We start from the raw sequence: 72,089 nt of genomic DNA, 5'->3' as shown, positions 1-72,089 counted from the left end.
CTCAATGGTGTATTAATAATAAACTTTTTATCTCTTGTGCTTGCTGTTGGCCGTGTCATTAGCACAGTCCATCATTGTAACTTTTTGGTACAGGAATCACAGTGAGTTTGGGGACTTCGGCTGGTCTCTATAGAGTTAATAGAAACACTGATTTATTACTTCACGTGTTTGCTTGTATCCCCAAACCTCCTCCTCTGTCCCTCCATCCATACTTTAGTTCCTAACTTTACTTCACACTTCACAAAACAAAAATGGAGCAACCATAAAGTAACATTTAATAGAGTCTCACCACCACATCCACTACTCTGCACCTACACAGTCTACTCTCCCACCTGTTAACTTAGATGAATTACCGCGATCTTAACAAAAGCCATTTCCCCCACTCTTCCCTGTATCTCATCCTCTCTTGGCATGCTCAGGACATTACTGAGAACAATTCTTTCCTTGCTTTCTCTATTAGTCATGGTTCTCCAGAGAAATATTAATATTTAATAGAACCAACAGGATATATATATAAATATGTGAGGAAATTTATTATAGGAATTAGCTCACATGATTATGGAGGACAAGAAGTCCCCCAATGTGCTGTTTGCAAGCTGGAGACCCAGGAAAGCTGGTGGTGTGATTCAGTCCAAGTCCAGAAGCTTGAAAACCAAGAAACCCATGGTGGATGTGGGGGTACTTGTGTAAGATCTGCAGTCTGGAGGCCCAAAAACCAGAAGCTGCAATGTCTAAGGGCAGGAGAAGATGAATATCCCAGCTCAAGGAGAGAGAGAAAATTCACCCTTCTTCAACCTTTTTGTTCTATTTGGACCCTCAATAGATTGGGTGATGCCACCCACAATGGTGAGAGAAGATCTCCTTTACTCAGTGTACTGAGTAATCAAATATTAATCTCTTTCAGTAACACCCTCACAGACACATCTAGAAATAACCTTTTACCAGCTATCTGGGTATCTTATAACTCAGCCAAGTTGATCCATAAAATTAACCATCACATTTTCCTATATCTTCACTTTTAACTGCGTAATGGCTTATTCCCATGACACACAAATATGCAGTTATTTCTTTCATTTAAAACAAATTCTCATTTTCCATTTTATTGGCAAAGGAGCCTGAGAAGAAGTGTCCAGTGAAGTGGGAGGGAAACAAAGAACACATGGTTGTTGTAGTCCATGTGAAGAAATAGCGTACTAAGGAAAAAGGAGTAATCCCCATGCCAACACTGCTGATACGTCAGACAAGACGATTACATCTTGTACCAACAAGGGACGTGCTGGACATGGAAGTCATTGATGTGCCCTAGGAACAATTTGGATGGAGAGATGAGGGCAAAAATTTTATAAGTGTGGGTTTCAAAAAGAATAGAAGAAGAAGAATTGGGCATAGAGAGTTAGCTATTTCAAGGAACAAAGAAGTGGTGTGGTATTGACAAGACAAGTGAAGACATTGGTTTTAGACAGTATCACTGAAATTCCATCTATGAAAACAGGCAGAAAAGCAGAGTGTGTTGGGTGCAAGCACAGAAGACAGAGAAGGAGCAGTGGTAGTCTGTGGAAGGTCTCTTCTGATTGCTTCAATTTTTCAGAGAGACAGAAATCAAGTGGGGATAAAGGAGGGGACGCTGGGGTATGAAATTAGAAGATATGAAATGGTCTCCTTAGGAGAATATTGTCTGGACACACAGAGTGATTTCAAGAAGCCCATTTGAGGTTCATAGTCATGAACTAAAGGTGAGACCAGTCAGCATGATTGTGTGATTCTTTGGCCACACTCTAATGCAGTCATGTAATTAGGTAGAGAGATAAATTTAATCAAGGTTGGAGGTTTTCCAAGAAAGATGAAAAAAAGTTGAAATTATATGCAAAGGAGTTATAATAGTGATTGACTATGATATTCATCCTAAGTAAGGAGGGGACTGAGGACATCAAGCAGGCAAGAGACAGTTAAATGATAGTGACACCAGAGGATCAAAGGGTCATAGTGGTACTGAAAGATTTCTGGACTAAGAGTGAGCTGTCATTATGGGAAGTGTGGTAAGACTAGGATACATGAAATTTAGACTTTAAAGGGGTTGTAATTACTGACCAGGTCTAGTACCAGTCTTGGAAGTAGGTGCCTAAGATAGAATGAAGGACAAGTACAATACATTGAAGTAATGTGATATGGTCTCTCTCCTTAATATCACTGAGTAGCTCTGTTTACTTGCAGAATTAAAGGCCCAGCTCTATAGCATGTTACACAAGGCCCTTTATGGTTTAACCCACTACCTCTCCAATTTTAAATTTCTACCACTCTTTCTTAACAATTCAGAAATTTCAAATCATCTTAGTTTCTCTGAGTATCAATGCCATTTTCACTGTAGCACATCTCTCTATAAAAATATTGTCGCCTCTTCCTAAAATGTTTTTCCTTTCCTTGACTGATTAATAAATTCCATTAAGCTCAATTATCTGTGAATCTTTTCCTGATTTGTGGGTGTGTGAGAGAGATGGACAGATAGACTGTGTGTGTGCATGTGTGTGTGTATTCTCTTATCAAACCATGAGTTCCTTGAGCAAAGAGCCAGCTTGCTCATTTTGTACATTTTGTGCCCAATAGAATAACTGAAACAGAAAATAAGTATATTGAAGATGGATAAGTGGAGAGATGAATATTAACATAGTTTCTCTTCTTGATAAAATGTTCGTACTCTGGTACCTAACTCATTTTACACTTTCATTTATGGATGTTTCCATAGGAAATCAAAGGCTACTAGATTGATTGAAAGGCACCTACTGCTATTAATATATAGAGGTAAAATAAATTAAGCTTTTCTTTTTTTCATATTCCTCCATCACCCAAATATCTTCAGACTGACATAACACAGAATGCCAAATGGCCATATAGCTTCCCTGCTACATAAGCTAAGCCACATATTTATAAAACATCTTTGTAATACATGGGAGAAAACCCTGTTACAGAAGACTATACATAAGACATTTATTTTGCTATATTAATAATAGAAAGGGCCCCACTTAATAATATTATTAGATTTTTTCAAATGGAAAAATAATTTCATTAGCTGAATATTTTAACTTAATAATAAGACCCTGTGAATATAGGAAACTATCAAATAACTTCTAAATTCAACAGTTAAGGCACATTTTGATTTAGTGCAAAGGGATTTTGGCTTGTAAGACCTACTACTCTATCCAGTAACCTTAGAGAGAAAAATAAGGAAAAGATTCTGATTCAGGCGATGTGAATCAAAGTAACCTTGCTGCGTAATGTAACAGAAGTCTCCCCAAGCAACCAGAGGCATATCCAAGGAGGAAATTTATAGCAAAATTATTATTTTGTGGTTCAGCCCTTTCTCTTCCTCAAATGTTAGGTGGGGTTGTTGGTGTATGTCTTGCCTGCATATTGGTCATTCTCACAAGTTGCTGCAATAACTTTATTTGACCAGCATATTTACAAACTGCCCAGAGAATCCAGTTTCTTAACTCATGGCAACTGTTGCTTCTCTATTTACGGATTATAGGTGTAACACTATCTCACATTCCATCTTCTTTAAGGGACCAGAAAAGGATTACAAGATTGATTCCTTTGTAATAACATCTAGCCCAGGAGGTGGCTGCTCCAAACAAAATGGTAAAATCCCATCACCCACTCCAGGAGGGCCACTGGAATCCCTCTACCAAACAAATAAGCTTTGCTCTTTTATTTCTGTTCCTCACTCAGAGAAAGAAGCCGAGTGAACTGCTGAAAAATCTCCTAACACGACACTTTAAGAAATGCATAAAAACAGTGATGAGTGTGTGTGTGTGTGTGTGTGCACGTGCATGTGTATGTGTGTGTGTGTATGTATGTGAGGTAAATAGATAAATATTAAACAGAGGAAGAAAAAAGAAAAACAGAGGATCTTAAGGGCATTAGTAGGTAAGGCAGATTACTTTCAAAGGAATGAAAATTGCTAGGCGTGGTTCTATGTGTCTGCAGGCCCAGCTACTTGGGAGGCTGAAGCAGGAGGATCACTTGAGTCCAGGAGTTCAAGGCTGCAGTGAGCTATGATAGCACCACTGCACACTCCAGCCTGGGTTACAGAGCAAGATGCTGTTTCTAAAAAAATATTAAAAACAAAACAAAAAATCAACATAGTAAAAAGCCGGGCACAGTGGCTCGGCCTATAATCCTGGCACTTTGGGAGGCCAAGGCAGGATGATTGCTTGAGGTTAGGAGTTTGAGACCAGCCTGAGCAAGAATGTCTTTACAAAAATTAGAAAAAAATTAGCAGGGCGTGGTGGCTCACACCTGTAGTGCCAGCTACTCAGGAGGCCAAGATGGGAAGATTTCTTTAGACCAAGAGTTTGAGGTTGCAGTGAGTTTTGATGAGGCCACTACACTCTAGCCTAGGCAACAGAGTGAAACCTGGTATTAAAAAAAAAAAAAGAAAGAAATGTTGTTTAGATTAATGGCAGACTACTAAAGAGCTGAAACAAAAGATAAAGACAATAGAAAAAATATCATCACTGTCCTGAGAAAGAAAAGATCAATTAGATATCTATACTCAGCTAAGCAAAAGGGCTATATTTTCAGACCAAGAGGGAAAAAAATAAAAATAAAAGACTTATGTGAAGATCCCAATAAAGGATATATTTCAGGTATAAGGAATTTAAACCTTATAAAGAATGTCTGAAATATAATACAAGAAGGAATGATCAGCAAGGAAATTATTGAAGTTGTAGATAAACCTATAAAAGGATTAACTGCATAATAGCAGCATTATAGACAAACAATAAAAATGGACATTTTTGAAACCATTTGTCACACATAATTCATCCTAAATTCACTTGATAGTTGGGATGATCATTTGTGTTATCTAATTGGTTTTACCCAGTGGAAAAATAAACTTCTCATGTCTTTAGGATAAGAGGTAGTTTTCCAACTTGGAGTAGATGTCCCTGAAGTTAGGCTCCTACACTCCCATAGAAACTAGGAGATGGGGCCCTTTTTGTTCTTTAATAATTATATTTCAGGCCGGGCGCGGTGGCTCACGCCTGTAATCCTAGCACTCTGAGAGGCCGAGGTGGGCGGATCGTTTGAGCTCAGGAGTTCGAGACCAGCCTGAGCAAGAGCGAGACCCCATCTCTACTAAAAATAGAAAGAAATTATATGGACAGCTAAATATATATATAGAAAAAAATTAGCCGGGCATGGTGGTGCATGCCTGTAGTCCCAACTACTCGGGAGGCTGAGACAGCAGGATCCCTTGAGCTCAGGAGTTTGAGGTTGCTGTGAGCTAGGCTGATGCCACGGCACTCACTCTAGCCTGGGCAACAAAGTGAGACTCTGTCTCAAAAAAAAAAAAAAAAAAAAAAAATAATTATATTTCAAAGACATAGTTCTTAGGCCCTTGAGAAAGACATTGCTGAATTGTAAAGCTGGTCAGAGGCTTATTTAGCTTTTGAAAAGATTTACATACATTTCAAAGAGACAAAGAAAGAAGTTGTAAGTTTTCTAAAGTAAATGTTCTAAGAAAAGGTAAAGGTGAACTCTCCTCTGGCTTTCAAAAGGGAGTTAAACCTCTTATTCGTCCTTACACTTGCAAACTTAAAAACCTGATGAATGAGGAAGAAATGATGTTTAATAACATAATCTTGCATACATTTTGAATTTTTTACTATGTCCATATATTATCATGTGTGTATATAGATTTCTATATGTACATTTATATGGACAAACATATACATAAATATATACATGTATTTTTTACAAAGAGGATTAAAGGAGAAATGATAATTCAGTTCGGAGATACAGGGGATTAAAAAAAAACTCAGTTTAATTGATTCCAGGGCAATATCTATTAGTACTGCAACTATTTTTTTCCATTCAAATGGCAATATTGAATCAAGCTAAATTCCTAATAGCAATTCAAAGGTAAATTAATACTTGTTAATTCAACAAAGACTGTAATGAACCACAAGGATGGGGGGGTGGAGTTTGATTTGTGGCTGCAATAGCACCTCCAATTTTGTCATCACTGTATTTAAACAGCATTTTAATATTTTGAAACTCAGCATCTCCATTTAAAACATACAGTAAGTCTAATTGCCAGCCTCATCAGGGTCTTACCTGGTTGATTAAACCTTATTGAAAGGTCTAGTGGGGGATTTCTAAGCTGCTCAGTTGTCTAATAAGCTTGTATTAAGTGATTCCCCTTGCAGTACAAGCAATTCGGAGACGTAAGGGACCTAGTTAGGGCACAGTAGTAAAGTGTCTGGTGAGTTTCTTAATTAAAAAAAAGAATCTACAATACAATCTAGATATTAATAATTTTTTAAAAAGACTGCCACCCTATTTCACTTCAAAAACTGATAATCCATACATGAAATTTGAATACATTTATGGCTATGCATTTTACTAGTAATTATTTTCAAACAAATATAAAATACCCTGTGAAATACAGTTCTTTACTTAATCAGGATAATCAAAACCCTGATAAAAATGACAGTGAAGCAAAAGAGACAAAACAATTTTTTTTTTTTTTGGTACCTTCATCTATGGTGGCATTTAAACAATACAAAAAAAAAAAAATTGAATAGAAAACACCATACAGCACAGCCATCCATTATGCCAAATTAAATATATTTAAATTTGCTCTTTCTCTTATGTGGAATATTCCAATATACCCCACTCACAATGCAGTGCCCACCTAAATCCTACACATCCTAAAAAAGTCAGATTAAATCCCACTTCCTCTAAGTAAATTTCTGTACTTGCTTCAACCCATGGCACCTATTCTGCAAAATGATACACCATAATTAATCTAAACCTCACAATTTAGAAATCATTGCTTATAGTCTCATACTGTTCCATAATTGTTTTATTTTCCAAAATAGATTTTAAATTCCTGGAAGCCTTTTCTTAATCATCTCTTCACAGGTAAACTATTCCAAATTGATCCAATCCTTTAAACACCACTATCATATTCTTATTAAACCTCTTAAGTCCTCTGCATTTCATGTTAGACTCTAACACCAGCCGCAGAAACGCTGCTCTCTAGAATACTGTTGGAATTGCACACTTGTTTTTAGAGTTGAACCAAACACTAGAGAACGTTGTTTCTTTTCTGAGAATATTTATTCTTAGTGAACTTCATTAATTCTTGTATGATTGTAGTGCTAATTTCCAAAGATCATTTTATAATCATTCTATCACTAAAATTCACCTCTCACAGAGTGTCAAAAGGAAGAGTTCAAATCAATAAACTGGATAAAAGACAAATTACCAGGATCTGATTAAATAAATGCATTTAAGAAGTATGAAGGAATTCAGGGTAAAAATTAGGGAAACACCAGCAAAGATTATAACCTGCCATTGTGAAGGGTTATTGTTGCAGAGTGCCCAAAATTGCCAAGAGAATTATCAGTCAAAATCTCAGCCCTGCCTCCTCTGACTGTCAAAATAAGGATCCAGAAATGGATAGGTTAAATACACTTTGAGCAGTCAGTAGGATCTGTCCAAGCAGCATATCTACCCCCTGGCCCAGAATCCAAATAGAGTCTTGACTCCCTAAGTCTGTCCCTAAACCCAATCCAATCTCCCTCTCCACGGCTTGCTCCAAGCTTTGCCAAAGAATCAGGTTTCTCACCCTCACTCTCTATACGTGCCTTATGTGAATCGTCTCTTGGAAATTGATGCTTCAAATGGGGAGGTAGACCATCTTTCAATCATCATCAGGGGATCAAATTTTGCCCCTAAGACAACCACCACCATCACCACCATCACCACAAACTGCTTATTATTTGTAAAGTTAAGTAACCACAGGGGAGAGTTAGCATAGAATTTTCAATGGGATATTCTTGGTGTCATTTCTCCATAATGTCCCTCCAATATATATTTTACTTTTAAATATTAAAGATAACTTATCTATATCTCTATTTTTATATGTCATATGCCCTATGAGTTTGTTAAACTTCTTTATCACATACCCAATATTGGTTTTTAATGGATTAATGTTATTTTGACAAAAATAATAAATGGTGGGTCAGAATTCTACTTACTGTTAGGTAGACAGCAAGGGATTCTGGGTCTCCTAGGGACAAAAGTGGGGGCTGTTGCCCACATCTTGGTCCTGCCCACCCTAATTCTCCATACCTGGGGAAGGAGGGAATACCCTACAAATCCTATAACTTAGTGTGCCAGCTGCAAAAAAATTCAGATGACTCTCTAGCCCACAGGCCAAGCAGCATAGGTAGCATAGAGTCCAGAAATTGACCTAGAACAACCTGCATGCATAGTTAAGACTCGGGTCATGTGACTCCCAACTGTCCAATCAAAGTGGTTTCATGGTGATGTCTGAACCACAAGGGAGGTGCCTATCCGGGCACTATAAAACAAGATGCAGACCATAACCAACCCCTTTCAGTGCCCTTCCTTTGGCTCTCCCTTTTGCTGCAACAATGAGTCCAGTTATATGTATCATGCTCTGTAAACCTATATCTTGCTCTTGCCCTATAATCCTATCTTTCTCTCCTCAATAAACTTCATTCTTGTGCTTGCCTAACTTTAGCGTGTCTTCAGCCATGGGTGTGCCAAGAACCACTGTTTCAGACTAAAACCTGACATTACCAAATATAAATAGAATTTGATTCAGCAAATGCAGCGTCAGTCACCAGGATGCAGGGGTAACCAAGAATCATCCCACCTGCAAAGGACTTGACAGCCTAGCACAGCAGATCGACCCATGGACAAGTCAATCTAAGGACTCAGTGCAACAATAAACCCACGTACTGTGCAGGGGGAACATGCAGAAGGAAGTGCCAAAACAGTTGAAGAGAATGAGGGCAAACTTCCTGAGGAAGGTGATGGGTCAATTGAGTCTTAAAACATTGATAGGTAAATATGGAATATTAGATATTTCAAGAAGCAAAGAAAGAATAAATAAAAGTTGGCAGGTAAGAAATAACTGTAAGGACGTTTTGCATTATTGATTAATACACTGCAAAGTGTTGATGCTTCTCTCTGAATTGGTTTTCTCTACCACTCCATTTCAGTAAGAGACTATCTCACAAAAAGAAGGAAAAACGTTAAAAAAGGAAATTGCTCTTCTGCTGAGGTAATAAGGCAAATAAATAAAGTTATTATCAGTTACGAGATAAGTAAGTAGGCAGAGAAGTTATAAATGTAAACTCTAGAAACATTCTCCCCTTAGTATACAATTAAATCTTACCATGAAACAAATATAAAGTTATTTAAAAGGTTCATAACTTTTTTTCCTAAAATCTGGTACCTCATTGACTCTCTTGTCCTACAAAGATAGCTAAGCATACAAGGTTTGTGTTTTCTCCTTGGAAGAAACATCTTGCTTGAATTTGATTTGTGTATGAATGAAACCTTCAATATGCTAATTTTCTGGTTAATATTCCCCTTTGGCACGTACCAGCAAAGGATAATTGGCAGTAATGTGATTTAAACTTACTTGAATTTGTAGCTGTTAATTGAACCTTCGCTTTTAGTAACTCTGCATCACAGCATAGAAATAAATTTATTCACATAAGATGTCCCCAAATCTCCTTCTGAGGAGATAACCATCAGACTAGGAAAGCTTCAGTATCCTCCCTCCCATCTGGAATCAAGGGGATCAACTCTAAATAGCTTCTAGTATTACCTTCTAATCTCATGAGTTGATGATTATGGAATGGGCTACTTACCTATTTATCTCTCAAGGAAAGGAGAGCGCAGCACAATGCAAGAAGGAGTCATTAATCCAAGAAGGGGACTTTGAGATAATTTCAGTGAATGATGAACACAGTCAAGAGGTGATTTTAAATTGTAATGATGAAGAAAGCAATCAGCTGATGCAGATTTTAGAAGTTGTACCAGGAACAATAATGAGAAAAGAGGACACTTAATCACATTCACAAAAGAATTATAGGAATACATAATTAAAACAATGATAATGAGTAATAAAACTCTTGGTGAAATATCTTTCAAATATCACTAGAAGTAGAGTACGAAGCAAAAAGACACTGTCCTCTGTGTCAGTGATACAGATTTTCACGGAAGTTGAGAAGACAACTGGTAAAGTGAGAAAATCCTAGAACTAAACGTAAATGGACATTGGGTATGTGATAAAGGGGTTTACAGTGTACAAAGACAAAAACAAAAAGAACAAGACAATTTAGTATTTTAATACATGCTTAGAATAAAGGAATAACAAGTAGGATTTTATACATAAAATAGAGTAAAATGCAGACAAAGCAAATGTCCTTGGAAAATGCAAATGTTAGCATGGAGAAACAATAGAAAAGATCTTACGGATTAGAGGACAAAAAGGAGAGCAGGTAAATTGTAAATAGAAGCATTATTAGATGCTTAAACAGAATCATGACGATGAATGAGATACACTGCAGCAAATCAACTTGGCAACAGGATAAGTTCTCTAAAACTAAATCTCAGAATAATTCTACACAAAAGGAAAGTGAGGACAAATCAAAAATAAGGTTTATAAGCATCCAGCGACCAAGTATAGTGGAATAATGTATATAATAATTAGCAAAATGCCAGGTAAAGAAAATTATAAATAGAAAGGTAGGTAGGTAAAGAGCTTATTATGTGTAGTTACATATTTATATGTACATGTAAGTAAGAAAATTTATTTCATCATTACTTATGGCCTCTATATTACATATTTTGAATCCTCCATTGAATCTGTTTTAACATCTTAGCTGTTCTCTTATCAATGTCAAATATTTGACATGTATTCTTTTTATATTTGTGTAAGAGTCATACTTTTAAAATATTTTAGTTTATCCTTTAAATAGCTATAGTACATATGTAAGTATATGGTGTAAGTAGCAACATACAGAGGAAATGAAATGCCATTTTTATATAGAGGTATGTACATATGTGTAGATGTAGGGAATATTTTATATATACATGCACAGATATGACATATTTAATTAAGAATGAACATTCATAGGGTCCACCAGGTGCTATATACTATTATAAATGCTTTTGCTTTATATTTTAACTCACTCAATCCTTATAATTACTCTACAAAGTAGATGTGATATATATTATTTAGTAGATATATCAGTTCAACACCCTGCAGTATACTTTGACTATATTTTATAAATGGAGAAAAAAAAAAAAAACACAATGAGTAAACTTGCTCCCACAAGTATATAGTGGCAAAACTAAAATTCTGAACCCAGGATACTTGGCTCCAATGGTCGTGGTTTTAATCTTACCCATGACATTATCCTGCTTTTCATCATATAAAGATGGTTGTGCGTAAGCATACAAAATTTTCTTTAAAAAGAATTAACAAATATTTTTTAATAAATAAATGAGGAAATCCACAGTGCCAGATCTTAAATTATATTTTCTTTCCTCTTCCCAAAAAGAATTAAGCTTGATTGCAGGCCCCACATAAATTTCAACACTGACGGCAAAGAAATTGCTAACAGTACCTCAACAGGTAAGGGACTACTTAGTCAAGCTACATGCTTACAAGTAATCTAGACTTGATGAAATCTACCCTACAGCATTCAGAAACTACTGATTAAGACTCAGTGCCATTATCTCCTATACTGAAAGACTCCTTGAAGAATGATAAGATCCCAGAAGTCAGAGCAAATACAAACATAGTACCCACTTAACAAAAATAAATAAATAATGTTATCCTTAGGAATTATAGACTAGTAAACCCAAGGAAAGATCTGGAAAGATTCTGTAGCAACAAATGAAGGAATAAGTGCCCAAGATTTGCACAATTATGGAGTGATGAATAGGAAGAAATATAGATTCATCAAAATAGATAATAGCACCCAAATGTGCCATCTTCCTCCTCCTTTGAAGCAAAAAAAACTGAGTTTGTAAATATACTGCAGGGTGTTGAAGAAGATGGAGTAAATATGGGTAAAATTTTTAATGCTAATGATATTTTCAACAATTTCTTGCCAGTCAGTTTCCCTGGCAAATGCATTTTCACCTTCCTATGCATGCTTATACAACTAACAAACTGACCCTGGATTTGAGCAACCTAGAAGTATCAGGACCATGCCCATATACATTTGTATTACTGTTGTGTTACATAATCAAAATGCAACTCATGAGGAAATTAAGTAATTAGATATAGAAACAGAAAATTGATATAATAAGCTCCAATTCTAAGTCTTTCATGGTGATACCCCAGCTCATCCAACATGAGCCATGAGCTTCCATCTTGGCTAAAAAATATCCTGTCTGCTTATTATTTTAAGTGGAGCTGTTCTGTTATTAATCATAGGCCTCCTCCTTTTTTTTTTTTTTTTTTTTTTTTTTTTTTTTAGTTTCCTTCCTGGTTACTTTTGCTCAAAGACTTCAGTTTAACCAGTTTATTTTTTCTTCAGTTTATTTTTTCTCTTTATAAATGTAGCATTCCCCTGCTAAACAACAACTGCACATTTTTACATCAAGTAAACCTTCCCAATCACTTCTGAAGAGAAAGTCTGCTAGGATGGTCCCCTTGTAAAGCTGGCCTAGGATGGGAGGTTCATGGAACACAACAATGACACTGCTGATATCAATGTACTTGAAGCAAATGATTAAAAATCTGTCAATGAAGATTTTGGGAAACTAAAATCAGAGGCTGATTTTCTCTTCTTCTCTAAGAATTCAGCAATATTCTATCTTTTTTGATGTATGGAAAGTTTTTTGAATGTGTTTTTCTGCTTCCATTACCCATGAAACATATTTTTATTAACATATTGATTCATGTCAATATGTTGAGCATGTTATATTTCCAAATTGTCTGCTCATTACTGCTTATCATCTTCAAATTCTGTTATTTACACTGTAAGATTAAATGATTCAAACATAAAGTGGATGGAATTTTAAATTATTGTGAGCCCTGAAAGGAATTTGGCTATGTGGCCTGAGTCAGGTAGCTTGCAGCTGCAACTTCTACTGAATGGCATCAGAGGTAAGACCCTCTGAGACCATTGCTTCTCCTTACGGAATGTTAAATCAATCTTCCTTGGCATGGAGCATGCTGTAGCCAATCAAATTGCTATAATATATTTGCTGACTTTGTATGGAAGATATTGCAACCCTGCTAAACTTCTCTGTCTCTGCCTATATAAGTAAACCTTAACTTTTCTACTTTGGAGCACTGACAATATTACCTTGGAGTCTGTATTTCCTGAGTGGTCATCCTAAAGCTTTGCACTCAAATAAACTCTATGCTTAATCATATTTTCCAAATCTCATTATTTAAGGTTGACAATACTTTCCTGGATTTTACTTTGGGAAAGGCAACAAATGCTACAATTTATCAAAGATTACTTATCTATCAAACCCATCTATTTAAATCAGATGATAGCTACCCAAAATTATCCAAAAAATGCAACTAAAATATGTGTCATTTCTGCTATTGACAAAGATTAGACTTTTAGAAAGGTCCTTTCAGAACATGTGGAAAAAGGCAAACAAAAGAATAAAAAAAAAAAAATAGAAAGGTCCTTTCTGAGATAAATGCAGCTAAATGGCTTTGTGATTATTTGGTTTTCCCAAAGCACAGGAATAAATTAGAATGGAGAAATTAAGTAAAACACATTGACACTTTCAAGAAGTGACATTTGATGAGTGAGAATACAGAAAGAAAAAATATAAGAGTCCACAAGCACACATATTAATTAAAGATAGAATACCCAGGACTATAAGTAATTTAGTATTTATTAATAATTTACTCTCTAGATATCCTGCAAGTTATTCAAGACAACTTGAAATAAAAGATCAAGGCACATAGGTAGGATATGACAGACATGTTATAAACAAGGCAATACAGAAATATTAAAATAGGAAGAAGTAGAAGAAAACAAACATATTAATGATGTGGTCAGTTACTGTGAATGTATATTACTATTACCTTAAGTTGTTCCAGTAAGAATGGATGAGAAAAATAACATGAGAAATATCAGTCTCAAAATCTTATAAAAGAAGGAATAACCAACGTTTACTGCATTTTCTTATTATTCTAAGTGATTTACATATATAATTTAGGCAAAACTGTAGAAGTAGTTATGATAATAGCCCCTCTTTAAAGATAAGTAAACTGAAGCACAGAGATCTTAAGTTGTCTGAGGTCACTCAAATGGTAACTGATGGAGAGAGGATTCAAAGCTAGGTAGGCAGGGTTCTGAGTTCATGAAGATATGAATTCCTTAAGAGGGACAAATATTTTCTAAAAGGAGTTTGTCAATTAGATCCTTACAGAAAGAACATGTAGAAATACAACGGTCACATTTTTAATAGTGGTACGTTTAAAATATGCACACAGATTTTTTTTTAGTGGCCTAAGAACCAAAAAGTAAAGCATAACTCAGGGAGGAAATTTCTGTAGCAGGTAAGCTGGTAAGCTGGTTTGTTTAGCTATCCATTTGACATATTTAATGAGTCACTGATAGAGAACACAAAATGAAGATGATCCCAGATCTCAAAGAGCCTGCAGGCCATTGGGGATCAAAACAAATAAACAAAAGTGTACTGGAGCTTAACAGATGCAAGAATAGATGTAGATGGTATTATGTGTGCACAGCAAAAGAGGAGAGGTAAATTTACACAGAGAGGGGTCAAGACAGATTTTACTGAAAAGTAACATATAAAGTGCATAACAAAAAGTGAATTGGAATGCAAACAAAATTTAAAAGGAGAGGATGATTTAAGGGAGTGTGTTTAAGGGGACATAAAGTCCCTAAGGACTGGAAAACTATTATGTATTTAGAGAACTGAAGTTCTTGAAGTTTGGATATGCAATTTTCTTCTATTTTAATTCTATTTAAGTGGAAGATTAAACTTCCATCAAAACCATATGGTGAGACTGTGAAAAGTGCACATGTTTCAACCATTCTTTAAATCTATTACTTCAGAATCTATTGTAGTGAAGCCTAGGAAACTGCCTTTTTAACAAGCTCCACAGGTGGCTTTATGCACACAAAAATTTGAGCATGATGAAGATCATTTTAATTGGGAATGTTTTCAGAGGTTTTCCCAGGCTCTCACCTCAAAGAATCCTCTCTATTCTGTGATATGCTGTATCAGACTTAGTATAACATTGCCTCAAAATTGCGCCTAGAGAATTGAGTTATTGTCAAGAGATGCGTGCATGTAATTTAAAAAAATTGGCCTGATAGGTGCAATTTTTAACACTGATTATTTATAATTATAATTTGTAGATCATCTGTTAAAAAAAATTTTTCAAGTAATTTTAACATTGTGTATTTAATAGCATGCTGTACTTTATGATAGTTATTAGATAATATGGTCAGTTGAGTCTTGAGATATTTCCATTCTGAGAATAAAATGCGCTATCTTTATATGTATAAGGTTTTTGACATGTTTTACTCAATTATTAAACATAATTTTTTACCTGTAGTCAGATACCAACCTCGCCTCAGCTTGTTGAGGGAGCAGGAAAGAGAATCAAGTTGAATTTTCAGTAAGAATGACAGCACACTAGAATTTTTCTTTGAGGATCCATATCATACAACAAAGTTCAAATAAAAAAGAATTATAGTAAAGAATTTTTACTACCTTCAATAATAATCATACTTGGATAAAAGTTAAGATAGATAGATCTCCCCAGTTGAAAATACCAAGTAATAAAATTCAGGGACAGAGAAAGGTGACAGGACATATTTCCACAATTTTCTTGGTTTTTGTAGAACCTGTAAACTAAAAATAAAATCCTAAGCCCCTAACCAACTGAACGGAACCCTTCTTGGCCAAGAGGACCCTAGAGAAATCTTAAAAACTGAGTTCGTGGCCATGGTAGGACAGCAGGTCAGACAGACCTCATTATACCCCTCCCTTTTGGGATTTAGACACAACTGACCAGCATTAATATTAAAATAATGATCATAAGACTGACAGAATGGACTCTTCCTGGCAATCAGATACCAAATTACAAATAGAAAGTAGGCCATGCCAGGCAAAGGTTAATTCACATATTCTCACACTTAAAGAATAAACTGTATTCTAACTGCCACAAGTTTTTTCTTTTTCTCTAGCAGCAAAATAAGGCCTCAAGATAAGCAATATTGAAACAGCTGCAGCTCATCCACCACCAAATGCTGACTCAATGACTGCGCCCCCACCCCAATTCCACAAGCCATACAAATTTTTCCCCCAGAATATTAAGGGGGTACAAAGGTTTAGATTATATGAATCATTTTTGTAATGTTTGAGTCCTGGCTATAGGTGTGCCTGTCACCCAACTAGTGTTCATAGTACCCATTAGGTTGGTTTCTTCCTTCCCTTCTTTGCCCCTCCTCCCTGGCTTCTTTCCACTGTGGTTTTTTTTTTTTTTTTTTTTTGTTGAGACAGAGTCTCACTTTGTTGCCCAGGCTAGAGTGAGTGCCGTGGCGTCAGCTTAGCTCACAGCAACCTCAGACTCCTCGGCTTAAGCGATCCTACTGCCTCAGCCTCCCGAGTAGCTGGGACTACAGGCATGCGCCACTATGCCCGGCTAATTTTTTCTATATAGATTTTTAGTTGTCCATATAATGTCTTTCTATTTTTAGTAGAGACGGGGTCTCGCTCAGGCTGGTCTCGAATTCCTGACCTTGAGCAATCCACCCGCCTCGGCCTCCCAGAGTGCTAGGATTACAGGCGTGAGCCACCGCGCCCGGCCTCCACTGTGTTTTACTTCACTCTGTGTACTTGTGTGTTCATCAGTTAGTTACAATTTAATAGTGAGTACATGTGGTGTTTGTTTTTCCATTCTTGAGATACTTCACATAGGCAAATGGTCACCAGTTCCATCCAGATTGTTGCAAAAGGTATTAATTCGTCTTTCTTATGGCTGAGTAAGTACTCCATGGTGTACTTACAACATTTGATTAATCCATTCATGAATTAATGGGCACCTGGATTGATTCCACATCTTTGTAATTGCGAATTGTGCTGCAATAAGCATTTAAGGGCAGGTGTCTTTTTGATAAAATGACTTTCTTTCCTTTGGGTAGATACCCAGTAGTGGGATTGCTGGATCAAATGGTAGGTCTACTTTTAGTTCTTTGAGGAATCTCCATACTGTTTTCCATAGAGGTTGTACTAATTTGCAGTCCCACAAACAGTGTGTAAGTGTTCCTTTCTCTCTGCATCCACACCAGCATCTACTGTTTTTAGACTTTTTAATAAAAGCCATTCTTATTATTGGGGTAAGGTGTTATCTCATTGTGCTTTTAATTTGTATTTCCTTGATGATTAGTGATGTTGAGCATTTTTCCATATGTTTCTTGGCCATTTGTCTATCTTTTTTTGAGAAGCATCTGTTCATTTCTTTTGTCCACTTTTTAATAAAGCTGTTTGGTTTTTTTCTTGCTGATTTGATTGAATTCTTTGTAAATTCTGGCCATTAGCCCTTTATTAGATGTATAACATGTGAATATTTTCTCCAATTCTGTACGCTGTCTCTTTGCTCTTTTGATTGTTTCCTTAGCTGTGCAGAAGCTTTTTAATTTAATCAAATTCCATTTATTAATTTCTGTTGTCGCTGTGATTGCCATTGGGGTCTTAGTCATATATTCTTTGCCTAGGCCAATATCTAGAAGAGTTTTTACAACATTTTCTTCTAGAATTCTTACAATTTCATGCCTTACATTTAAGTCTTTTATCCATCTTGAATTAATTTTTATGAGTGGTGAGAGATATGGATCCTGTTTCATTCTTCTGCATGTGGCTATCTAACTTTCCTAGCACCACTTATTGAATAAGGCTTCTTTTCCCCAGTGTACATTGTTCTCTGCTTTGTCAAAGATCAGTTCATTGTAGACAGATGATTTTATGTCTGGGTTCTCTGTTCTGTTCCACTGATCTATGTCTCTATTTTTGTACCAGTACCATTGCTCTTTTGGTTACTACAGCCTTGTAATATAGTTTGAAGTCTGGTAATGTGATGCCTCCAGATTTGTCCTTTTTGCTTAGGATTACTTTGGCTATTCAGACTACCTGGCTTTGGTATCAAGGTGATATTGGCTTTGTAGAATGAGTTGGGGAGGATTCCCTCTTTCTCAATATTATGGAATAATTTCTGCCATAACTGCAGCTTTGATTGGACAAGAGACTGATTTCAGTAACTTTCTCCTGATAAGAAACCACCAACCATGGACTGGTTCTGGGTGGTTTAGAGGTTGCACACTTAAGTGCCTTCATGTCCCTGCTTCACCTTTTAATATTATTGGCCTTCGTTTAACATTTAAATGTTAAATCTTTACCACAAAGTGAACATTGGTTGCATGTAACATGTATGTTTGCTTACAACACATGCACATGACCCCCTTTCATAAATATTCACAACTCCTCCTATAACCTATTGAATATGTATACTTGGCCACACTGTTTAGCATAAATCCCTGCCCCAACCCTTCCTCCTTCAAAATGCCTGTCTCCAGGCTTTAGTAGAGGCTACCCTTTCCATTCTATCAGAATGGCCACCTTGCAGGCTATAACCCTTAATAAGAAATAAAACTCTCCTTTCTATATTTATAAATTATATGATTTTTTAAGTTAACAAACTGTTCACCTTTCCCCTTCACTCAAAATTTTTCTGTATATTAAAGAGACCAAGAGGCATTGGTGTGCTGTAGCCACTCAGACTGGTTCAGAAAAGCCAATAATTAAGTACTTGGGAATTTTGTGAGCTGCTTTTTAAACCACTGGTAGCTTAAAATTGGTCCTAGTGGGAGTATTTACATCACAAAAATTGGAAGATGTGACAAATCATGGATTATCTTTTTAATTCTAAGAGCTGGTTTACCAGCACACCACTACTATAGAATTGAAGGACAGGATTTTTAGTTTGGAGGACATAAGCTTAAATCCTTACTCTGCCATCCCTACCTGCATGAATTTAGATAATCTCTCTGAACTTCAGTTAAACTTCTCCCTAAGAGGGATAAAGTTACTTAGTTTTATAGAAAATTAACTTGATATAGAATAACTTTTGATTAAAGCACTTAATCATCTTAAAATGACACCTAGTATATCATGCTGGCCTTGTAAATTGTGCCCCTTGTGTTTTAATATAATAAATATCCTGCTGAAATTGAAATTGAAATTACCATGGCCTTTATTACCCCAAATTTTTCAGATTAAGAAAAGCTAATTCCTTCAAAGGATTCTTTAGAATCTCAGACTTCTCATGCAATTACAAAGTAACAGTCTGAAGAAAAATTATTCAAAGAGAAAAGTTTCAACAAAGGTGACAAATTTAAAAAATAAAACCTTGCCTTCAAACAAATCAAGGTGAATGATTTAAAAATTTTTTAATTACAAAGTAAGTAAGTGTCTTGGTCTATTTTCTGCTGCTATTATAACATAATACCTTGTAATGGGTAATTTATAAAGAAAAGAAGTTTATTTGGGTCACCATTCTCGGAGAATGGGAAATCCAAGAGCATAGTACTGACGTCTGGTGAGGGTCATCTCATGGCAAAGGCCAGAAGGCAGAAGAGAGCTCAGGAGACAGAGAGAGAATTGGGGCTAAACTTATCCTTTTATCAGGAGGCCACTCCCAAGATAACTAATCCACTTCAGTGATAAACAAAATTAATCCTTTCATGAGGATCCCTCATGACCTAATCACCTCTTAAGGCTCCACATCACAATACTGTTATGTTGGCAATTAAATTTCAGCATGAGTTTTGACAGGGACATTCAAACCATAGCAGTAATGAAACAGGAATGCTTACTTTTTTAATTTCCCCTGGAAACACACATCTTCTTTACTCTGTGATGTGATTAGTGGTTAAGCTGTCCTGTTATTTCATGGTTACATTTTTAAGAATTTAAATTTGATAACACACAGTGTTGTTGATGTTTTAAAGTAAAAATTTGTAAAAAGTACACAGATACATTAGAACTCCATGCTAGTGCGAAAATATATATGACTAGATATTAAAATAGTGAATGCAATATCATGAAAAAATCAAAAGTATTTAAAGACACCTCCTTTCACATTGAGAAATCAATTAGCAGCATTTTCCAACAGAACTTTCTGTGATGATTGAAATGTTTTAGACTTGTGCTGTTCAGTATGGTAGCCAGCAGCCACAGGTAACTACTGAGCACTTGGAATGTGGCTAGTGAAACTGAGGAAATGAACTTTTTATTTTATTAAAACTTAATTAATTCAAATTTAAACATAAATAGCTACATATGGCTGGGGGTACCATATTGAAAGGGCAAAACAGACATTTTAAATGTGTCCATACTCTTGTGTGTCTATAAAGAGATTGGTGGAAATAATAAATGGGGTAAACTGCCCTTGTGGCACTTGTATAAGAGTATACCCTCATGTGTCTGCCTCATTTTAAAGCTATGTGGGAGTCATGAATCACATCTCCTGTGGCACCTGATTTTGTGTCCTATATGCTATAAAACTGTGAAAAGAATTTCCCTTTCAGGCTTGCTAAGGGGCTTATTGCATGTAATATTTGTTGTATACTTAATGGCCTTAGGTAAACAGACAGTAAACATATAATATTCTATTTTCTCAATTTTAAATATTTTTGTCTCCAAAACAATGTCATGTGGAGTCTATTTAAGCAGCCAGTAACATTTAATACACCATTTTTAAATTCTCCTGTTTATAACTTACTTTCCTTATATCCAATAAGTAGAAGTTTTCTTCTTCCAACTCTATTGGTCTTTTCTCTCCTTGATATTTTTCATAACAGATACCATATTTAAACTTAAAATTAATAAAGTCTATCACAGAATTTTTAGTCTAATGATTCACAGTTTTACTTTTTATACTAGCAGTATAGCTGAAGATAAGTAAATACCTTCAAACTCAATGATTTCTTTCATATTTATAAATGTGTTGTCATTACATCAAATGATTTGTACCAAGGTGCAAGAAACCTAAATAAATGTATTATTTTAAAATCTTTACATAGGATAAAAAAATAGAAGAAGAACATTTTTTAAAAATCAAATGTCAATATGTCATTAATATTAAGAGAAATGAGGTTAGCAAGGTTCAATATATGATGCGGTTTTTTTGGTTGACATTTAACCCATCATATTAAAGCCTTCTTCAAAGGGAAGAAATATCAGCTTGTCACCTGGAGATTGAAATTGAGCTGCTCTAAGACAAACCGCTGTTTCTTCCCTATGATGAAATTCATAGGGTGGACAAAAATGTCAAGATAAAAATAGACCACCTGGGAAAAAAAAGCCATCAGGAGAAGAACTATAGCTATTGTTATAATTACAACTAAAAATCATTTAAAAGCCAGTTATTTTCCTCTAGTAGCGCATGAAAGGACACCTAACACATTGATTTATATTGTTAAATACTTAGGTGAGAACAAAATGTGATAAAACTATGCTGATGGTAGTCTGTGGATTTAATTCTAATAAAAGATAAATCATGAATAAAATGGTATTTTAAAGAATGGCAAATATTTTAATTCATAATATACAAAGGACACACTACAAGCTGGCATTTTGAAGCTCCAGGATGACAAAAAGGAAGCTATATCAATACTAAATACCATGCAAGATATTGGGAGGAAGGATGCCAAAATATATGTATCTTATCAGGAAAATCTCTAAAAATGCAAGAGTGACAGAATACTAAATAAAGCTACTAATAAGAATCAACAAATTCCATTTTTTCTATAATTTAAAAATTATCTTCAATAAATACCATGTAACAGAGGCAGTGAGCTCAAGATGAAATCTATTACTCCTAAAAATATTCTCAAAAAAAAATTAAATATAGTAAAATATCAGGCTTTTCTCTTTCTGTAAAATGGAAAAATATAAATTTGTGAAGTTTTTATTAAATGCAAATACTGTTAGCCACCAGCCACTCCATATTATTAATTGCTCAGTTTTTAATGTTACATACCAAGAAAACTATTACCTACTTTCATAGATACTTTGTCATGTAAGTTATATTACATTATTATCTAATGAGATTTTAATCCTTGGGAAACCAATGCAAAAATCAGTCATATTTGGATGTTACTTAAGAATCATAACATCACTTTTTAAAAACTTATTTTCAATTATTTAGGGAAATATCTAGGCTCCTTAGTTTTAGTTTGTACTGCTTTTCCAATCAGTATTTCTCCTATGTAATGAATAATGCAAGGAGAGAAGTTCAAATCAGACATGGGCCAAAATCCAGTCTGACTTTAAAGAAAATAAATTACTATCATAGTGTGATACACCTGGTACTTCAAATTGGCAAAATATTTCTTAATTTTATAAATGTGCTGGATCCGGATTTCAACAGCAAAATCGAAGGAGGGGAGGAATTGCTAACTGGATGGTTCTGGATAGTGCTTCAAACCCATTACAGAAAGCCACCGACTCCCCAGAAACAAAAGAAAACGTAAACTGTAATTCTGCACAAGTCATATCCAGACCCAGTAGTTTTAGTTTCACATGGTGAAAATATCAGTAAGTATTGAAATGGCAGAATGGCAAGACTTGTAAGTTTTACAGTTTATGATGACAGGACTGTTTTACATTTTCATTGTGTATTTGATAACATTGTGGAAACATACAAAGAAGTTGTCTTCACCCTAGATTATCCATATCATATTAAAAAATGCCTACTATTTTAACACTTCATACACAGAAAATTTCAGGAAACAACACTAAACATTCTACTCAGTTTTGTAAAGGGATTTCAAAAAAAGAGATTTATAGAACAGGATCTGTCTGCAGGACCAATTGTCCTATGCTTAAAATATGATTTGACATGATGCTTGATTTTTACAAATTCAAATAATTGAATTAAACCTTTTTACATAAATCACGATACGCTGTTGTCATCAGTCTGAAAAGGTCCCATTTTATTTTACTTTCTTTTCTTTTCTTTTCTTTTACATTTTATCTTAGATTTCTTACTTTCCTCCCAGTGTTCTCCTCCATTCACCTCTCACTGAAATAGGTGCTTGATTTCATGTTTTGGGGTTATTTTTTTCAGCATGAGAATTATTTTTAAAAGAATAATGTTTTGTGGAAGTACTTATAATTACTATTATGCTATCTATAGTCTGTTTTCAGTTTTTTCCAATCAGTATTAAGTTTTTAAGATCAGACCAGTTGGTTAAATATACCATAGTACTCAACCAACCATTTTGCTTTTATTCATTTTCTTAGGAATAAATACCTAAGTTGCCTCCAATTCTCTACTCTCACAAACATACTCAGATATGTTCCTGCTTGGAAACAGGAACCAGATTTTTCTGGAATATAACAATATATGTAACAATATAACAATATAACAATATTGTTGGATAACAAGTTATAAACATTTGTAAATCCACTACTATGCATTTCCTTCCAGAAAGCCTGAGCCAGTCTATGTTCCCACAAACTACATATGATAAGTAACATTGCTCCATATTCTTATCAACGCTTGGTTTCTTTCTCATTTTGTGAGTCCACTGAGTTTGAAATAGTGTCTTATTTTTTGTTTTATTTCACAATTATCTGGTTATTAAGGAGGTTGCACATCTTCACACATAATTTTCAGTTATTTTGTCCCATTTATATACTTTGCCAATTTCTTTACTAATTTCTCCATCTTTTTGGTTATGGTTGCTCGGAAGACATTCTTTATATAGTTTTGATATTAAACCCTTTGCAAATATCTTCTCCCAATCTGTCATCCATTAATATTTTTTGTGATATTCTTTGCTGGAAAAAAAATCTGGAATTTTTATGTTGATAAATCCATTGGAGTTAAATCCATATATATTGTGCTTTTAGGGTTTTGTAAATAACTCTCTCCTCACCCCTGTATCTTTTATAGTTTCACTATTTACATTTAAATGATTAATCAATCTGGAGTCCATCTTTGCATATGCTATGAAATAGGGAGCCCACTTTATTTCTGTACTCTGTAAGTCTATTTTCACAAAGTAATTTATGAACTGTCCAACCTTTTGCCACTAGAGATGGTACCACTTCCATCATTATCTAGTTCACAGATCGAGGAGTCTACTTTTGAACTCTATTTTGTTATATCAGTATTTTCACTATTTCTTTCTATAATAATATTAATTATAATTATTCCTTAGGCTTTGTAGTGTAGATATATATCTCCAAAGATACATCCTATATCCTTTTTTCGGGGGTGAGGGGAACTGAACTGTTCCTAGATATTTATGTATGTGTGATCAGTTCCTCAAAATATACTACTGAATTTTTATTGGAATTACAGTGAATTTAGAAATTAATTTAGACAAAAATCTTTATATTGTTAAATAAAGATATAATGTGTCTCTACATTTACTCGAGTCTCCTTTACTTTCCTGTATTACAATTTTTAAATTTCTATTATAAGGATTTATATACTTTCCTAGGTTAATTTCTACATACTTTTAATTTTCATTGCTATTGTTTTAAATTTTCTTTTTTAGTTGGTCATTACTAATTTAAATGAATGCTGAAGAATTGAAAAAGTTCACCTCACGTTCAGCCAACTTGTTCAGTTCTCTTATTAACTCATCATTTGTTAATTTTCTTAGGATTTCTATGGAGATTCTATCTCTGAAATGATAGAGTTTTACTGTTGGATTCTTTTTCTTAAAATTTCACAAAATTCAGATTTCTTTTACCTGGATTCCAAAGAATTAGCCCTAATCTCCACTATTGTATTGAAATCTAATAATTAAAACTGGACACCCTTGTTTTGCTCCTGATTGAAGATAATCTGTCTAAAATTAATCTTTAAATATGATGTTTGATGTAATTTTGGCATAAGCTTTTAACACATTAAGGGAGTTTTCCTTTCCATTTTCTGAGACTTCTTAAAGTACAAATTGCTTGTTTTAATATTTAGAATAGATAATAAACTTTATAAAACTCTTATTCAGTACCTCTTGAGACAGTTGTATCATTTTTTTCAGTTTATTAATGAGTGCATTATAACATTGGAAAATTTTATAATGTGAAAATATCCTTTTATTCTTATGATATACCCTATTTATTATAAAGTACTTTTTAATATATTTTTGGATTTATTAAGCAAATGAAATGATATGCTCAAATGAATTTATTTCCATGACATGTATGACTGACGTCCTAAGAAAATAGGTTTCAACCACTCTCATAATCTACAGAAAGCTAGAATCCCTCAAGATCACTCACCTCCAACTCATCAAAAAGGTAGAGACACTGAGCAAGGTTGGAGATTGAGGAGGTGATTGTTTTAGCAGAAAGCTCTTGGTCTTCTCTGAGTGCCAATCTTCCCACTGGGAAGGGTTTGGGAGTGTTTTAAGTCTAGAGAAGGGCTTCATGGAGCCCTGGAATTTTAGGGAAACTGCTAACTTGCATCTGAGAAAGCCTATGAAAGAAAGGCAAGAGGTCCTGGCAATGAACAAGATGCTGTGCGCAGAGAACATGAGCATCCTAGAACCAGCTACAGTTTCCCACCAGCAGGGGCAAGAGCATGTGAGTGTTTCTTACCAACCCAAGACGGACTACATGAAAATAAAATTTGCCTAAAAAATGTTAAATCCTGCCAAAGGACCAAGTTAAGCCCAACAGGAGGCTAAAGCACTCAATTCCAAGAGGTTAGGAGAGAGAATATCCCCTGCTCAATGAGGCCTTCAAAGGACTCAGTACTCACATAAGAGAGTGAGATATTCTCCAGGGCCAGAGAAAATAAAGAAGAAAATTTAAATCAATCTCAGGGAAAAAATCAGTCTTAACATTTACATAGGGTGTATTAACATCCAATTATTTATACATACCTGTATATGTGGGTTTCTTACATATATATAAAAATAAAATAAACTTGAGTTTATATTCCTTATAATGTGCAGAATGCTGTATTTTTTTTTTTTTTTTTTTTTTTTTTTTTTTTTGTTGAGACACAGTCTCACTTTGTTGCCCAGGCTAGAGTGAGTGCCGTGGCGTCAGCTTAGCTCACAGCAACCTCAGACTCCTCGGCTTAAGCGATCCTACTGCCTCAGCCTCCCGAGTAGCTGGGACTACAGGCATGCGCCACTATGCCCGGCTAATTTTTTTCTATATAGATTTTTAGTTGTCCATATAATGTCTTTCTATTTTTAGTAGAGACGGGGTCTCGCTCAGGCTGGTATCGAACTCCTGACCTTGAGCAATCCACCCGCCTCGGCCTCCCAGAGTGCTAGGATTACAGGCGTGAACCACCGCGCCCGGCCTAAGAATGCTGTATTTTTTTTTACTCAGAACTCTACCATAGGTGTTTTACTTGTTATTAGTGTTTTCTAAAACATTTAAATTGACAGAAGCAGGGTTGTCAAGTTAAAAACAGAAAGTAACTGTTTTTTTTTCCTCCCCACTGCTCTTTCCAATTTTGAATTGTTCTTATTCATTCCTGGCTGAAATATTAGGCAGGTCTGACATTTATTTCCTGTCACTCCCAGTCATTAGCAAGAACTCTCAGTTTTTAGAAGGATAAAACTTCTTTTCTGCTTAATATCTAAGCATCAATCTCGCATCCAATTTAAAACTTTTCTCATCCTCTCCTCCCCATTCTGAAACAACTGGGGCCAGCCCAATTATTATTTCTCCTCCCCTAGACTCCTCAGTGACCTTCTATCAGTAGGATCTCCTACCTGTGGACCCTGCTGGAGACACATGCCTTCTCAAGAGTGTTCATGCACATTTGCTTAGCCCTTCCTTCACAGTAGGCCTTCCCACACCAACTCCTCTGTGGGTACAAGTTCCCAGGTGGGCACTTTTGATACGGTTCCTTTCAAAATCAAGTCTCTTGAGCGCGGCTCCTTTCTAAGTGTTCTATGTCTGGCCCTCGAGAAATATGCATCTTCACCCCATCAGCAGTGGGTGGGCAGCCGTGGCCCACTCTGGCCATCTTTCTTCTTGCTTTGCCATCAGTGATACAGTTTTGAGACTTTTTCACACCTGAGTCAGGTGTCAACCCCTGTGTCTACAGAAGCACAGACCATACACGTGAGGATCCCTATGTGCTTTTTCAAAAGTTCTTCTCCCTTGGCTTAAAAAGAAGTATTCTACCTGCCTGACAATTTCTGTACAAGGAAATTCCCATTAAAAAATGTCCACTGTGGAATTCTTAGATGTATTTTACATACCTGGAAGTGGATGGTGGGCTAATAGTGCAGAAAGAGTTTCAAGAAACCCCTTTTGTAAGTAATTCATGGATGGTCTAAAACACTATTTTAGAATATGATAGTAACTGGCCTCAACAAAACTTCATTTCCACTTTGATGCTTCAGCTAAAACTATAAAGAACAAATATTTATTAGGTTCCATAGATGTGATATTTAAAGTTGTGTAATGCAAAATCCTCTAATGTATCAATATTTAATTATCTGCCAAACTCTTGCACAATGGAGGTTGTCTTTATATTCTTTGAAACTCATTCTTTCATATAAGAAATATATATATTAATTGCTTACTGTGTGCCAGGCACTGTACGAAGAACTAGACTTGCAGTAGCAAATAAGGCTGAAAGGCTCTGAATGGACTTCACACTCTGGTTATGGAGACAGACATAAATAAATAAATAAATAGTTTTCTATTAGGTAAATACTCTGACAGAACTATACAGTGAGGCTGAAAGGAGTAAAGACTACATGAAGTGTGGTTAGGAAAGGATAATGTGTTCATACTTAAGCAGAAGTTCTTAAAAAGCAACAGTGAAGTTTGCATACACTAAGGAAAAAGCTTTGCAGGCGAAGGAAGAACAAAGGCAAGGACCCTGGGAGATGTGTGTTGTCCTGTTCAAGAAACAGCAGGAAGGCCTGTGTACTTTCAACTATAAATGGCAAAGCTAGGTGTAAGGTTTCTGAGCTGCAATTTTCTTTGTGTCATGATGTATCTTCTTGATGATAAAATTCACATCTCTATCTGCACCTGGAGGGCAAGATGACAAACAGGCCCTTTTTTGTTATCTAACGGGCATTTATTTGATGAAGTTTTCCTAGAAACAGGTGGGATTGTTCCCTTCCCAATTGCCCAACTCTAGAAGACTCTGAAGTGATAGACTACATGAAAAATAATACAGATTGTGTAAGTTACCTGATTTAAGGATGAATTTTACTTGATGAGTGCCTATCAAGTTATTCAAATACAAATGACTATGCTTAAATTAGATGTTAAACCATGTTAAAATTTGATTATTAGCTCTTTAATTTTCTGTAGGTATGCTCGTTCAATAAACATACCTAAACTTCATTCAATATTTTTAGTAAGTCTAATTTTAATAGATTTTTCTTAGAATCTAAAATTTTTAAAGATTAAAAATACTTTTTGCCCTACATGAATTCACAGGCATTTGGGGAGAAGAGAAAACAAACTGCATATAATGGAGTTGCAGAGAGGCTAGGCTACAAATATGCAGAAAATCCACAGGTATAATATAATGTGGTAGTCTTAACAATGCATCCAAATTCTTTGACCCTCCTCTCTTGAAGAAGTCAGGTCTCTGTCCCCTCCTTTTGGATTTAGGCAGGCTTGTGACTGCTTTGACCTATAGATTAAAGTAGTGATGCCATGTGACTTCCAAGACCAGATCCTTGTAGTCACACCAGCCCAAGAACCAGACTTACAGATGAAGAAACTTCCAATGATTCAAAAGGATGAGACATGAAGCAGAGACAACCATTCCTGCAATGCGTCTTTATTCCTGATCCACAGAAAGGCTAAGCATAATGAAGTGGTTGGCATTTTATGTCACTAAATTTGGAATGGTTTGTTTTGTTGCAATAGATAAATGAAATATATAGTGATTACATATTTTGGAATTTTCAGATGGCCTTTTTTTCAAATATTCAGTAGCTTTAATCCTTCAAGATTCTTCAGATTATCAGCTATTGGCATAAAGTTTTCTTGTGATAAGAGTATTCCTTACACCACTCATTCAGCCTAGGAAAGTTGGGGAAGGCTTCACAGAGGAGGTAACATTCATCAATATTACTGAAAAATTCCCTGATCCATGTCATGTGCTCATGAAATAAATACAACTGTTCAGGGCCAATACCCAAAAGCCTTTAACATTTTGAAAAGCACTTCAAAATCATTTCTCAGTTGCATATTATTTGATCTTCAGTTTTGTCATCTGCCTGCACTTGGTACAAATTCTATGTCACTCTAGAGGTAATTTTGCAAGGCAAGCCAGTCAGTATTGTGACAGCAAATGATGGAAAAAGGAAGGCTGCCTTCTTTTGTCCCTAAAAAGAGTAAGAGGGAAGGGGAGAGGGAGACACGTGCAAGCATTCTAGTGCCTTTTAATCTTTCTATTATCACAGTCTGTGTCAGCTCCTCAATGAAGGGGTACTATTTAGTCTTTGCATCTACAAAAAAAAACAGGGCATTTTTTTCTTTTTGCTAACCTAATTTTTAAAAATCATTTAATTGGGCCCAGAGGCTGTGCAATGGGAGTATACAGAGTTTGGGGAAAATAAAACCAACGAGTGAATCAGGACGTTTTGTGTTCTTTAAGCTTTTAGGAGGACAAGTGCTGAGGACACTGTAACATTATTATTATGACTGATTAGTTGCCAACAGCATGATTTCAGAAAGAAAAGGAAGAGAAAAAATACTCATCATTACACACAAGCAGCTTACTGTCAGTCCTCAAGAATAAAAATTTAAGACAGAAGACAATGAAGGCTGTATTCAGGACTTATTAATGTATTGTCTCTCCATGTAGATTTCATATTAATCTGTTTATTATAAATATATTTCACATGTCACTTTTCTTCTGAGTATTCTTTTTCCCTACCACCAGCTTTCTCAGCACCAAACTCTTAGCTGCTATCTTTTCTGGCAAATTCAAATCCCACAAGATATCTCCTGCCACAATATCACAACTAATTTTCTCCTTTCAATTAAAGGTCATAGTTTGTTTGAAAGAGCAAAAAGAACAGCAAGAAGCATATTGACATTGTGTAAATGAGAACTGAACATCAAGGGGTATATAGTTAATGAACAAAAGATCATTGCTTAGTGGCTAACTGCAGCATTAAGGCTCAGTATCGAATTCACTGAAAAGGGGACATGACAGAGGACAAACACCCAGCCAGGCAAGCGGCCTTCGCCCCACTCTGTGGGCACTCCAACCTCTTCTCCCTATTACTTCCCATGTGTAGTTTTATTCTTAGGACTTAAATATCCATTTGAGGTGGAAATATGCATTCTTCTCCCTTGTACAGAGATATATAATGTAGCACTATGTGTACTGGTTTATATTATTCAGCACAATAACTTGTAGAATGAAATTGCTTTTGTCTCCGGTGGGCTAGGGAAAACATACACAAGGGGAAAAGATCATTCTAAAGCCATTGTAGATATTAGGCCTATTGATGCCGACTATATGTTATAAGCACGCAAATATTAAATGCAGATATAACTATATTTTGTGATTTAATTACTAATATAAGAAAAGAGAGTGATAAACGTTTAAGAGGAAATGCATAAAAATGAATTGCTGGATTTACCTTATCTTACAGAAAAAGTTATATATGATGCTTGTTAAAGATGGTTAAGGAAGACTAAATTCAAAAGGGGATACCACAAGGTGGGTTTATAGTAAGTGAGAGAGACGGGCTTAATGCCTAAGAAAAGTGAGGATTTATAGCCAAGGAGCAGGGTCCGAGGTCGGTGGATGGAAAATTACCAAGAGGTATGGTCATTGTCAACTGATCTAACAGGAGTTTTGCTGAAGACAGGCCAGGGTGATAAGATATAGAGGGTGGTCAGGCCAAAGGGGGGTGGGTTTCCCTAAATTGACTCAGGAAGATTCTTGCTAAAACTGGACAATAGAGAGACAAACACAGAAGCCCAAATGTTAGGCCCTAATTGAGAATAGTTCAAAGGAGCCTGACTAGAGTTTGGTCAAGAAGATATTTCTAGTTAGATTCATATTTTGTAATTTTAGTTATGCTATGCTGGTAGAGTTACATGCACACGTGTGTGTTTTCCATAAAGAGCATGTAAAATGTCATTTTATATTTTAAATTTCAGTGTTCAGCTTTTCATTGGAATGTAACTTCAGTGTTTGCCAATTATCTCACAGATTTATGTTTGCAAAGAAAAGTAGAAACACTGATTGTTAGACCAAAGTTGTTTATATTGTTTTTGACGTGAAAGAGTAATAACATAGATAGAAATCTTAGCTGTAATACAAACTTTATGTTTTAATCCCACATAAGATTTGACTATCAGCTGTTACCAGCACTGCAGTAATCAATTAAAACAAATTTCATGCTTAGGTGAGAGATGAATCATTTGTTTAGGTTTCATGGTTTAAATACCTGTAAATTGGGGGGGGGAAGGGCGGCTGTAAAAAAAAAAAAAATACCTGTAAATTGTGTGTTTAAAGACATGTTTAGATAACCACTCACTAAAAATTTAAAAAATGCTATTTCTATTGACCCACCAAAAAAGATGCTAATAGAGAAACAATGTTTATGTGTATAGAGCGCACATTGTAGAAAAAAGTGAACATTTCAAAAAGGCTAACAGAACAGTTTTGTTATATGATCTTTCAATATTCATTTAATTTCTATGGCTCATTTTCCTTATCTATAAAAATTAAGGTTTAAATTAATATGCCTTTATCTCTATGGTACTATTGTTAAAAGTTAATCACTCACATAAATATTCTTTGTCTAACAATTAGAGACAATCTGTTTAGTAACTAACAAGTTCAATATTTCTACTAACAAATTAACTTTTAGAATTACGGGATATGAGGAATGTAAAAATATATGACATAACCTCTACCCTAAAAAAAATTTAGCATTTACCTCAGGATGCAAATCTAACACACATGAAAGGATTTAAGACAACATAAAATTAGAACAAATGTGCGTTATATAAGCTGTGAAAGCTGAGAAAGCTCACAGGTGAAGGAGATCAAGGAGCTGGGCTAGTTGGGAAGCTTTTAAGGACAGAGTTCTCCCACCTGACAATTCAGGATATTGAAGGTTTTTAGTTCCCCAGCTCGTTGTGAATGTGCACCTAAACTTTTACTGGCAGGATATAGCTACACTTAGAAATGGCAGTAAGGGAAGTTATTCTTTTTTTTCCATCTTAGGAACAAAAATTAAACAATTTCCTATGAAAAATTTGATTTTACTTACAAGTTTTAAAAAATGTACCATTCACAAATATAGAATAACCGGTAATAAATGAAATATTAACACGGACCATTTTTGGTGACATAAAGATCAAAGAGAATAACCTTAATGTTATTTGTTCAAGTTTACAGACTAAATTATTCTGAAGGAAGGGGTCATCACTGGAAGGATGAAAAAGAATCCCAAGTCAGCAATGCCCACTAGTCGAGGGGTAATAAAAGATTATCTAGATAGAGTTCAGATTTTTAATATGGCCCAGGAGTTCCACAATGTCGCCCTTAAAATTTTAATAGAAGAAAATTTAGATAATTCTTCCTGTGATTGTTGGGAACAAAAACTCAAAAACACAGTGTTTACACAATAATAAAAATGGAAATGTGAGCATCTGAGAGCCTAGCAGGAGGAAAGTAGATGGAAAACATCAGAAAGGACTTTCTACCCACCTTTAAGATTCGTAGAGACGAGATCTTACATTGGAGGAGAGAAATGAGGGCAGACCAAGTAAATTAAATGGAAAAGATATTATGGATCTGTATTAATAGAGACTAGACAGATAAAATGTACAACAGCTGGAAAAAGAACAAGAGAATTTTCATGGGTGATTACCAAGTGACTTTCCAGCATCAGAATACAAGACTAATGAATAAATACTTCTTAGTTGATTCCTGCATTACAACATGAATATAGTTAATATCCTAGGGGAACAGTGGCCATGGAAAAAAATAGGAAATGAGTCATGAAAACAAAGTGAAAAAATGCTAATTAAATCCCAAATGGAAGGAAAGCTAGATTTTAAAATAGTCATTTAATAAAATGTGAATACTACTTATCATTTGCATATGTGTCCTTGAAAAAAAAAGAAGGAAAACATTTTTAAAGAGCTGATACACTCAAACAATCAATAGGATATTATAAAATGTTCAGATTTTCTTCAATGCCTTTTAAGAAGGAACATGAGAAAAAACAAGCTGTACAAAATTGTACACCAAATTGTACTCTCCTTGTCATTTTCCAACATCATCTCAGTAATAATAATTGGGTAAATTTAGCAGTCATGAGTAAATAAGAATCAGATTAAAATTGGAAAAGATAAATCCAGTGAACTATTTATGACTCTTCATAAGCTGTGAGGCATTAACAAATTTAGATAAATGAAGGAGGAAAATGAACATACAAATTTAATAAATTATTTAACTGATAGTATAATTGAAACATGAATATTTTGCCATAAGAATAAATGTTTATTCCACAAGAAAAGCATGTTAAAGAAAAAGAAAAAACTGAGTAAATCTCCAAAATAAATAGGAAACATATTTCTGCATTAATAAAATGGGCATTTTGTTTTGTTTTGCTTTTGCTTTTGACTTAATAAACATGATAGAGGAAGTGACTGGTTTCCAGGTATTCATTGTGCCTGGAAACCTGGATGCATTGGAATCATCACTGGAAGTAAATAGTTAATATCACTGTTCTTATTAATTCATTCACAAGAAAGGACAGAAAAGCAAAATATCAAAGGAGCACTGGGAATGACTTTACTAATAATGCAGACTCTCTGGGCAAAAAAGATTCAGAAGTGTACTTTAGTCAAAAAGACCATTAGACTATAACTTTATTAACTTACAACACAGAACATGGTGATGAGTACCAGGGGGGCTTCTTGGAACACAAAGCAACAAGAGCATATTCTCCAAACAGAAGACAGGTGGTTTGTTATCCATTACCCAACTGCTTTTTCTCCAAAGGGAAAAAATTATAACCTCCACAGTTTTTTGTGTTCACATTAAAATAAAGCATACATAGACATCAAACTTACTACACTTTCCAAAACCCATGGATATGTATTTTTTTCATATCTGAAATTTAACCAAATATAAATAATATAAACATTCTAACAAGAAATTTTGAATTATTTTATAGAACAAGTCATATTAATCATGGAATTCATTTTTCTTACATTAATACACCTTTAGTGGAATCTTCTAAAAATATGCCAATTTGAGAACATTTTCCATAAATTCAATGTCTCATGTTATTATAAATGATTTATGCTATAGTAAAAGTCATATGTAGTACAGACTCTAGAGAAAAGAACTAATATCCATATTATAAAGTTAATTTAATTTGTTTTATTTTAGGATATACGATTTAAGCCAAAAGAAAAATCATGGAAACATTAGAAAATTATGGGTTACGTTCTTCATAAAATATTGATCAATTTTATTTATAAAAGAAAATGTACCTATTAACTTTACAGAATATAACAAAACTTGATCTCAAAGTAACTATGTCTAACACTTGGGTCTACTAAAGAGATAATATGTGGTCATCAAAATATATACTTTGCTAAAAGAAGTAATTTGTTCTAATTATTCAAGAAAAAGTTAACATTTTTACTGTCCAAACTGAGTAATGATGTTAGTGATACTACATCTTGAAATTTTCTACTAACAAGAACAGATATATAAAGTGGAACTGAGTACGTGTATTGGTGGGAGTAAGAAGGTGCTATTGCCTGAATAAATTTATCCTGCTGTTGCTGACACTCTAATAGATTGCAAATAATGGTTCATTTTTTAAGAATAACATAGAAAATTGCATTTCAATATTTTTTCAAATAATTCACTTCACTTCGCAATAAAAGGAGTATCTTCGAGGAAATTTTCAAACAAGAAATAAACACAGAGACAGATTACCTCAAAACAGAGATCATCAACTATACTTGCAAATAAGGCATCAATGCAGACAGAGCCTTTGTTAAAATTTTCATTTAAATTACCAGTTAAATTGTACTTATTTGTAATTGTGAAGACCAGCAATCTGAAAGTTATTTTTAAAGACCGTACTGTACAGAGAAATCATTATAGTTACTGTATAACTAAAACTCTCACATTCATAAGCCACACCTAAGATTTGGCTTTTGTATCTTTTCTCTATATCTGGAGAGCACAGAAATTTAGGTAATCCAAAAATAAATCTTCCACCTTATCTATATTTACATATTAACATTTAAATACCAGACCAAGAAATTGAAGCAATTACCTGGATATTACTAAAAATTTTCCCATTTAATATTACGCAGGGGAAGTTATAGCTATTTAGTACTCAATTATTTATTCAGACATTTACTGTCACATAGATAAGATTATAACGTGAATCTGTTCAGATTTTTGGAAATTTGTTTAAGGGTACCTAAATATCTTCCATTATAAGTGCAGCATCTAAAAAATTTCTTATTGATATTTGAGTTTTCTTGGAATTAAAATGTAAATGGCATCCCAGGCAACTTTTGGGGGGCAGAATTTTATTTTTTATCCATATCTTAATTGTTTGAGTCTCAGCAATTGTTATATTGCTGTAACATTTGTTAAGGGGTTGGGATTATGTAAAATATGTAACATGTATTTGTGTTTCATGCAGCAGTTAAAAATATGCACATATTTTATACACATAAGCCTGATTTGTTTTGAGGTTTTGGCTCTAAAATACAGAGATGACTGCTACTCCAAGATTTTGAATATATTTTCTTACAAATACAGCCATAAGATCATTAAACTTTCAAGTAAACAATAAGATATACCTTACAATTTGAGAGACAACTACATTTTATTTTCCTTACACACAAATCTACAAGAAAAGATTTTTGCCAAATGTTATGTAAACATTGAATCCTTTACCAAAAAAAAAAAAAACCCACTTATATTAAGAACTTTGTTTGTCTTTTCAAATTGTATCAATGAAATTCAAGCATCCATATTTGAAGAGAGAAAAATCTACAAATTCACATATATACACATTCAGAGCATGCATTTTGTTGTAGTAAATGGACTTTTTAACGATCCATTCAGTGAGGAAAATTTGTTTCTCAGCAGGAATTCCACAGATTTCAAAACTGTCTGAATGCACAATAATAAAATTACTCAAGCTCAGGTATTGCCTTTTTTATTATTTTTAGCTTCTGCCATTCTTCCATGAAAGCACATTCATTCATTCTGTCACCTAATTATCATCATGGCAAGTTATGACAAACCACATAGCTTGGGTAGGGAATCGAAGATAACATATTTTGTACACAGAAATAATCTTATCTGTTTTGCCTTCTTCTTCAGACACATCTCAGCCATTTTATTAACTCATTCTCTGAAAATCAGACTAAAGTCCATTTGCATTGTCCTGAATCATTCTGAATAAAATCTGCATTTTATGGAAAAATCAGTGATGTGAATATTGAGTATGCTAATAGAACTGGCTCTCCAAATTCAGGGATTTTCAAAACTTTATTTTTTTATATCTACAGTGAAAACACTCCTAAATGTTCATTTTAATTCCCTTTATAATTTGCTTCAGTTATGTTTAAACTAGAAAAATGCATTGCAATAGAGAAGATTCATCTGCTTTAGTAAACGTGACCAGGATTGTGTTTCAGTTCATTTTAAGCTATTACTATGACAACTGACTTTCTCATGCAAATTAATGAATAACCTTATCAAATAAACTTATGAAACATTACTGTGATTTGGGTTGAGAAGTTTAGTACCAGTGCACTTTATAATTTATAACAGATTCTAAAAAGGTGGTAAAATTTTTTAAAGACTACCATCCAAGTTGCTGCAAAAGACACTATTTCATTCCTTTTTATGGCTGAGTAGTACTCCATGGTATATATTATATATGCCACATTTTCTTTATCCACTCATCAATTGATAGGCACTTAGATTGATTCCACACCTCTGCAATTGTGAATTGTGCTCTGATAAACATTTGAGTACAGGTGTCTTTTTGAAAAAATGACTTTTTTTCCTTTGGTAGATACCCAGTAGTGGAATTGCTGAGTCTAACAGTAAGTCTACATTTATTTCTTTGAGGACTCTCCATACTGTTTTTCATAGAGGTTGTATTAATTTGCAACAGTATATAAGCATTCCTTTCTCTCTCCATCCACATCAACATCTACTGTTTTTTGACTTTTTTTTTTTTTTTTTTTTTTTTTTGAGACAGAGTCTCACTCTGTTGCCCAGGCTAGAGTGAGTGCCGTGGCGTCAGCCTAGCTCACAGCAACCTCAAACTCCTGAGCTGAAGTGATCCTCCTGTCTCAGCCTCCCGAGTAGCTGGGACTACAGGCATGTGCCACCATGCCCGGCTAATTTTTTCTATATATATTTTTAGCTGTCCATATAATTTCTTTCTATTTTTAGTAGAGATGGGGTCTCGCTCTTGCTCAGGCTGGTCTCGAACTCCTGAGCTGAAACGATCCGCCCACCTCGGCCTCCCAGAGTGCTAGGATTACAGGCGTGAGCCACCGCGCCCGGCCTTGACTTTTTAATAATGGCCATTTTGACAGGGCTAAGGTGGTATCTTATTGTGGTTTTACTTTCCATTTCCCTGACGATTAGTAATGTTGAGCATTTCTTCATATGTTTCTTGATCATTTGTCTATTTTCTTTTGAAAAACTTCTGTTCATGTCTTTTGCCCAATTTGTAATGGGGTTGTTTGGCTTTTCCTTGCTGATTTGTTTGAGTTCTTTGTAGATTCTGGATGTTAGCCCTTTATTGGATGTATAGTTTGTAAATATTTTCTCCCATTCTGTGGGTTGTCTATTTACTCTGTTGATTATTTCCTTTACTATGCAGAGCTTTTTAATTTAATCAAGTTTCATTTATTTACTTTCATTGTTGTTATATTTGCCTTTGGGCTCTTAGTCATAAATTCTTTGCCTAGGTTAATGTCTAGAAGAGTTTTTCCTACATGTTCTTCCAGAAATTTTATGATAGTGTCTTTTGCAGCAACTGGGATGGAACTAGATACCATTTTATCCTAAGTATCTCAGGAATGGAAAAACAAACACTACACATACTCTCTACTAATTGGGAGCTAATCAATGGGCACACACAGTACAAAGTGATGTAAAGGCCATTGGAAATCAAGAAGAAGGGAGGGGTAAAAACTTACCTATCATGTACAATGAACACTATTCAGGTGATGGACACATGAAAAGCCCCAACTTATGCATTATAAAAGGTATCCATGTAACAGAAACATTTGTACCCCCTTAATATTTTGAAATTAAAAAAAAATTGTTAAAGACTACCACTAACATCTCTGCTTTTGAAAGCTTAAATGTAGTTATTCAGATTGACTAGAAGCTCCAATTTATCACTGAAAAATATATCTCAAAGGTAAAATAACAGTACTTTAATATATATTACCTTTATAATTATGTAAATCACCTTTGAATGGCAAGAGTTGATGTGTATATTTTTTATATACAGGGCTTCTAGACTATTTAGACAGAAATTTCCAGAACCTTAGAACAAGATCAAATCAGGAGGTTAATGTAATATGTCTCAAGAAAGCACTTTACTCTGCGTGTACACACTGCCATAAGTCATTGAAAATATGGTTCAGTCTACAGACATTTATTGACTGCCATTTGTGTGCCTGTCATTGTGCTAAAATCCTAAGAATGTGATGATGAAAGATATACTAGACCTCAAAGAGCTACAGAGCTACAATCCAATAGGGAACACAGCCGAGCAAATCAATTAGATTTTAATACTATTATAAAGGAATGTGCTGGATCTGATGGGAGGTAAAAGGAAGAGCAAATAACCTGACCTGGTCAGGGAAGGCTTTTCTTTGAGGCTGGCACCTCAGCTGTCCTTGATGGCTAAGATGACACAGGGTAGTCTGAGAAGATGAAAAGTTTTTTTGTTGTTGTTTGTTGACTGGATGACCAGAAAGACAACAGACTAACAGGTTCAATATGAATAGAGCAGAATTTGTTGATTTCCATTGATCAAAACAACTGATGCTTATTTTAATAGTTTAATAGTTTCTATATGTCCTTCTAGATTCTTGAAATTTCTTCATGTAGAAATATATAAAAAGCTAGCAATTCCATCAATTGATATTAACATTTCTATATATTTATTTTCATTGTGTTTTCAATGTAGCCACTTTTTTATTAAATTGGAGTCGTCACTAAGTGTGTATAGTTTTATACCTGTTTTTCACTTAATATTGCAAACATTTTTCCATGTCATTAAATATATTTAATTCCCTTGAAAAATATTTTTTTAATAACTGCAAAATATACTATCATCAAATGTCCCAAAGTATATTTACTCATGCCACTATTTTTTGGCATTTAGAGATTTATAAATTTTTTTTAAGAACCAAAAAAAAAACCAATATACACCGATGTGTGATATTATCCCTGATTATTTCCTTAGTATAGATTTCAAGAAAGAAGATTATAGGGGAAAAATACAAACAATTTTAAAGATCTTGATGTGGATTTCAAACTGCTTTCCAGAAAGAATACATTCCTACCAATAATATACGAAAGGGTTCATCTTCTAAGCATCTCTTTTTGTCATACCTATATCTTTACATTATTAGATAAATAACTATTTATCTTGGTTTAACTTTGCATTTTGAATGCAATTCAGAATAAATCTAAAGGTTTTTAGTCACATTATATAATATGTAGCAATAACTCTTATTAAGCTACCATGAAAGCATGTAATCATTGTTAACATTAAATTTTTTTTTAGAACTGAGATTTAAAACTATTTTTCAAAATTAGAAGCCTATAAAAGTATAGCTTTACTCAATACTTGAGATTTTTGAACACTCTTTATCAAGCAACTATCCATGGGCTCTATTAGTAAAGGAATATATAGCTGGAGTGAAACTGAAGTTATGGAATATCAAATTCACGTTTACTCCTTGACTCACTCATTCACAATTTTTTCATTATGCTACAATTTGAGAATACACAATATTGAACTTCCTTTAGAATTCAGAATATTTGACAAAGTAGACAGCAGTATACACTGGGGAAAAGAATCCCTATTCAATAAGTGGTGCTGGGAAAATTGGACAGCCACATGCAGAAGATTGAAACAGGATCCATATCTCTCACCACTCACAAAAATTAATTCAAGATGGACAACAGATTTAAATCTAAGACATGAAACCCTAAGAATTCTGGAAGAAAATGTAAAAACTCTTCTAGATATTGGCCTAAGCAAAGAATTTATGAAGAAGGCCCCAAGGACAATCACAGCCACAACAAAAATAAATAAATGGGACTTGATTCAATTAAAATGCTTCTGCAACAGCCAAGGAAACAATCAAGAGGGCAAATACACAATCTACAGAATGGGAAAAAATATTCGCATGCCATACATCCAATAAAGGGCTAATAACCAGAATCTACAAAGAACTCAAGCAAATCAGCAAGAAAAAAATCAAATAACCCCATCAAAAAGTGGGCAAAAGACATGAACAGAAGCTTTTCAGAAGAAGATAGACTAATGGCCTGTAAACATACGAAAAAATGCTCAACATCACTAATCATCAGAGAAATGCAAATCAAAACCACAATGAGATATCACCTAACCCCAGTGAGAATGCCTTTTATCAGAAAGCCCCCAAACAATAGATGTTGGCATAGATACAGAGAGATAGGAACATTTATACACTGTTGGTGGGACAGCAAACTAGTGTAATCTCTATGGAAACTAATACGGAGATTCCTCAGAGAACTAAAAGTAGAACTACCATTTGGCCCAGAAATCCCACTACTGGATATTTACCCAAAGGAAAAGAAGTCATTTTATCAAAAAGACAGCTGCACTAGAATGTTTACTGTAGCACAATTTACAATTACAAAGATGTGGAATCAACCTAAGTGCCCATCAATTCATTACTGGATTAATAACAGCGGGGATATGTATACCATGGAGTAGTGCTCAGCCATAAATAAAAAATGAATTAGTATCTTTTGAACAATCTGGATGGAACTGGATTCTCCTAAGTGAGATATCTAAAGAACGGACAAACACACACCACATGTATTCACTATTAAATTGGAACTAACTGATCAGCACTTATGTGCACAGATGGAAGTAAAACTCAATGGAAATGGAGCAGGGGGTGGCGATGGGTGAAATCATACCTAACAGGTACAGTGCACACTATCTGGGTGATGGACATACTTATAACTTTGACTCCAGCAGTACAAAAGCAATCCATGTAACCAAAACATTTGTACCCCCGTAATATTCTGAAATTAATTAAATAAGTAAATAAATAAAAAGGGCAAATGCAGAAAGATTAAGAAAATAATTCAGAATATTTCTGTACATTTTACCATGCTTCAACATTAATTTAAAATGAGAAAAGTTCTTTTAGCTGAGTTTTTCTTTTAAGTCCAAAAGAACTTTGAATAAAACTCCAAACTCCACAGCTAATCTTGATTAACCAGCAACCAATAGTATTGCCAAATAAGATTACAAACCTCCTGGGAGATTCAGAGATAGTATTGACAACATTTGATATCAAAATGCCGTTCAAGCAAACGTGCTGTAACTGAGAAAACCATGAAATATGTGCCTTGGTTTGCTGTGGACATGAACAATGCTAATTTATTTTGAAGATGTTCTTATGGAGGTGGCAAGGCTATGGAGTTCTAGATAAATACAGATCTCTGAATTAATACTTGAAGAGTCTATAAAATATATATACAATCATTCTTAACCTCATACTCCTAAATATAATTAAATTTAGCTGCTATAAGAGACAAACTTTAAACTTTCCAAGGCTTAAAGCAACATAGGTGTATTTCTTGTCCTCCTGAAATTCAATACAAATCCTGTTTCATCTTGCTACTCTACCATCAGGAAAATATGCCTCCACAGTCACAGGAGAACAGAGTGACGGGGAGACACATCTGCTGAAATCCACCTCATGTCATTTCTGCTCATAGTTCATTAACCAGAACTGGATAGAAGGCTGGGGAACAGAAAGCAGCGGAGGGGAACTCTGGTGTCTTCCCTGTATCCCAACTAAGGGGTACGCAATTCAAAAACCCGTTATACATGAGAGAGTTAACAGAGGCTAGATCTCTGCCATAAAATGTTTCCTGAATGAATCCTCAACCTTATATTAGACACCGTTGTGAAACATAAGGAGTTTCAGACATAATTCCTATCCACAAAAATCCTGAAAGTTATAATTAAGGAGTCAATGTAAAATGTATCAAGAATGTATGGACTATTTTTTGCAGTACAGAAAAGGAAACGTTTAATATTTAAAAAGGAGATTCATGAATAATTACAGCAGGCTTCGTAAGGAAGGTGGGGTGTGAGTTTGTCCCTACAGGGCAGAATGGTGGGATTTATTAACACATAAGAGTAGGGACAAAGAAAGTAAGTTAGAGGCAAGATGACCAGCTCCAAGGAAAGCACAGGTGAGAACCAGTGTGACAGCTTCAGAGAACCTTAAGGAAATGGGTCTAACAGTGGAGGGTACACTTTGAGAACTCATGGGAAATAAAATTAAATAGATGGAGCAGAGGATCTTGTAAACCACACAGAAGAACTTTAAATTGAAACAACAGAAAACTGGGAAACATTTAAAGTTCTTCGGCAAAAGGCTGAGATCTATTTGTTTAAGAATTATACTGCACCCATTTCCATGAGGATGTGAAGTAGCGTACACAGTAAAATACTTCACAAAATTAGGCATCAAGGAATAAAACTGGGCATAGTCTGCTTGATGCATTTCATGGACTTAATGAATTTAATGAAACAGAAGGAGGAGATGCTGGGCTACACACGACTTGAAACAACAGCTGGGCAATGATTTCTTGGATGTTCCATGAGTTTTGCTCTTAATTTTCTTACTTAAAACAAAAAGGAAAATAGATTAGGTTAAATAATTTTCACTGGGTGGGCCAAAAGAAAATAACCGCCCACATGGGTCATGATACAAGCCGTGTTTGAGGAAGATGTGACTGGCACTGGTCTGAGGGGTGAGTTGGACGGACTGGCAGGAGAGGCTGGGAGAGCAAGGCTGTTGTGAGCGCCCACGCATCATTCTTGGCAAAAGAGGTTCAAAATGCCAAAGGAGCAGGGGGGCGGCCAGTGGTGACCCAGCTATGGTAGGAACCTTTTGTGAGTATTTTGTTAAAATCCTTAAATATTCTCTGAGAAGTAAGAGTGACTAAAGGAAGTTACAGGTGTTCTAGAGTCTTCACTGAGGAAAAAAGCCATCACTGGAACTGAAACCTGGAGCCATTGACTGCCTGTACTGACCCCGCCCACAGATGTGGCGGCCCGTGTACCGCTGCCAAGAGGCGTAACATTGATGCTGTTCAAGCTTCACGCGTGCTAACGTTGATTATTTAGACAAGATAAGGAGACAGCTTACGTGAATAATTTAACTTACCATGACTAATGGGATTGCTTGGGGAACACCCAAATTTCATTCAGAAAATCACATGATCCTAAAGCTGTAAGACACCTTTAACAATTGTTCATGGAGCCCTCTCTTCATGTAATGGCTCATCCAAATCATCATAATGACTGCTGTTTTAAAGTCTTTTGGAACACAAGCTAGCATAGTCTCTAACCGATAGGTGGCCTTGGACACTGTAAAATATATCTATTTAAAGATTGCCATATTTATAGAGAAAGATAAGTAAAAGTATACTCTCAATACTACAGAACAAGAAAATCAATACTTTAAATGTTTAAAATACAATAATAGCTATCATTCTTAAGACTTTAGAACAACTGGATGAACAAAAATCAAGGTAAAATAGTAAACTTTCTAACACTACCCTTGAAACTTACTATGTTCATTTTTCAAATGCCTAAAACATTGGCATGCTTGTGTGACCACCAAAAAAAGTTGTTTTACAAAAGCATGCTATTAACAAACACATACGATTTCATTAATTGGGAGTCATACCAACTGGCTTGATCTCATTTAATAGTTTCTCCCATGTAATATAGAGAAAATCAAATTTCAAAATCTATTCAATCAAGAAAATATGAACAGCTAATTAATTGCAATGAAGTATCATGACAGCAAATCATCACCCTCTCAGCAACTTCAACAACTTTTCATTATTTCTGTGTATTAACTAAATAAATGTTCATTCACAGGTATTTATCGATTTTTTTCTCATAGTAATACAGATGATACAGCTTTCTGCCTTGGATTAACATGGAACATTCCTCTGAGACACTGGATCCTAGACTGTGGGTCTCAGAAGTTATTAAACATTATGGCATGTTTGAGATTACTTTGAAAGAGACAGTCCTAATCAGTCCATTCTAACATCTATGGGCTGTGCTACATCAATGCAGAAGGGTTTTATAACATTTCTAAGTTTATGAAATACCATTGTATGATGAAAAAAGAAGTGAATCCAATGAAATATGAAAGTTATGACTGAAAGCTATGTTTTCTTTCAATCAAATAATAAGATCTCATGTTCTTTTGAGAATCTTCAAACAATGGACTGAGATTCTGTCAGATTAAGTTCAAAATAGCAAGTTACAAAGTTAGGAGCTTTTTTGTTCTGCTTTCTCTCTCTCTTTTTGCTTTTTCTTTGTTTTCTCGTCCTATGTGTTCATCAGTTTTGCAAATTTTTTTAAAATAGCATTTTTTTAAAATGCACTAGAAAAGATCACTAGACAAATGTATGTACAGACAATGTTTAAAACACTGTTAGCAGAGGCAGGACAGTATATTCCAGAATACATAGCTTGACATCTTTAAGTGCACATTGTCAAATTGACCTGTATGGTACAAAGTGAGACATTACTGACAAGTTAATAAGCATTTAGACATTTTTGAACTATTGTTCCTTTTTATAACTTATGACAGCTTTTTTGTAAGCATTACAATCTATAATTTTCTAAATGTATACTGCCATTTTTATTATCTAAAGATTATAAACATAAAAGGTCTACTAAAGTATTTTAAATAAGCAGATAGTTTAATCAAAAAGAAACACAAGAAGAAAATTTTAAAATAAATGTTAAGGCTTTCAACTCCTAATTTATAAAATTGAAGTCCCAAATGTTCTAACTTCATGTCAATTTAATTTTTTAACAATTCATCTAAACTGAAAAGATTATATTAACTTTTCTATGACTTACTAATGGCCAAAATAATATCACTTTTGATGTCAAAAAAAAAAAAATTTTCCAGAGTTCTTGGGGTACTGACACACAACAGAGTTAGCTTATAATTGGCTTCAGAATTGTCAAAATTCGTAACACCCCTCTAGTATCTCAGTGCTGTCAGAATGCCATAATAAATCAGTCTTGCTGGGACTAAAGTTCAGCTGCTAAGGTAAAGAACTTCCCTTCCACTGAAAAGACAATTTGCCAACACCCATAAAAATACCAACTCTTCCCTCCAACAATTTGGGAATAAATTTACTTATAAAAATTATTTTTCAGGGGGGTGCAAAAAAAATTATTTTTCACATGCATTTCTTCAAGATGCTGTAAAAGAGTGCATATGGATATGCATTTACAACAAATATATAAAATATTAATTTATGCCTAGTATTTATATGTATATGCAAATAATGTACATATAGTTGGTCATACTTAGATTTTTAAACCTTTAACAGATAGAGACTTTACATGATACACAACATAAGTATTTAATATGTGTGCTATATAGAAACAAGTAAGTCACAGAGGTGGCTGAGAACAGTGACCTCTGATACTCATAGAGTAGATATATTTTGATATCTATGTATTTCCCAAGTAAACTATATTTCTACTACCTGTAGTTTCATGAATGCTACTTCATCTTTGTAAAATGTATAACTGGCATAATGTAGATATACCTTTTTAAAACTTATGTTATAAGCCCACAGAAGTAATGAAACCTGTCAATATTTTTTCTAAGAATAGGCCCTACTGTGTTTTATATTTTAATAAAACAAATATTTTTCAACATATCTCTTCTCTCTGCCAGCCCTTATCCCCATAATGTGTCTAATAAAAACTGGCATTTAGATGCAGATTGCATATTATGCAGAAGATAACAGATGAGCTTATCAGCTGTTTTACAATTACAAGGGTAGATTTATTGATAAAACTTTACAACAGGAACTAACCTGACTTCCGTCAGTAACATTTGACTGTATCAGTTTTCTGACTAGCTACCTGTTTGTAGTACTCCTTAAGGTGCAATGAAACAAATGACTTCTGTAACATTAAGACAATGGGCATTAGTTAAAAAGCTCAGAAAATTTCTTTTCCACAAACTTAGAAAAGGATTGTTTTAAATTTGGTGTTTTAACCTCAAATATACTTTTCTTATAACCTCTTCTTTAGTGATGTTTGTACCAAAATGTACTTACTGTGCCATCTTCAGGACATTTTTAGAATGTAGCTCCATGAAGTAAATTAGAATTTACTATCCTTGACGGGTTTTTTAAATTATTATTTTAAAGATATAGGAGATTTTGTTTATGTATATTTACTTTAAATTATAAAATGTGTTGGTTATAATTTTACTATGATGCAAAATAATTCAAACTTTAATATATAGGGAATGTACACACATCAAAAACTTTATATATATGTACATATACATACCTATTTATACAGTTTCCAAAACAGCCATATGGTATCTTATTTAGTATAATGTTTACAGCATTGTTGTAATAGAAACTATTATATCCTTTTACAAATGAGAAAACTCAGGTGTAAAGACATAAATTAATTTATTCAAAGTTTCAAAGTTATTGAACCACATAGTAAAGATTCAAGCCTATGTCTTTGTACTCCAATTAAGAATTATTTCCAATATCATAGTGGTTTATATTGCCTTTATAAATTAACGAGAAAATTATATGTAATTTATAATTATTCTTGTTCAATAAATTCTTAAAATATCTATACTGAAAGTTAGAATAATTCCTGGATATGGTGATTATATATCAGAAAATCAGATTTTTATATCTAGAGCTCAATTCTTTCATTGTTTCCGAACTTCATTTAACTATGAAATCTATAGTGAAAAAAGGATATATATCACCAATAGAAAATTATAGTAGAACTATCCAAATCAGTTCACATTTGAATACGATACTAAATGAATTGTCCATGTGATAAAACCAGACCATGCAAATACAAATGTGCTGTTCTTATACCTCTAGGATGTCCTAAAGAGAACCAACAAGATTCTTTAGTGTCATTTGCGGTAACTACCTATCCTGGCTTGCCTAGGACCATAGTAATTATTAGTAGAGCACCTTTTTACATCCAAATTGTATCTTTTTGGATAATAAATTAACAGATCACCTGAAAATGATGTATGAAATACAGTGACACACCTGATCCAATGGTACTAATTACAACCTAAACATGGAATGTAAGATAACTATGACAGTCATAATGAAAGGATTCACCTCCTTAGAAATCCATTCATCGTACAGGCATTCAGAAAACACAGTAGACTTGCACTCAGAAGACATGAGTTCCAATTATAGCTTTGTGTTCTACCAAGCTGGTGTATTTGTGCTTATGTCTCCAAAACTCTTTAAGCTTCTGTTTCTTCATATGAGGATGATAATACCTTGTCTTCAAGGTTTTTGCAAGTACCAAATAAAATAACCTTATGAAATCAACTAGAACGATACCCAGCAGCCATGACTTCATAAATCAATGTTCATTATAAATCTTTAAGTCTCTTAGGTTCAGAGAGATGGCCTGGACATGAAAGATAATTCAATGGGTACTTGTATTGAGTGAATTTTAAGCAACAAGGAAGGTACCTTTATAAGAAGAGATTTTTTTTTCTATAACTTAATCAAATTCGTCTATTTTTTTGAGGTTAACAATTCTCAAAAATAAACCAACAGAATATGGTCTTTTCTGTTATGGAAGAAAAGCCCAAAACCCATTGGATGCTAATTAACTTTGAGAATTCCTGATTCATAATCTTTTCTAGTGATAATACCTTTTTCTAGAACTGAGGTTCCTAAACTTTGAAGTTACAAGACCAATTTGAAAGCTTGATAGGAGCTACGACTCTGCCTCCAGAAAGAAACTACAGTCATGTGTTGCTTAATGACAGGGACACATTCTGAGAAATGCGTCATTAGGTGACTTTGCCATTGTACAAACATCATGGTGTACTTACACAAGCCTAGATGGTATTGCCTACTACACACCTAGGCTATATGGTGTATCTTAGAATAGCTCCTAGCCTACAAACCTGCACAACATATGACTTTACTGAATACTGTAGGCAATTCTAACACTACTGTAGGCAATACTAAAATCTAAATATCTGTGTATCTAAACATATTCTAAACATAGGAAAGGTACATAAAAATATGATATTATAATTTTATGGGACTACCATCATATATTCTGTTCATTGTTGACTGAAACATAGTTATGCAACATATGATTATATATAAATAAATAAAATGTATGTATACATATGTGTACATACATTATGTGTGTATATATACACATATGTATATATGTCTATGTGTAAATATATATTAAAAATACACATAAGCACAAATATACATACAATTTCAAGGGGTTTACAAAAACTCTAAAGCCCATATTATAGGTTTTTGGTTAAGAATCTCTAACCTAGAGTAATGGCATTCTTTATTGACTCCATAATACATATATATTACAGATATTAAACAACTGAAATGACTAATGAAGCAATACTTAGCCTTACTTCATAGATGTATTCTGATATTCTTATTCTGTTCCATACTACTCTTTTTTGTTTCATTCTATTCTAGACCATGCTGTTTTGGTTTTTAAAAAATAATGATAAAGCTGGTTTAATCAACTACCATATATTGATTTCAGATTTCATTCTCCAAGATTGAAAATTACTACTCTAGAGTGTGACAGCAACTACCTCAGGACTTGTACTATGGAAGGCAAGATAATGGTAGCTATTAGTCAGTAACATAAGGGAGACAGTTTTTTAGGGGGGCAAAGTGTAGAGTAGAACAATGGTGCGAGAGGAACCAGGGAGAGCAAAGCCTCCTTTCTGTTTGAGTACAAACCTCTAACATGGTTTACTTTTTGGGAGGTACAATCCCCTACAAAGTTGCTTCTGGTGTTTATTTTAAGTAGACTAATTTTCATTGCATAAAAACAGATGCTAGATGGGGAAATCATGAGATGGGCATGCTACATTTACTTGAAATTAAACAATCCTGACACACCACTTTTAAGGAAAAATTTTTTTCTTAGCAAAAACCCCAAATAAAGTAAGTGGAAAAGGAAAATGTAATTCAGCAGCAAGTTTATGCATTTACTTATATTGACTTTGTCTCCAAAAAGGATTTGAGAAGACTTCAAAAGTAATTAAGTATTTTTTTTCAAATTTATTTGGAATTAAATGCATTCATTAGTAACCAAACAGAACTATATGAGTTGATTCAATGATAAGTCTCTGGTATGCACAAGAATATGGATTGCTGGGTCCAGGGTCCTTGGACTCCTACAGGCAAGTTCTAACTTTGGTGAGGGCAACGTGTAGTCATCAGAACTGTCAACCACCTAAATGAAAGACAAAGTTGCTGTGATCTTTGCTGCTGTTGTTGCTATAAGCAAAAAGAAAACTAATCCCGTGTAAAAGTTAAACAAATAATACTTGTAGTTTGGTTCATATTTGAATTTAGAAATAGAGACTGGGGAAAACATTCAACAATTCATTTCTTCTATGTAGATATATGTAGGCAGATACAGATACATACATACACACATATGTATGTATATAGAATTACTACTATACAACATGCCTTGTTCCAGTGGTTGGAATATATCAGAAAACAGGACAGACAAAAACACCTCCCCTTGTGGAGTTTGTAAGTTAGAATGGGGAATTGACAATAAACAATACACATGACAAATAAGCAAATTGCACTATCTATTAAAAGGGGATCAGTGCTATAGGAAAAAAAAAAAATAGACCAGGAAAAGGAAGATCAGGAAAGCAGGGTTGGAGACAGTGCAGATGGCATTTGAGAAATGATGCAGGGATGGAAAAGAATGATTTAAAACAGATGCAGAGAAAATAGGCTTCTGAGAAATTTTGCGACCTAGATAATTCAGATTTTTTGAGGTACCTATGTTGCTAACTCAGCTGCCCAATTTTTTTCTTTTCTTTGACAAATTATAGCCTGTGGTGAGTTTTAAATAAATGAGCTTACTTTGTTTAAAAACCAACTGTGAATGTCTCAATTCTGTCAAAAAAAAAAAAAAAAACCCTCCAATAAGCATTATCTTAATGCATCAAATAAAAGGTCTGAGTTAAAAAGCAATTTGGGAGAGCTTTATGAATGTTATTTTGGGAAAGAACATTAATACTATTTTCTGATAACCTATGGCATCAAAACATTATGAGACAGAATCACATTTTATTAAAAGCTATATAATGCTTAGTTTATTGTTAAGCTCCCAGTGTCCCAGTGACAATATCTAGTCACCAGGAAATGGTTTCAATAAGTATCTATATGTAAAACAAATGAGTTTGTATCTTGTGCTTTAGATTGAGAAATTTAATAATAAATTTTGACTGCCAGCTGTACTACAAACATAAAATATTAATACTTTCGAGGAAATGGTAGATCATTCTTTGAACATTAAAAAATTTAGATTAATAACCTATATCATTTGATTGTATATATTTGGTACTGTTTCCATTTTTTTAATATAAGCAAACAGGACTATTTGAAGTAGCTCACCAACTGTAACCTTAAAAAAAAAAGGACATTCTGTTTCATTGCTTACATCCATAATTCTCAAAAATGTTCCTGATAGCCTTTATATGAAAAGGTGCCAGTATATAATATATCATAAATATTGCAGTCAAGGGGAAAAGAAAAGATATAAGAAAGAATTTTTCATGTGAGAGTTGAGTTTGAAAGCATGAGAAAGAAGTAAAGCACAGGGTCTGCCCGGGCATGTGTATGTGTGCGTACCAGCGTATGGACCTATTAATCAAATATGGACCTATTAATCATTATGCTCCTTGTTAAACCATTTTCATTTGATCTATTACAGCAGACTAGTTTCTAACACTTAGAGTTCTGGCAGTTGACACGAATATATGTCTGTAAAATCGCTACAACCAAACACGATTTTATCTACAATATATCCTTCACTTAGTTACTGTCCTTGAGACTTTTCCTTATAGTCAAATTCACAGTTGTAGTCTTGAGACTTAAGCTCAGCTCTAGTCCCATTACTGGTGTCTCAGCAATCTCGTAGAGTTTTAGAATTATAGTTTCTACCATTTTATTCTGAGGTTTATACATACTTTCCCTTGTGTTTCTCCTTGAGTATGTGGTGATCCTGTATGTGGCATACACCAAGTAGGAAGTGCATATACATATGAACATCAGCTCTGTGGAAAACCTGTTTTGGTGGCTATGGCGGAGACAATGCTATTTATTCCCCAAGCCTTGTTTCCTTTTCCTCTATGCAAACAGCTAGATTGACTTACAGTGACATAGAGCCGTGCAACTAACGAGTCCCCCATCCGCGGGATGTGGGCAGAAGCTACTTCCAGATCTTTCAGCTTTGCTCCCTATTCCTCCATCTGCAGATGGTCTGGGGCGTAAGAGCCACAAGCTAAAGGTGCCTGGTTCCCTTAATGCATGAAGCAGAGCACCTCTAACATAACTCCACTGTCACCGGAATCACTGGACTGGAATACTTGCGAGAAATACATCCTCACTTGGCAGGCCACTGAAATTTGGGGTTGCGTGTTTCAGCGCCTGAGGATCAATGAAATGAGATGCTTCTGTACATTGTTTTTATTTATTTTCTTCTATGGTTTCAATGGGTCCCCCAAAGTTCATGTGTTGGAAATTTAATCCACAATGCAAGAGTGTTGAGAGGTGGGACCTTTAAGAAGTGATTAGGTCATAAGGGTTTTGCCCTCACTGAATGGACTAATGCTGTTTTCCCTATAAAAGGATGAGTTCAGTCCCCTTCTCTTGCTCTCTCAAGTTCACTCTCTCTGTTGCCCAAGTGATGCCTCCAGGCATACCATGTTGCGGGAAGAAGGCCTCACAAGATGTTGTCCCCTTGATCTGGGATTTCCCAGCCTCCAGAACTGTAAGCCTAGTAAATGTCTGTTCGTTATAAATTACCCAGTCTGTGGTATTCTGTTACAGCAGCCCCAAAATAATACAGGTACATCATGATATGCTCCGATACTTACACTTCCGAACAAACCATTTCTAATGTATGGAATAGTGAGGAAATGAGGAGGATTAGCAAACTTCAGTTTGAGACTATGAAAAAGTGATCAATTGGAAATAAAAGTTTTTTTGTTTGGTTTTTGTTGTTGTTGTTGTTGTTTTTGTAGACAGAGTCTCACTCTGTTGCCTAGGTTAGAGTGCTGTGGCATCAGCCTAGCTCACAGCAACCTCAAATTCCTGGGCTCAAGTGATCCTCCTGCCTCAGCCTCCCAAGTAGCTGGGACTACACGCATGTACCACCATGCCTGGCTAATTTTTTCTATTTTAGTAGAGACAGGGTCTCACTCTTGCTCAGGCTGGTCTCGAACTCCTGAGCTCAAGGGATCTTCCCACCACAACCTCCCACAGTGCTAGGATTACTAGGCATGAGCCACCTTGCCCAGCCAAAAATAAAAGTTTTGATCATTAGAAATAAGTGTCCAGGTGAGTAGTTGATATCTAAAGGAACTGAACACTGTGCTTTTTATTGAACTCATTTTAACATTGTTTTATACAAACTAAGAAAAATATGTGGGGGTGGGGGGTTAAGGCTAAATGATACACTTTGTGAAAATGTTGCCTAGTTTAATCCCATGAAACAAGTGGGCAACCATAGCTCTCTATTTATTGGTGCCAACCTGTCAATGAATTTTGTTTTCTGTTTGCTTTTGTTTGTTTTGGTTTGAGTTTTTACTTGCTTTAAGATTATTTAAATTTTTAATTAAGAAGTGCTTTAATTCTTTAAGGTCATAGAAGGTTTAGTAAATGCCTCACCTATCTTTGTATCACTTGTACTTTGTACAATGACTAATACAGAAGAGAAACTCAACACATTTTCGTTGAGTAAATGGCACAATTAATGAATGGTTCAAATAATAAACAAGCATTTATTTTATACCTTAGTTCAAGATTTTTATGAATTTGATAAAGTCCCATTTTAACTTTATAATTTTAGTGAATATTTTGAAAATATGATAATGTACTACAGAAAAGGTGCTAATGATAGATTGCTATTCAAAATTATCAAATTATACTTACTTGAATGTTTTTAGGCAACTGATTTATGAATTTTACTGAGTTAATGTGCACACTATGGGCACATGAATTTTACATTCAGATGTTCACCTACATGCTTACATTTAATATTTTTACGTATCAATTCTGATTATGTAAAAAAATGAACTGAATTTGGTAGTTCATAAGGCTAAAAACAAAATAACTAGATCACTTAATATTTCCTACTCTTGTTTAAAAATAAAATCTAAATTTTAAAAAGAAGGAAAAATAAAACTGAAAAGTAGTACAATAGATAGATTTATATAAATAAACTAGACATTTCTCTTTTCCCATATTATCAAAATCATACTTGATAAAAGAGCACTGTAATATAATCAGTGGCAGCATTCAGATTCCTTTTTTTCAAAAGGCTTAAGGTTATCAATGTATTTTAATTAGGCACTGTGTTTATGAGGGTGACTTAAGACCAGAGGAGGGAAGAAATGAGTGCCCCCCTAGCCACTTGTTGGTGCTGTACAATCTGTAATGAATTATATTGATCCTCTTTTGATTTTTATTCCCACTGAAAAAGAATACATGTGTTTTAACATTTACAAATGAGCAATAAACAAATTTTTAAAATTACGTCTTATACTAGACTTCAGATATTGAAAAACCAATTTGTGACTGATAAATAAATCAAGTTCTATTCTGTTGAGATAAACTTTCTATCTCCAAAGAGTAAGATCTCTCTCTTCATCTCTCTCTCTTTCTCTCTCACTCTCTCTCTCACACTGTCTCTCAAGAAAATTCTATTAGTAAAGGCTAAAGGGAACCCCTTTTAGTTTTATTGATGTCACACCTGAATAATCAGAGTCAGTTTCTTAATTGTGGTATTTAATAAATATGCTTCTTTCCCCCAAGAGTCAATAATATAATAAAAAATGTTATACAGAATTGAAATATATATAAAAGTTGCTTAAGGATAACTTAAAAATATATTACTTAGATACATATTATTAAAATGCTGGTTGAATACAATTGGAACCTAATTTAATGCAGTTATTGATTTGAAAAGCAATTTTCTATCAGGAACTGCCATTATTCAAAAACTAATTTTATGCCTCTAAGGAACTTCTCCTACCATTTTCTTTCCTAAGATCTTGATGGCTAGGAAAAGCAGAAATGAACTGTCACTACTACTGAGAACATATTTGTTCAAACAATGTTTTGTTACATCTGATAAAAGGCTGTAGCTGAAGAGATTTTTATTAACTTCAAAAAGTGTCACTTTTTCCTAACAAAGACACCAGAACCACCAATTAGTTCTTCCAAATATAGTCAGTATGCTACGAGGGAGTTCTGCAAGTATGTAAGCAGCGATGATGGTAACCAGTGGGGGAGGTAGTTAGGAAACCTACCTGGGAGTACTTAGCAGGCAGGTTTCCCACAATGCAGGTTTAGAGTTTGGATAACAAGCCTGACAGGACAGCAGATCATGGTCTATAGATTATTTACTCAGCATGTGATCACTGGCTTTAGCAAAAGAGGGAAAAAAAAGCAAGAGTTTGAAGTTTAGCTAAAGTTTAGAAGAGAAAGTGGGCCAAAGAGCTCTTCCTGCTGTCAAAAAAGCAAAGCATGCTGCTAAAACTATAGCAGAGACTTAGTATCTGTACAGCCGGAGGGAGGACCTGGAATCCTTTGAACAGCAAATGGCCCTGAGCGCTATTCCACACATTTTCCTCCCCAGTGGAAAGTTTGGGAAAGATTCATATCAGGCATTTTTCCAACAATGCAATGTTTTTGCAAAGTCAAATCTATTTGGCAAGCTTGGCTATTTGGGAAAGGAATTTGAAGAACCCTACATGCTGTATACCCTAGAAATGCTGTTATCAACCACACAAGCAAAGGAGCAGGGAAATGTTCCTCTTCCTGATCACAGCTTTTCAAAGAAAAAAGGGGTGGGGGAGGAACTCATTCTTTCAAAAGCCATTGTCAGAGAAGCAAAAAAGAAAACTGTTGAAACACATCTAGTTCAAAAGAATTCATTCAGGTCATTTTCAAATGCAGATTATGAGTTTGTAACAATGTTTAATAAAATTGTTTAGCACATCAATATGCTGTTAATTAAACTTGAGAATTCAAAAGGCATTTTAAATTATATGGTCATCTCAAATATTAAATAATCACTGTTTAATATGTTCTTGTTATAAATTATAATACCAAGGTTTAAATAATCCCTACTCTAACAAAGTAGAACCAAACGTCTCACAGAACAGCAATGCAGACATTTGAAATGCCATGTATTCTTCAAACTTTTGTGCTTTTGAACTTTTCAACCATAGTCCCAATGCTATATTTTCATAATACAGAAGCATGGAAATATTCACTAAGTCACGGTAGTGGTGTGATTAAATGTTCATAGCATATATTTCCCCAGATTCCTTTGATGCTGCTGTTCTAAAGGTCATGGTAGTCTCCCAGATGTATAATGCTAGAATTGTTTGTATTCACTTCAGAAGCTAAAATGAAGCAAAACTTAAAAGAATAAAAGAACAAGAGGATAAAACATCAAAATTAAATAAATAAATTTTAAGTCTAACCAGATGATTGTTTAAGGGCTCCTAGTAGTCATTATACATTTTTTTAACCAACTAAATTGAAAATGACTACTTTATATTTATCAGTCATAATAGAACTGCTATTCTCAAGCACAAAGTAAAATACACCAGATACATACAGCGAGTGATTTACACCAGACACACACACACACACACACGTTAAAAATATCTCCAAACACTTCAGAAATAATTAGGATATTTCTTAAACATCTATAAAAGATGAGGAGTAAGTATCAAAGGGTAAGACCACAGATATGAAACATATCTCATGTGCCCATGCACATAAAAACGTGACTAAGTAAAATGCCAAGTCAATGTCTTGGTGCTCAGAACCTCCTTTAATTCTCTGGCTTTACAGAGCACATAATGCAGTTTTCAGCCTAACTTTTCCTCTCTTGTCTGATTTGCAAGTCCATTAATTTGTTCAGAAAATATTTGAACAGCTAAGCATGCTTCAGGAATCTCAGAGATCCTTATTAAGCAATTTGAGTAGAATACCAGAGGACATAAATTATTGAAAACAAATAAAAATGAAGGTTCAAAAGAAGAACTGAAACAAGTTTGGGGCAGTTGTTAGTTGACTTAAGACACCTGAGACGGATCATTACTTTACCAGAAAAATACTGAACTTTAACTCTTTAAGAACCCGATCTGCATCTATTTTCTTAAAAAATGCAGTCATTTTTATCCTCCAACCTTATCTCTTCTTTGCTCAAAGTCTGTTGTTATCTCATTACAGTTTGCACTGAATTGAACAATGGTTTTCTGGATTTCTTTTACCCGTTGCTGCCTTTCATTTGCTTTTTTGATTACCTTACATTCCTTCATTCTTCAGACCTTATTTGATTAATTCAGAGAACTTTGCTCCAAGTTTTATTAGCATGTTTTCCTTCCTGACACTTTCCACATCTTCTATGTTAATGAAAATTTTAGCTGGGCACAGAGACATAAAGAATAAAGTTGTATTTACCAGACTCCCTTGCATTTATGTATGGTCATCTGACTATGTTTTGGCCAATAACACATAAATAAATTTGTTATTTAGCAGTTTTGACTCTTATGAAGAACTAGCTGATGCGTATCCTTCTCCATCTCTTCCTCCATACACCACCTAGAACCATCCTCAACCATACTGTCACCTAATGCTGAGAAACAAAATAGAGCTTCAGTGCTCAACAGTGTGTTGTTCTATACTGATCACGGACCATGTACTTGGAATTTTATGTACAAGAGAGGAATAAACTCCTACTTTGTTTTAAGCCACTTTTTTAAAAGGGTTTTCTGACATGTACAGCTGAATGTAATCCTAATACATAAGTATTTAAGTAAAGTTCGAGAGGTTGGACCATTGTGTCCAGTTCCTCATGCACTCCTGTGATCTGTTTCTACATCCCTACTCATTTTCAGGTAACCTCCCTGTGCCTCCCATAGGACTATATGGCCCTGTCTGACTCACGGACTTTGGCTAATAGAATGAGAGCACATGTGACACCATCCACATCCAAGAGGAAGCTCTCAATTAGACAGCAGTGGGCTCAGCCTGTCTTGTATCCGCCCTCTATCATGAGAGCGGCATGAGCCACGTAGCCACGTGGAGGCTTCTCCATCATCCTGAGCATCAGGATGAGAAAACACATAGAGGTGAGCCAAGCAGAAATAAGTGCTTATTGAAGTAAGCCACTGAGATTTTAATTTTTTTGTTAACAAAGTTTATACGTTGTATAGAAAGTTGAATAACTATGAAGAGTTGTAAGGAACGAAGTTCCATAGACTAGTTTAAGCACGGTTTGAAAAATGAGGCATAACTATTTACCTTTGGTAAAGCAGGACCACCACATTATAATAATCAAATTGCACATGTCACCATGAGTTAGAAGATAAAATCTTTTTTTGTGGAAAGACCCAAGATAACCACAAAGTCAAAAAATATGGACTCTATGATTGGCATATTAGTTTAAACACTTTGTCCTTGAACTTCACCTCACAAGTTAGGCTAAATTCCCTTCTTTTATGCTTTTATAAAAACTGGTGCAAACTTCTGTCCTTATTTTTTGTATGTTAGATGACCATTATTTCTAATAGGTCTGTCTGGTGAAAACATGAAAAGTCACCATTTAAAACAAAATTAGACAAATAGTGACTTCACCCATCGAACAAGGATGGTACATAGAAAAGAAGGGATTGCAAATGGCACATCATGAACAGTCTATTAAAATGTGCAGTCCACAAATATAAGGTAGTAATACTATAGCCTCTCTGTGACTAACACACAATTTTAAACCACAGGAAAACAGGGATCAAAAAAGTAAATGACATATATATATATATATATATATATGTGTGTATATATATATATATATATATATTTCCTTGCTCTGTCAGCTGAGCATCCTAACAGTAATGGCACTCAGTAGCAATGAGCATATGAAGTTTCCAGATCTTGATTACTAACACTATTCTGAAATAAAAGGAACAAGGGTTCCTTGTAGAAGTGGTGGATTCTAGGCTTGGGGTAGACAATATAGAAGAGAAGTCTGAAGCATCTTATAGTGCCAGAAAGTGAGGAAGAGCTCAAAAAATTAAAACACACACACACACACACACACACACACATGCAATGATGTGGTATGTCAAAGGGACACAGCCACCAAAGCTGAACAATTTGAGCAACAAAATAAGTAAAATATTACAGGATTATATCCCAAAGCATTAAATAAATATCCATGATTTTATACTGCTAAAAATGATGAAACAAATAGATAGGAAAGAAAGGATCAATCTCCCATGCAGAAAATTCCAAACATTTTAAGTACACACTCCATCTTCAAGAAGGTGGAACATAATTCCCTGTTTCTTAAGTGTGGGCTGCACATGGTGACTTTTTTTTTTTAAAGACTATAGTATGGACAGGAGGGAGACAGAGAAACTTCCCACTAGAGAAAACTGCCACACACTATTCTCAGTCAGGTAATCAAAATCAACATCAACAGTGATCACTTATGTTGGAACTCTGTTCTATCTTCATAATTTTTCCATAAATATAAAACTCTTCTAAAATGAAAAATTTATTTAAAAAAGTAAAGCAAATGCAACTTTAAAATTTATCTTAATGGCTATAATCTTCTTAATATCTCACACTTTCTTGATTAAAATGGGAATTAAAAAAAATCTTTTCAGGATACATTTATTTTATTGCCCATCCTGCAGGATCAAAGTAACTAAAGTACTATTTCCATTTAACTCAGAATGCAATTTCATAATTGTAAAGGTTTTACCATTTTAAAATATCTAGAGGTAATTTAAAAGTCATTATAAATTATATAGATTAAAAGCTATTTAAAAGGAATTAGATTCTTACTCATATGTTAAGCCTTGTTCCAAAAATATATGAAGGCTTAACGTCTTTTAAATATGTGGATAAAATATGGTATGATTTATACTGTGACTAAACACAGAAGAAAAATCCAAATGTAACATTTGGTCAGAATGGTCTAAGTACAGTCATGCATACTTACACAGGGATATGTTCTGAGAAATGCAACTTTAGGAGATTTTGTTGTTGTGTGAACATCACAGAGTGCACTTACACAAACCTAGATGGTACAGCTTACTACACACCTAGGGTATTTGATACGGGCTATTGCTCCTGGGCTACAAACCTACACAGCATGTGACCGTACTGAATACTGTAGGTAGTTGTAATACAATGGTATTTGTCTATCAAACATAGAAGATACAGTAAAACTATGGTATAAAAGATAAAAAATGGTTCACTTGGCCAGGTGTGGTCATTCACACCTGTAATCCTAGCATTCTGGGAGGCCGAGGTGGGAGAATTGCTTGAGCTCAGGAGTTCGAGAACAGCCTGAGCAAGAGCGAGATCCTGTCTCTACTATAAATAGAAAGAAATTAGCCAAACAACTAAAAATAGAAAAAATTAGCCAGGCACGGTGGCACAAGCCTGTAGTCCCAGCTACCTGTAGTCCCAGCTACCCGGGAGGCTGAGGCAGGAGGATCGCTTGAGCCCAGGAGTTTGAGATTGCTGTGAGCTAGGCTGACACCACGGCCCTCTAGCCCGGGCAACTGAGTGAGACTCTGTCTCAAAAAAACAAAAAAATGGTACACTTATATAAAACAATTACCATGAATGGAGTTTGCAGGACTGGAAATTGCTCCAGGTGAGTTAGTCAGTGAGTGGTGAAAGAATGTGAAGGCCTAAGACATTACTGTACACTACTGTAGGCTTTATAAACACTTACCCTTAGGCTACAATAAATTTATGTAAAAAAATTTCTTTCTTCAATTATAAATTAACCTTAGTTTACTGTAACTTTTTTTACTTTATAAGCTTTTTAATTTTTTCAACTTTTTGACTCCTTTATAATAGCTTAAAACACACCTTCTACAACTGTACAAAAATTCTTTCTTTATATCCTTATTCTATAAGCTTTTTTCTATCTAAAAATCTTTTTTTTACCATTTACAGTTTTTGTTAAAAACTGAGACATAAGCACAGCTTAGGCCTACACAGGGTCGGGATCATCAATATCACTGTCTTCCACCTCCACATCTTGTCCCATTGGAAGGTCTTCAGGGGCAATAACATGCATGGAGCTGCCATCTCCTATAATAACAGTGCCTTCTTCTAGAATAACTCCTGAAGAGCCTGCCTGAGGCCGTTTTACAGTTAACTTTGTTTTATCAGGAGGAGTACGCTCTAAAATAATGATAAAAGTGTAGTATAGTAAATAGATAAGCCAGTACTATAGCTGTTTATTACCATTATCAAGTAGTATTATGTACTACACATAATCGTATGTGCTATACTTTCATACAACTGGCAGGTTTGTTTACACCAGCATCACCATAAACACATGACTAATGCATTGTGCTATGATGTTACGACAGTACAGTGTCATTAGGCAATAGGAATTTTTCAGATCCATTATAATCATACGGGGTCATTCTCATATATGCAGTCCATCACTGACTGCAACATCGTTATGCAGGGTATGAGTATGCTAGAAAGATCAATGAGAATGAAATTTCTAGGGTTTACCTTCTTATATCCATTTTGTTTCAAAATTCAATCCATGTAAAATATAGAATGAGAAGGATTCCTAAGTATAAATACAACCTAAATTAAAATATTATGTCTAATAACTAATTATAGCATGAACCATTAATGTTACTTCCAACCCTTCTTTGCTTCAAAAGCAAACCAAGAAAAGCATCATAGCATGAATTCTCTAAGGAATTAACTTTCCTATAGTAGCTTGCATTAAGTGAGTCTGTGCATTATACACACACACACTCTTTTTCCTTCTGACACATATTAATTTCCTTTACAAATGTTACCATAGACCTTACTTTGCTGGGTGTTTATTGATTTTCTATTTCCTCTTTGAAGCACCTGACTTACTTTACTTGTTGATGCTTTCATTGATTTTCTATTTCCTTTTGGAAATGAGATAAGGGCTTTTAAAGAGGTCGTGCTACTTGGCAAGAATAAGATGTTAAGTTGTGTGGTTTTCCTAGGGAATTTCACCATTAAACTTACTACTTTTCGTTCCACAGAAAGCCATGATTTATTTTTACTTCTTATTGTTCACCATTGTACCGTATATTTTACATTTAAATCTGTTAATCAACAAATTAACTTTGCAAGAAAAATGTGATTCTTGACTGATTTAAATATAACATTCAGTCGATTTTTGCTATGATGAATTCTCGAAGGGAATAGCCTAAATTTTGGAAGGTTTATTTCAAGTCTCATAGGATATATATGATCTTAAAAGTTCTGACAACCCAAACAATATCAGAGGTATTAATTGCCCAAATACCACCTCCAAAAGTAAATAATTATTGGGATAATTAAAGTAATTATCATCTCCATCACCCTAAATGAGAGGGGAAAAGCTTACAGCTTAAAAGTATGTGGATTTCTGTCTTAACGGAATGACTATCTGAGTGAGAAGACAGGTTGGGCTTTCCAGTTTGCTGAGAGAACACAATTTTGCTGTCTACATAGAATTCAACCATCCAAATGCTTTACGACACTAGTCAAACATGCTGGAGATACCTTATAATTTTAAAGGAGCTGTATAAGGGACATGATCGCCAGTCATTCCTCCAGAATTCCCCTGTCCGATTCAGTTACCACTAGATCCATATAGCTACTGACCACTTAAAATGTCACCAGTAATAATTGAGATGTTTTGTAAGTAAAAAATACACATTGGATTATCAAAGAAAAGAATCTAATATATCACATTAATATTTTTATTTACTATATGTTGAAATAATATTTTATATACATTAGGTTAAACAAAATATTTCATTAAAATTAATTGTACCTGCTTCTTTTTATTCTTTTTAGTGTGACTGCTAGAAAATTCAGAGATACATAAGTGTCCTAAATTATACTTCTATTGGACAGTGTCGTTCTAGAATCTCTAAGCTCTATTCCTATAACATATCTTTGGAATGTAATGTTTGGACTATCTTATCATAGATCCCTATAGAAATGGCTGTATCAAATTAAAATTTAGTACTATGTCCTCAAGTTTTATGAGGTGTGATATAAGAAAATGTTAAATCTTAAAATAGACAATTATGGGCTTGAGCTATCAAACATCATTAATAAAACTGTTTCCTAGGAACCTGAGGCCCATAGAGATTTTGACCAAAGAAGAGAAGGCTCTTATGAATGAGCCATACTAACTTATCCAAGGACTAAGTTATCTCAGGAGATCTGCCCAGCAATGTTCTTTAAATACTCATAAAGGTCTCCCGTGCCCTGTTGCTTCTCTAGCTGCCTCTGTGACTTCTTTATGTTCTCAATGTAACACAGAGAGATTGAGTCCAAATTTCCTATCAATAACTGAAAATATAAAATTAAAAAATCAAATTATAAAAATATTCACATTCATTGGCAGAAAAACAATAATATTTACAGCATAGGACTTAATGTCACACATATTGATAGATTTCCAACACTTACCTGAGAGCCTGGGTTATATCACAGAAAAGGCTACTAATTTAGGAAAAGAACTCTGCGTGTGTGATACACGTCTAGAAAATAAGAGATGAGATATATACATCTCAAAAGAATACTCAGATACAAGGATTCTAAATAGAGATCTGTTTGGGCAGCTTTTCAGCAGGTGGTAAGAGCAACAGATAGCAATATTCAGGCATTTAAAAATGGGATGGAAGAAGAACAAGAGCGTAATTTTGAAGAGGCAGTTGTGACTAGCAGCAGGTGGTCGGCCTGCCTGCAGTCTGCTTAGGGACTCAACAGCAAGAACCAAGCAGTGGGAAGCTGCAGAGGGACAGAACCAGCAGGAGGGTTGTAGGGTCTCATTTGTTTGTTTGTTTTTGTTCTATAGGGAGAGGGGGGACCTGTTTGTGGGTTCTTTAATTATGATGGAGGATTTCAAGCCTTGCCCAGCAAAACTCACTGTGATGGCAGAAGGAGGTTTGCAATAAGAAAATTAAATAAAGCATGCAGAATCGTACTAATAAAGTGATGTTTATTTCTCAGTCTTATTGCTGAAATCTAAATCCAACCTCAAATTTCTTGCCACTGGGAAAAAAATGGGGTTAACATATACTCTGGATCTTGCATATCTGCACTCACATTTGCTATGGATCTCAAGATTCAGAACCAAGACACATTCTTCAACAGTTTGCATACTTAACCATAATGTGCTCTATCATATCATTTCCCACCAACAACATATTTTGCACTTTAGCTGTTGAGGAACAAGGCTTCTACCATGAATCTTGCTGGACTGAGGCACTGAATGGTTTTAAAAGGACTAAAAATAGGACATGTTTGCAGTCTTATAACAATGAAAAGAGGAGAAATGTGCTCTCTTTCTTTCTCATTCTCTCTCAACCGCAAACCCAATAAAGCTTCTAACATTGATCTAGTGCTTTTTGTATTATGTTTTTGATTAACATGACACTTTGGAATTTTTTTCCCTACTGATCTCTTATCTTTTTTTTACAGCCATAACTTAATTCCCCCAAAAGAGTTGCTTTGCGCTGCCGTAGAAGTACTACAATATGCTTCTCAGAGATCTGGGTGACTGGCCAATCTCGAGAAACCAGATCAAATGGTGTTAAGGGGGTTCTTCCTGCCAGTTGGAAAAATAGTGTTTTAGGGTTTCATAAACATGAAGAAAAAAAATTCACTATACAATCACTTCCATTTTTACACATTAGAAAACTGATGTGAAAAGTTAAGAATTATATTGCACATGTTTCAGGTTTCCATGAAGATCAGTAACAAAAAGAGAAATAGAAGTTTTGTCTTTTGGCTGCTAGTTGAATATATTGCTTTACTTCAACAGAAAGTCTTACCTTAATGGAATCCAAGAATTCCCTAATAGAAAGAGAAAGGTTTTTTGCTTTTTGGTCTTCCAATCTTTTATATATTATTTACCTTGAAAAATAAGCCTTAAAAATGCTCAAAAATGTAAGTTAATCTTGAAAGAGAGTACACAGATAGACCTGCATAAAGTTAGTAGATATCATGTCTTTACCTTTTTGTCTAAATCCTTAATATTCCTGCACCTCAATTTTTCTTACTGAAAATAATAGTAATAGTATAAATAAAGCTCCATGCAAATAAATAACAAATACAGGATTGGGTTGAAGCACACATGACTTCATTTCATGTGAGCACTATTAACAAAGAAGCCATCTGCTGGCTTGAAGAAATTGGTCTTAAAACACCAACAATAAAGAAAATTTACAATGGCAGTTTGCTTACCCCAAACTAGCACACATTCAGTTTAAAAGACTTCTGGTTAATTCCCAAGTCTCTTTTGTATATAAAACAGAAACTTCACTTAGGCTGTTATAAATGCTATTTAATCAATTTGCTTCACAAATGATTCCTTTAAGATCTTTAGAGATCACACAAGTAGAAAAACCCCACTTTCATTTTATTTCATAGCACTCAGCAATTCATTCTGATATATACTCACACCTAACCAAAGCAATGAAAATATATATCTGAAACCAGTTGTCAATCACAGCAGCTACAAATCTCCAAGAGGCGGCCTGACAGTTTTCTAAATATCAGAAATAATCTTCCATCAAAGTGCCTCAAAGTCTACAGACATGAAGTGCATTCTAGGGATGTTAAAACCCACTGTGAGGTGCAAAGACCGAGTTTGTATTCTTGTTGTATCATTCCAGGTTTAAGAAACTATGTACCATATTTTTGAACTAATGTATAATATTTTGTCTCAGCCATTCCTCTTCTGATATTGTAGAGTACAGAAGAATGATTTCACAGCTAAAGGAAATCTCACATTTTTTTCCTTACCAATTCTCTTTTAGAAGCATAGCATATTACCTCAATAAAGATATCCATAGGGAGAAACTCTACTTTAACACATCACCCCCATTTTACATATTAGAATGTTAAGGCCAAGAGGGTTAGATTGAGGCCAAGAGCCCAAGATCATCTCACAGTTCGTGGAAAATCAAGTCTTCTCATGCCTAGCTCATAATATTTCCTCTAAACCATAATGTCACCTGAAAAGAGATCTATCCCTCCCCCCCCCCCCAGGAATTAGCTGAACAACCTAGATAAAATGGAGATGCACAGAAACAGAACATATGCTTCTTTGAATAGAATATCATGGCTGTGGTCACAGAGACAGTTGGGAACCTGTGGCCTCAAAGCCACATGTGGCTCTCCAGATGCCCAAGTGTGGCCCCTGGACCAAATCCAACCTTCACCAAACAAATCCCTTTATTAAAAGGATTTGTTCTGTAAAATTTGGATTCAGTCAAAAGGCTTCACTCAAGGATCCAGAAGGCCATGTGTGGCCCCAAGGCTAAAGGTTCCCACCTCTTTAAACCCATATGGGAAAAGACTAGTACAGTGATGTAACTGAAAGTTGTATCAACCTATTCAATACTATACTTTTCCTGCAGACTTTTCAGTTTGTCAGGTTTATTAAAAATCAAATGATAAAAAATAAAAACAGATTGAATTTCTTGGTTGCCTGGTGGCAACATGAAATACAGATTTGTTGAATTTTGTCACATCTGGAGTGTTTGTCAGATAAGTTGCATTTGGGGTTTTCATTTTGTTTTTTAATTTAATATTATTTTAAATGGACAAATCATACCTGCATACATTTATGGGGTAAAAATGTTATGTTGTGATATATGTATACAATGTGGAATGATTAAATCAAGCTAATTAGTATATCTATCACAAAAAGGAAACTCTTGTACATTGTTGATGGGAATATAAATTAGTACAGCCACTATGGAAAACAATACGGAGGTTCCTCAAAGACTAAAAATAGAACTATCATATAATCCAGCAATCCCATTTCTGGGTATATATCCAAAGGAAATGAAATCCATTATGTCCAAGGGATACTTAACACCCCCATGTTTATTGCAGCACTAGTCACAATAGCCAAGATATGGAACCAACCTAAGTGTCCATCAATAGATGAATGCATAAAGATAGCATGGCATACGTACACAATTGAATACTACTTGGCCTTTAAAAAGAAGGAAATTTTGTCGTTTGCAACAACATGGCTGAACCTGGAGGACATTATGGTAAGTTGTATTTTGTTTTAAGCTTCATCTTCATTAAAGTTAGTGATCAACTATCTTGTGGAAGTTGATTCATAAAGAAGAACAAAAATAAGAGGTAGTGGCCTGTGTGTGTGATGGCAAAAAAAAAAAAAAAAAAAAAAAGAAATACAGTGCCAACTATAGAGGTTTTCTTGTTGAGTAAATGCAAAAAATAACTAGTCCTATTGTGTATCTTTCCTATTTTTCTCAAAAAATATTATCTTCAATGTAAAATACAATGAAGTCTAACAATTATATTCCTTTCTTCAAATCATTATTACAGATTGTGTAATTTAAAACCTCCCAAAATCAAAGTTGGACTTGGAATCAAATGAATTGGGTTCTAGATCTGACTTGGCCATGGTCCAAAGTCACTCGACCACTATGACCTCAGTTTTCTTAACTGCAAAGCAGTGGTGCTGGACTACTGAGCTCAAAGATCATTTTTGTGACTACATCATACAACTATAACATAATAACTAATACAATACATCTATTTATTTATTTGACAATCATGAGTAAAAAAACCTATCATGTCCTTGGTACTGTCATGGTGAATACTTAAATGAGACTTTTCAAGAGAAATTCTCCCTTGCTATGAAGAAAGCAAATACCACACTCTGAAATTAAAATGCTGGCTATTCATTGTCTCTCTGGGTTTTGATCTCCAAATCAAATAGTAAAAAGATCCTGTCCATTAAGAATTAACCACCTACAGTACCTGTTCCTATGGCCCTTATTAATGTATCACTACAGGGGATATATTAAGATCTGAATTATTTCGACATTTACAATAAGGTTTGTGCTTTAAACACAAGACCACACCATATTAAAACTTATTAGCGTATTATAACTGATTAGATGCTTACAATGTGCAAAGGCAGTTGGTTCTGCAACCCCCCTGGGAGACAAAATCTAAAGGCAGTAACAGTAATAATCTCAAATCACAGAAACAGCACTGAAAGTGTGTCTTTAGTTTTACAGCACTAATTTAGAAGAAAAACATCATAATAAAGAGGAAAATACTCAATTGAAGTCATTTTTAGACCATTCATCAGCACTGGACTACACAGTCAATTTGCCTCATTAGTTCAAGATCCAGTGGCTGAGGTATCCAAACAAAGGGGACTTAGGAGCCCCAGGAAACTTAACAATGCATATGAATGTGTGTTTCCTCTGCAAGGGAAGTGCTAATATGTCACTTCTTGTGTTAATAAAGAGGTATATGTATGTATTTATGTATGTGTATATATATATAAAATACACAATAGAGAGAGAAATAATTTAGCTCTTTATTATAAAGATGTTTAAGAATATAAGTGTATACAAGAATATATTTTAAAGGCAATGGGACCCTAAATTCTAGTACTAAAAATTGTTTAATTAGGCTGTTAGTCTTCCCTTTATTAAATATAAGCATCTTCAAATAATATATTAAAGGTAAGAATTTTTAAATAATAGCTAGAATTTACTACATACTATGTACTAACAACTGTTCTAAGTACTAGTATGTTTAAATTAATTTAATTCTCACATTCTTATGAGAAAGATGTGATTATTGGCTACATGTCTCAGGTGAAAAAAACTGAGACAAAAGAAATCAATTAGCGTGCCTAAAGACATAAAACTAATGAGTGACAAAAATAATGCTCAAAGTCAAAAAGTATGGCTGCAGAGCAATGAATCTATTCACATGGTATCCCATCTATCTGCACTCTCTCAAGCAAACTGCTAAGCAAATGAACTCACTAGCGCCTCCCACAAGCTAAATGAAAGGACTAGATCCAAGCAAAAACAGACTGTGCAATAAAAGGATGCAGTCAGACTGGCTCTTTTTATCCAAGGTGATGGACTAGTTTGCTAGGCCTTCCATACAAATGTACCACAGACTGGGTGGCTTAAACAACAAATTTATTTTCTCACAATTTTAAAGGCTTAAAATCCAAGATCAAGGTGTCAGCAGGGCTGGTTTCTAAGGCCTCTTTCTTGGCTTGTAAAAAGCCATCTTCTCCCTGCAGTCTTTCCTCTATATGAATCTGTCTTTGAATCTCCTTTTCTTATAAGGACACCAGTCATACTGGATTAGGATGCAACCTAATGACTTCACTTAACCTTCATTACCTTTTTAAACACTCTGTCTCTGAATACAGTCATGTTCGGAGATATGGGGAGTAAGACTTCAACACATGAATTCTAGGAGGATACGATTCAGACCATAACAAACTATCAATTTTCACGAGACTTTATGCAGGTCAAGAAACTGAACAAAGCTACTACAAAGGTTGGATCCTTTGAACACGCTACAAATAGAATGGAAGTGATAAATAATTACCATAATACCTATTAGACACTCACACTGTGCAGAGTTCTATACTAAACACTCAAAAGGCTTATAAATTTTAGTACACATTAATGTGACTGCTCTTTGAAACCGTTCAGGTATATAGCACCCTGCTTGGTGCCATGAGAAATGAGAAGAAATGCAACAGCCCAACCTCTAGGTATTTCAAATCTTATTGGAAAGAAAAGGAAAAGATGTGTAAAAGCACAACGCAGCATTACAATAGATGCCAACTAGAGTTTATAATTACAAATAGGAGAGAAAGAGGGAGATCTAAACTCAGAAGAGAATATGAGATATAAAGCAGATATCAGGGACTGGGAAGACTTTGGGAGGGTGTTAAACTTGACTCGGGGCTTCACAGTGGGCAGGATTGAAGAGAAAAGGATGCATTCAGGGAAGCAAATCTCAGAGGACTGATCAAAGAGTGATGAGAAGAAAAGGTTTACTAAAATTAAGGATTCTATAGAACAGTGATAGAAGTTGGTTAGAAAGGTAGGGTGGAAAGATTATATATATTACCTATAGCCACTCTACCTTGTAAGGTAAATATTAATACAATCATTAAACTATAGATTAGGAAAGTGGAGCCAAAAGTTTAGTGAGTTATCTACAGTTGCAGTGTAATAAGTAGGTAATAAATATTAATAGCAGAGCTGAGATTTGAGAACCTTGGATCTTTGAACTTCAACAAATCTAAAGGAAAACTTGATTATTAGGACAAATATAACCTTGATATATCTTCATGTTTACTTCCTACCTAACCAAAAACAAAATTTAATGTTAAAAAGATGTCTATTTTAGGCTTTATTATACAGAGACTTTGTTGTTAAGTTCACATTTCAAATGGTAAGAAAGGTATCTATGAGAACAGGTATTAAACACTGTTTCCAGGCTCAGTCTCAACTGGAATAGTAATGTGGTAGGATGTCTTGGGTGTCAAGAAAAAGCCTATATCTCCTTGCCCAAAAAGCATCTTTTAAATGCTTCTGAATAGGAAGCAATGCCTTCCACACACTTACTCTCCCTATTCAGGTTTCATTCCTGCCTTAGGGCATTAAACGTGTCTCTCTTTGTCAGGCTGGGACCCAGTTACTTCCTGAGTACTTATGGAGTCAATAAATGAACATAGCAACTATGTTCTTTACTAAAGCATTTCGATATTGGTAACCCTAAATGAGCCCAGGAGGCTAACTGTATGTACTGACATTCACCAGAATTAGTAGAATACAATGAGAAGATTGTGGATTTTAAGTCACATATACCTTGCATAGAAATTCACCTCCAATTCTTATCATATGTTTGAAATCAGGGAAGTAACCTAACCTTTCTGAACCAGTTTTCTAGTAAGAAAATGGGAGTAATACTTAGCTCACTGAGTTGTGATAAATAACACATAATACGTAGATCAAGCGCAGTACTTGATATCTAGCAGCTGATCAAGAAATATTAACTCCCTTCCCTTTCTCCGTTCTGTGAGCTCTTTTGATAAGGAAAATGATACCAATAACAGGCGCACAGAGCATCTGAAAGAGTGAGGATAGAACCTATAATGATCTCATAAAAGAGAAGGAGGGCAGTGGTGTTCTAGCAAACTAGATTTAAAAAAAAAAAAAGGGCCGGGCGCGGTGGCTCACGCCTGTAATCCTAGCACTCTGGGAGGCCGAGGCGGGTGGATCGCTCAAGGTCAGGAGTTCGAGACCAGCCTGAGCGAGACCCCGTCTCTACTAAAAATAGAAAGACATTATATGGACAACTAAAAATCTATATATAGAAAAAATTAGCCGGGCATAGTGGCGCATGCCTGTAGTCCCAGCTACTCGGGAGGCTGAGGCAGTAGGATCGCTTGAGCCCAGGAGTCTGAGGTTGCTGTGAGCTAAGCTGACGCCACGGCACTCACTCTAGCCTGGGCAGCAAAGTGAGACTCTGTCTCAACAAAAAAAAAAAAAAAAAAAGGCCTGATTTATAACTGTGATAATGGAAAAAAAATTATGTCTTTCCTCTGTTCTCACAACACAACAACACAATCAACACAGAAGAATTCTGTGACCAAATGTGTTGAGGTTTCTCCCCACACAACAAACAAGCAAGTAATTCTGTAGCAGATACCAGCTTGGTGTTCTCCAAATCAATTCTGATGCTGTCTACCTATCGGATCCCATAGGGTGAGGGCTCAGTCCCACAAGACTGTCCCCATCCACTTCCCACCAGTTGTAAGTCTGGGCCTCAGGAACTTCTGATCAACCAGCTTCAAGTTGAGGTTCCCAGTACCTCCTTTGGGCTGAATTAATTTGCTAGGGCGACTCACAGAACTCAGGGAAACACTCAATTACATTTACTAGTTTATTCTAATGGATATTACAAAAGACACAGATGAAGAAATGCACGGTGCAAGGTATGAGGGGGGAGGGCATGAGTTTGCATGCCTTCCCCAGGTGCGCCATCCTCCAGGAACCTCCATGTGTCAGCTGTTTGGGAGCTCCCCAAACCCTGTCCTCTTGGGCCTTTTATGGAGACTTCATTGGATAGATATGATTGACAACCACGTAGAAATGTGATTGGACAAAGAGGGTATGATCTAATGCTAATAGGCTGAGTGGGGAAACGCAGCAAGGCCTGTCTGTTCAGATTCTCCTTGGCTTCTCTGTGCAGCATTCCTTCCTCCAGGGTATGGGGCAGGAGCCTTTCAGAAATGAAGATCTTATGACTCACAATCATAAAGGCCAAGGAGGATTAGAGTCCTGACTTGTGCTGGTGAAAGGAGGGCAGGGAAAGGTCAGAGAGATTCTGTTTTCTGAGGCCTGATCCTGAGGCCTAAAGCCCCCAGTATTATAACAAAAGACTATAACAAGGGCTAGGGGAGTTCTGTAAACCAGGAACCAATGATAAAAACATAGATAGATAGATAGATATTATTTATATATATTAAAAGTATATATATATCATAATATCACAGTAGTGTTTGCCAATTTCTATGGTGTGGATATACCCCACTATGGCTAATTTCAAGCTACCAATGGTATAACAGTCAGCCACCAAATTTCCTAAATATTTAATCTGTTTTCACAAGCCAAACTAGGTGGCTCCACACCAGAGGAAACTTATACAATTGTAATTGTCATCAGGTGGTATTGTACTCTTTCATACCTGTTTCCTTTCTTGTCTTCAAAGCATAGGGGTAGGGAGTGGTTAGGTTGACTTCATAATATGCCAAAGTAGATGTTGATATAAGGAAATATCAGTAGCTGAGCAATTATAAAATGAATATAGTAAACGTAGAAATATATATAGTAAAATAGTTACAAAGTCCCCAAGTTAACATATATCCTTGGCA

This window comes from Eulemur rufifrons, chromosome 18, assembly GCF_041146395.1.
Source record: "Eulemur rufifrons isolate Redbay chromosome 18, OSU_ERuf_1, whole genome shotgun sequence".
Taxonomy (NCBI): Eukaryota; Metazoa; Chordata; class Mammalia; order Primates; family Lemuridae; genus Eulemur; species Eulemur rufifrons.
The sequence above is the reverse complement of the archived record's forward strand: the minus strand, read 5'-3'. Positions refer to the sequence as shown.